Below are 70,301 nucleotides of genomic sequence, written 5' to 3' on the forward strand. Positions count from 1 at the left end.
TTTTTTAACACTTTTTTATTAATTTTGTTGTTATTGTTTTTTGGTTTCCTTTTACACTGTTTTATTAAATCATCCTTATGCTAACCCATGTGTTTTACTATGTTTCTTTCAATCATCTTCTCCCATCCCGCCATGGGTTAGCAGTGAGCGAGCGATGGTGGGATTGCTTAGCTGCCGGCTGACAGCTAAACCATGACAGTTCTGCAGCGGTTTCCAAGCACCGGCATTTTCTGATCTTCACTGGACAAGCGCAATCAGAGGAACCTGCTCTGGCCACGAGACTGGCCCTGCCCTGAGCCCTCCAGCCATCCTTTCCCACCTGCTTTGGCCTTTGAGGCTGTAGCCCGTGCCGAAACCACGGCCAAAGCCCAACGAAGCTGAGGCAGGTGCTGCAAAGCCAAAGCAGATGCCCAGCTCAGCAGGCTGTGGCCCTTCGGTGGTAACTGGTGACAGGCTGTGCCAAATTTTCCCACCTAAGAGTGGCTCAGAGACAGGAAGTGGATCATGAGATACACTACCTTTAATTTTGCCACGTGTTGATTATATCGTGAAAGAAGCAGGGGCTTTTGCAGCAGCAGTTGGCCACTGCACCGTGTGGCTCTGCCGCGGCCGTTTGCAGTCGTCAGCTCCCACCTGGTGCTGTGACGGACGATTTGGGTTCGTTTGCTGTCTTTGGGGGACATCAGCTGTGGCCGTTGGGGTTGACCAGTGCTGAAGACAACGTGTAGCGAGGCAGCACCATTGCTGGAGCAATGCCACACACGCGAGACTGAAGCTGCTGCATAACGTTACAATTGAGAATCTTGAAAAAGTTAAACCACTGTTTTACCGTGGAACTTAAAGGGGAAAAAAATGTTTTTGAGGAGAATCTCTCTTTTTGTCTCTAGCTTTTAGGCACATTTAGACATGAGCCTGGGAAGATGCACCTTTTCCCCCTCACTCACACGAAATGCCCACACAAAATATAAATAAGTTATGCTTCCTGCCTTTATTGTATGTGTATATTATATTTTAAAACAAGGGGATTTGAGATTTTTTCCCCTCAATCAATTAAAAAAAAAAAAAGAAGCTTTTAATCATTTTCTCTCCATGAGTAGGGAAGGAGATACTAACGTAAGAGGGAAAGGCAAGTTTGAAATGGAAGAGGGAAGACATCAACCTTTTTGTGCTAAGCCACTTCAAACATTACTATATGTAGCCATGTGCCAGGGGTCAGACCTGCACCAGAGCAAATGAAAAAACAAAGAGAAACCAGTGTCTAGTCCTCAATGACTTGGAAAACTTCATTGGGGAAAAAATGTCCACAGGTCTTATACCTTTTCTCTTTTAGAAAGAAACTAAACCACCTTGGGAGCCTGCAAAACGCTAATTAAAACAGCAGTAGTATTGAAATGATGAGTTAGAAGGACGGGTCCTCGGCAAAACTCTCCCGTTCCCGGCGTGGCAGGGATGGGATGTGCAGAGGACTCTCCCATGTGGCATAAATCCGCCACTGCACAGCGATCGCTCTGTACCGCAGCAGAGGTGCTTGTTGCCAGAGATGGAGGCTAAAGCCGCTGGAAACGAAACTCGATTTCATTCTGTTTTCCTGTTGATGATTCAGTATCCTACAGGTGTGCACAGAGAAAAGCCACTTCTGAAAGGTAAGAAGAGGGAAAAGGAATAATCTCCTTTGATGTTTTGATGAGGATTTATTGATGCATGAGAAAGAGATGATAGAGGGTGCCTTTATTTAACAGATTACATGTCAAAGATAACAAAATCAAAAAATGTTGGCAGATAACACCTGTATTAATGGTATAAAACGAGGGCTGGTACTGCTCAGCACACAGCTGCAGCCCAAACACTGCAATCTCTAAAGTCTTGCTCATTCTGCCGCCCCTGTGGAGCATGGCCATCCATCATTGAACTCGGAAAGCCCCAAGCCCCTCATGCATTTGTGATGCCATAGCGCAAGCCCGAAAGTGCCCCACAGATGCCAGGCTGATCAACTTCCTTGTGTGATACAGAGTCCAAGGTCCACTTGTAAATCCATGGTTTTGCAATTGCTTTAAAGGAAACAAACAAACGCTCAGCCTCTCCCTGGAGCCGGGCGGTCGTTACCACCGCCCAGGGGAGCCACCGAGGGCTCGTTTTCAGCCTCCTCCCCAAAGGATTTTCCCTGCACGGACAGTGGTCAAGGCTTCTCTACCGAGGCACAGCACAGATCTTGTAGGGCTGGGGGGCCACTGCGATGCCCATCTTGAACTGTAGGCTGAGCGTGGTGTCTGGGGGTGCCTGGAAGGTGAACTTCTGGAGCAGAGCCGTGAAGAAGAGGAAGAGCTCGGAGCGGGCAAGCAACTCGCCCAGGCAGGCACGCTTCCCTGCGGAGAAAGCCATCTGTGATGTCCTCAGCTGGTGCTGGCTGCCCAGCTGCTTCCCCAGCCAAAACAGCCTCTGCTTTCACTTAGGAAAATGGTCCAGCTGTTTTACCCACATCCCAGGATGAATTTTGTGGCCCAAATTGTACTCCCCAGTAACAACATTGGTGTTACAGCATGGGCTGCCCCTGAGTTGCAGGACTTTGTGAGGGCACGTGTGTCTAACTGTATGCACACCCATTGTATCCTCCCCTGTTTGGAAAAGTCTGGATGTAACCATGCTGGGAGAAGTGGTTTGTTTGAGCTAGAGCAAAGGGAGCTACCAGAGGATTTGTGTGATGCTGTTATGGGAAAGGGATGCTGAAATCAATCTCCACAGGGAAGCTGCTGGTAGGGGTTGGCCTGGGTGAAGGTGTTTCTAGGGTCTCTGTCATTTCTGCAGTCTCCTATTCATCCTCATCTCTCTTCTGTACATGTGAAGAGAGACAAGAAAGGGCTCAGAGTGTGGTTGCAGTGCTTTGAGTTGGCCACGTGAGCACTGCTTGAGTGGCACATGCCAGGGTGCAGTCAACATCTGTCTTTTCCATCATTATTTTAGTTTGTCTCTCCATCCTGCAGTTGGAAGGAAGCCCCATCCCAGTGCCTCAACATGGAAACACCAAAATCCAGGAAATCTTACCTATAGAAAATGGCATAAAAGACTCCCTTTTCCAGAACTGTCCATCCTTCAGGAAATGCCCAGGGTTAAAAGTGTCAGGGGTTTCCCACTCATTCTTGTCAAACATCACAGAGCTTAAATTTGCAAGCAAAATGGTGTCCTGAGAGGAGAAAAAGAAATTACACTTTCTCTGTCACTGACAGCAGAAGGGGCATTTTTATCTTCCAGTCTCCTCTCCATGGAGAACAGCCATAGGGAAATTCAACCGCACTATTTGTCTAACACACCCCAGCACAGCCCAGCCAGTTCTCCTGCTTTTTGGTTCTTTGAAGGTGCAGTGACTATACATGTTCATTTGTGCCTCATCAGCATCAACTTGGGCCAAAGTTCCTGGAAAATCTGTGTGAGATGGGATCCGTGCCTCAATGGTGTGTGCAGGGCTGTTGCCCCACAGCACTCTGCACCATTCAATGTGCTGGAGAATGTTGTTTGGATGGCAAAAAAGTCACTCAGAGTGGATTCTGGAAAGGGCAGAGACACTGTGGCTCTGCCCCTCCTGCCTGCACAGGATGGACATGGCCTGGCAATTCGTGCCTGGGGAACTCTCCTGGTAAAGTCTCAGCGCTCAGGCGTGCCGTTACCTTTGGTATGTGGAAGCCATCCAAGACCGTGTCCTTCACCGTCAGTCTCGGCACATTGAAAGGGATGATGTTGCTTTTCCTCTGCACTTCATGGATGACAGCGTTGGTGTAGGGCATGTTACTCCTGTCCTCCAGGGCGGGCAGCCGTGCCTGCCCGATGACGGCGTCTATCTCAGCTTGCACGCGGGCTGGTGGGAAAGAGCAGAGATCAACCGAGGTCCAAGAAAAAACCCCTTGGAACAACATGGGGTGGTTGCTGTTCGGATACTCCAAGGACTGATCTGGGACACCTGCTGCTGTTTGCACCTCTTCTGTGTGAGTGCAGGGAGATTCCCAATTTTCCTCTCAAAGAGGAGAGTGTTGCACAAAGCCATGAGAGCTAAAAGCACAGAAAATCACTCATCTTTTGCTAATTGTACCTTGAATCTCTGGATATATGGCCATAAACAGCAGAGCCCAGCGGATGGTTGAGGAAGTGGTCTCGGTTCCGGCGAACAGCAGGTCAAGAGCGCACGCCACAAGGTTCTCCTCCTGGAAGCTGCCGTCGCCGTTGTCCTTCACAAAAAGTTGTGTTAGGCTGACAGCAGGCTTAGTCCAAGCCAACCCCAAGGATTTTGGCAGAAGTTACTTGACTCCTGCACCTCCATCCTTTTGATGGGTGCCCTAAACCTGATGTCCATCATAAGCTCATAAATGGCCACAGAGGCAGCTCAGATGGAGCATTTGGGCTCGTTTCTCGTCCCTCCTGATTTCTAAGCGCTGCTGCAGAAGAGTTCGCTTTGTGTTGCTCACCTTGGCTATCTCCTGCAGGTAGCTGTCGATGAAGTCCCGGCTCTCCGAGGGGTTCCAGTCCTCCTTGTGTTTGTCAATCTTTTCTTTCACAAAACTTTTCAATAACCTCCCGTTTTTAATCACGGTTTGGTGTGATCCGGGGAAGAACTTTATTATAGACGGGAAAAAGTTGTACAGCTTTGGAGACAAAAGGAGAAAGACAAACTGAATAAAGGACTAAAAAACCCTTCTGTTATCAAAACTTGCAAGGCCTGCAGTGCCGTGCTTACTACACAGCTGGAGCTGGTGGATATAGCTCAGCTCCAGAAGAGCTGGACAAGGCATTGGTGTTCCTCTTACAGAGTGACTCGTGCATTACTTGGTGTTTCAGCAGGCAGGTTGGCAGTCAATGGGATGGAAAGGTGATGTTGGGTGAGAGAGAGAAACGTGAGCACTGCTCATCTTGACAATGAATCAGAAAGAACTTATGGGCAAATCTACCCCATACAAAGAAATAGGGAATGACAACGAAGTTTGGTGATGCAAAAGCTGAGTTTTGAGGCTGACTCCAGAGAAGAAACAATGGCACTGCAAAAGTGCTCACCGTCCATGTTGGTGGGAGCAGAGCTGTACCTGGCTCATGATGGATCCGTGGAGAGTAACTGTCTCGTCCATCAGCTGCAGCAATTTTTGGAAGTCGTCATCGTGGTAGTCAAACCGGTTGCCAAAGGTGACAGAACAGATGACATTTGAAACTGCGTTATTGATTTTAAAGTGAGGGTCAAAAGGCTTCCCTGGAGAAAGAAAAGGGAATGATCAATTCTCTTCCAGCCTTCACAGAAAAGGAGAAGAAAACATAATGGTCAGAGGTAAAATATTATACAAACTTGGGTGAAATGAGGGGCCCCTGATGGGCCTCCTCCTGTGTCACTGCTCTCCTGGGACACCTCACCATCCCTATGAGCTGGCCAAGCTTGGCTGGGCAGCCCCCGTGTGGAGCAAACATCCCACCTTCAGTCCCCATTCAATCATATCATGGAGATGTTTGTTTACTTTGGAAAGCAAGGTCTGCAGGAGAGTGGACATCATTTGAATTCAGTGGAAGTGTCAGTGTTTACCCAGGCAAGGGGTTTTCCAGAGATCTCCAAGAGGGCAGTAGGGTGCAGGTAGGCTATGAATGACACTCTGGGTGCCAGCTTGCTGCATTCACCAGTCAGTCTGAGGGCAAAACCTCTGTAAGAGGGAGCTGGGATGCTGGCAGAGTGCTGGCATCACTTGCAAGGCGAGGTGTTTTCAGCATGCAGTGAATCATGGTTGAAATTATAATGGGCCATAGAGGTTCCTGTCTTCAGCACAGTTTGTGAAGGCCATGGCACTCACCCTGCTCATCCCCAAACACATCCACGAGGCATCGGCACTCCTCCTGGATGCGCTCCTCCAGGCCCCTCTTCCCCAAGCCAAAGTTTCGGAGGGTGGTCAAGGCAAACCTCCTCTGCTGCTTCCACAGGTGCCCGTTGGAGGAGACCAGTCCTGGCAGAAACATTCCACTGTGAGCTGAGGCAGAGCGCTCCAGGAGGGGAAAATGCTCCAGGGCTCTGACTTGTCTCTGCCCAGCTCAGGCTTTTGCCATGTCAAGGCTTTGCCCATAGAGCTGATCTGCCTGTCCTGAGGGATAACTCACCTCTGTTGCTGAAGATCTCCTTGTCAATAGGAAATTCAGTGCGATCCATGAAGTTTTCCCCTTGGTTTACAAGAACTTCCTTAACCATTCGCAGACCATTTGCAAACACAAATGTTGCGTTGCCCACTTGCAAACTGAAGATATTCCCATATTTTTCAGTAAGCTAGGAGGGGGTGGAAATCGATAAATGTGTTTAATTTGCAAGGAGAGTCCTGGCAGAGGAAATGGGTGACAATAAGGGAAACTAACAGAAGGAGGGAAGATATGTTTGCACAAGTGTCTAATTTTCTGGATAGTAACTTTTTTCTTTCCGCTTTTCCTGAATCACTGATCAGGGTTTGGTGTTAACTGGCCATAAGTAAAGCAAAACTCTCCACGGCTGTTTTTTCAGTCCTGTTTTTTTCCAGGTTTTGTTTCACTTTGTTCCCAAACACCCTTCCAGTTCCTGGTCAGACCTACGGGGCTCTTACAGCCATGACTGCACCCATGGTGTCTGGCCGTGCCCTTTGCCCAACGGATTGCTCCACGCTTGTGCTCTGACAAGCTTCATCCAGTTTGCTGCTGACTGAGGGCCAACCTCCTGCCCACCCTGGGGTGAGCTCCTCGGAGTTCACATGGGCCATGAGGTTTGGGTTAACCCCCTCCTCACACTGCTAAGCTTGCAGAGCTGCAATCCCCTCTGTCCCCATCCTCCCGGTACCCGTCACCCCCGTACCTTCTGCACCATGATTTGGGGATTTCTGAAGTTCATCAGGTGGATGTGCCCCACGAAGGGGAGGTAGAAGGGACTGGGAGGGAAGTGCTTTGGCTTTCTGTGCTTCATGTAGTCAGCGGCGAGGAGGAAGACGACGAGGAAGATGAGAAGCATCTGGAAGGAGATACTCTCCCAGAGGAAGCGCATCATGGTTCGGTGGTGAGGTTCTTCAGGGATGTGTCCAGCAGAAGGTCAGGGAAGGTCGATCTCACAGGGCACCACCAAAGCCCCCAGAGACGGGGGAGATGGACAATGTGCTGGCACAGCTGTGGGCACAAATAGAAGAAAGCATGGAGCAGCTTTTGCAGACTTGGCCGGGAGGCTGCATTTGGACTTCTGCTTTCTGAGGTTTCAGCAAGGACCGTTGGATTAAACCCCGTCTTGATTAAACTCAAGCATTTCCTCCGATCTCATTAAAAAAACTCAAACACAAACCAACACATTCCGCAGCTCCCCTTTCCCCATGTGCCTCCCACTGCTGCTTCACAAAACCCCAGTGATCCACGTCATTGTCTAAAGGACAGAAATGAGCTTTGCAAGGCCGGGATTAACACCTTACGGCAGCCTCCCCGTGACATTCCCACAAGCCCATGGCTCAGCGTGAGCCCCGCTCTCTCCTGCCCATGGTGCCCTCACCGTGCTGTGTCCCGGTGTCGGCTTCACAGTGCCGGGGAGTCTGCAGCCGCTCCAAGTGCCTCGCGATTTGCTTGTTTGCAGAAGCAGAAGCTGGTTCACCGTCACAAAGATTCCCAGACCAAGGATCAGGTCAGCGGGAACATCTGAGATAAGGTTGTGTAAACCTGTCACAATCCATCTGACTCACAGGCTGAGGTTTCACAGCGGAAGGGTGCAGCAACGCCACACACGCGAGAGTGAAGCTGCTGCATAACGTTACAATTGAGAATCTTGAAAAAGTTAAACTACTGTTTCATTGGGGAACTTAAAAGGGAAAAAAACAGTTTTTGAGGATGATCTCTTTTTGTGTCTAGGTTTTAGGCACATTTAGGCATGAGCCTGGGAAGATGCACCTTTTCCCCTTCACCCACATGAGATGTCCACACAAAATATAAATAAGTTAATGCTTCCTGCCTTTATTGTATGAGAATTCATTTTGAAACAAGGGGTTTTGAGATTTTTTTCCCCTCAATCAATTAAAAGTAAAAAAGAAGGTTTCAATCATTTATTCTTTCCATGAGTAAGGAAGGAGATACTAACGTAAGAGGGAAAGGCAGGTTTGAAATGGAAGAGGGAAGAGATGAATCCTTTTTAGCTAAGCCACTGCGAATAAGACAAGATGCAGCCATGTGCCAGGGGTCAGACCTGCACCAGAGCAAATGAAAAAACAAAGAGAAACCAGTGTCTAGTCGTGAATGGCTTGGAAAACTTCATTGGGGAAAAAACATCCACAGGTCTTTTATCTTTTCTTTTAGAAAGAAACTAAAACACCTTGGGTACCTGCAAAACATTAATTCAGACTGCAGTAGTACTACAATGATGAGTTAGAAGGACGGCTCCTCGGCAAAACCCTCCCGTTCCCGGCGTGGCAGGGATGGGATGTGCAGAGGACTCTCCCATGTGGCATAAATCCGCCACTGCACAGCGATTGCTCTGTACCGCAGCAGAGGTGGGTGTTGCCAGAGATGGAGGCTAAAGCCGCTGGAAACGAAACTCGATTTAATCCTGTTTTCCTGTCGATGATTCAGTATCCTACAGGTGTGCACAGAGAAAAGCCACTTCTGAAAGGTAAGAAGAGGGAAAAGGAATAATCTCCGCTGTGACCCTACTCCAAGCAAAAGCACACAGGAGATGGCCTTTCTAAGCATTCCTGCTTGGTCACCTAAAAGGACAAATTCTCTACAAGTTGCATATTTGTTGAACTCCTTCCCAAAGAGCCCCTGCTGTGGGCAGAAGCAGTGTCTCCATCACAGGCGGTGCCATGCCCCCGCCCCACCTCCTTGGCCCCACGCTATGGACACGTCCGTTGCATGGCCACAGATCCCTGCCAGAAGCAGAAGGGAAGCAGACGAGCTCGTGACTTCCCACCGCAAAGCGTCTGCGACGCCGTCTCCTCTGTGATGGTCAGCAGGGAGCTACCGCGGGCACGACCCTTCTGAAACTCTCTGCTGCTTCTTGTTCTGTCGGGCTGTGGCTAAACTTCTCCTGAGCCATCCCATGCAATTATGTTTTTGCAACTTCGCTTTCCCGTTGTGTATTTTACTATCACAAACCTTTTTGGATAAACCTTTCCTCCTCCTCCAATTGCAATTCTGCCTTTTTATAGCCATTTGCAACCTGGAGACATGGCCATCCTGCTTGGGTAGGCCCATGGTAGAAGCTGCTTCTATCACCCTGTAGTCTCCTAATTCAAACTTCCATATTCATATAAGATTAAAAAGCTACATACTCCTGCTGCAAAGATCTCTATTTCCATCATAAAGCAGGAACACAGTGGTGTGGGGAATGCATATTAAACCCAGCCTGAGGCCACCTGAGCCTCAGGATCAGTCATGATCAACTGGAAGTCCTTATTGGCACTGAGGCATGAACCTGGGGCTTGCATGTCCAAGGCCATCTGCCCCCACAGACCAGGGAGACCTCAGGAAACACAGCCCATGGCCCTTCAAGGTGCTGCAGTGTTGGGATTTAGGGGTTGCTCAGTGGTCTCTGGGTGGTGGACATATGCCCTATGGAAGAGCCACTGTGGACGCAGCTGTGCCCATGGTTTGGCAGCTGGCAGGCACTTTCCAGGGAGGTGCTATCGGTGGGAATTAAGTCATCAGGCTTTTCAATACATGTATTTTGTCAAACTGCTAGAGAGGAGGAGGCAGGATGTTGAGGGAAGAGCCCCAAGGGTTCTCCTTGTTGCAGTGTTCACTATATGGCCCTCCTGCCCTTCTCACTGCCACCTGCTAGTTGGAGGTGCTGGAGGTCTAACGTGCAACTGTTACTGAACTGATGCAGTTGCTGATGTTAATCATAATTTCTTAATCTTGGAACAGTTTCACCTGGCATGGGTTGTTTTAAAATAAGAGTAATTTGTTGCTGATATTTTCCAAGGGACCCTTTTATCAGCTACACTATTGAGTGCAGCGGGCTTAGCTGTACATCGTGTGTTGCTGGAGCTCACTCCTCTGCCCTCTGGGCACTGCAGCCTCTTGGGGATGCTGGGCAGGTAGAAGGGAGGATTTAGCACATTCCAAAAGGCAGGACCCACAACTTCTATAGCTACAGGTACAGATGTTCTACAGAGAGATCTGTCAGAGTGGAGCGCACTCCCCATGCTCCCTGTGGGTGTTACACTCACAATTGTTGTTCACACCAGCACCTGGCCACAGGCTTTGATGGTTTCCCTGGTGGTTTACTTGTACTATCAGGGTTGTTTATTTCCTTCCGTTCTCTAGGAATTTCTTTGCTGTTACAATGCCTGGCTCTGCTAACAGAGAGCAATGCCACAGTGCTATGGGTCAAGCGCTCTGCGCGACTGCCATTGCTGGGGTGGGCTCGCAGCCCCCTGCCACCCCCTGCTCTGAAATGCAGGGCACGGCTGAAGGCTACAGCCAGGGCTGGAAAGCTGTGTTGGTCTTCACTTTGTAGAATGGTACATGACAAGAATGTTTTGATGAGAATTTATTGATGCATGAGAAAGAGATTTAGCGGGTGCCCTTATTTAACAGATTACATGTCGAAGATAACAAAATAGAAAAAATGTTGGCAGATAACACCTGTATTAATGGTATAAAACGAGGGCTGGTACTGCTCAGCACACAGCTGCAGCCCAAACACTGCAATCTCTAAAGTCTTGCTCATTCTCCCGCCCCTGTGGAGCATGGCCATCCATCATTGAACTCAGAAAGCCCCAAGCCCCCCATGCATTTGTGATGCCATAGTGCAAGCCCGAAAGTGCCCCGACAGATGCCAGGCTGATCAACTTCCTTGTGTGATACAGAGTCCAAGGTCCACTTGTAAATCAATGGTTTTGCAATTGCTTTAAAGGAAACAAACGAACGCTCAGCCTCTCCCTGGAGCCGGGCGGTCGTTACCACCGCCCAGGGGAGTCACCGAGGGCTCGTTTTCAGCCTCCTCCCCAAAGGATTTTCCCTGCACGGACAGTGGTCAAGGCTTCTCTACCGAGGCACAGCGCAGATCTTGTAGGGCTGGGGGGCCACTGGGATGCCCATCTCGAACTGTAGGCTGAGCGTGGTGTCTGGGGGTGCCTGGAAGGTGAACTTCTGGAGCAGAGCCGTGAAGAAGAGGAAGAGCTCGGAGCGGGCAAGCAACTCGCCCAGGCAGGCACGCTTCCCTGCGGAGAAAGCCATCTGTGACGTCCTCAGCTGGTGCTGGCTGCCCAGCTGCTTCCCCAGCCAAAACAGCCTCTGCTTTCACTTAGGACAATGGTCCAGCTGTTTCACCCACATCCCAGGATGAGTTTTGCAGCCCCAACCGTGCTCCCCAGTAACGGCACTGGTGTTACAGCATGGGCTGCCCCTGAATTGCGGACTTTGTGAGGGCACATGTGTCTAACTGTACACACACCCATTGTATCCTCCCCCGTTTGGAAAAGTCTGGATGTAACCATGCTGGGAGAAGTGGTTTGTTTGAGCTAGAGCAAAGGGAGCTACCAGAGGATGTGTGTGATGCTGTTATGGGAAAGGGATGCTGAAATCAATCTCCACAGGGCAGCTGCTGTCTGAGATTGGCCTGGGTGAAGGTGTTTCTAGGGTCTCTGTCATTTCTGCAGTCTCTTATTCATCCTCATCTCTCTTCTGTGCATGTGAAGAGAGACAAGAAAGGCCTCAGAGTGTGGTTGCAGTGCTTTGAATTGGCCACGTGAGCACTGCTTGAGTGGCACGTGCCAGGGTGCAGCCAACATCTGCCCTTTCCATCACTATGTTATTCTGTCTCTCCACCCTGCAGTTGGAAGCCCCATCCCAGTGCCTCAACATGGAAACCCCAAAATCCAGGAAATCTTACCTATAGAAAACGGCATAAAAGACTCCCTTTTCCAGAACTGTCCATCCTTCAGGAAATGCCCAGGGTTAAATGTGTCAGGGGTTTCCCACTCGTTCTTGTCAAACATCACAGAGGTAAAATTTGCAAACAAAATGGTGTCCTGAGAGGAGAAAAAGAAATTGCACTTTCTCTGTCACTGACAGCAGAAGAGGCATTTTTATCTTCCAGTCTCCTCTCCATGGAGAATGTTCATAGACTAATTCTGCAACAATTGTTCACCCAACACACCCCAGCACAGCCCAGCCAGACTGCTCAAAGGTTCAATGAGCATACACGCACGTTTGTGCCTCATCAGCATCATTTTTATCTGCTGTAATCTTGGGCCAAAGTTCCTGGAAAATCTGTGTGAGATGGGATCCGTGCCTTGATGGTGTGTGCGGGGGTGTGTTGCCCCATGGTGCTCTGCACCATTCAACGTGCTGGAGAATGTTTGGATGACAAAAACTTGGAGTGGACTCTGGACAGGCCTGTGGCTCTGCCCCTCCTGTCTGCATCAGATGGACATGGCCTGGCAAATCGTGCCTGGGGAACTGGGAGTCTCTTGGTAAAGTCTCAGTGCTCAGGCGTGCCGTTACCTTTGGTATGTGGAAGCCATCCAAGACCGTGTCCTTCACCGTCAGTCTCGGCACATTGAAAGGGACGATGTTGCTTTTCCTCTGCACTTCGTGGATGACGGCGTTGGTGTAGGGCATGTTACTCCTGTCCTCCAGGGCGGGCGGCCGTGCCTGCCCGATGACGGTGTCTATCTCAGCTTGCACGCGGGCTGGTGGGAAAGAGCAGAGATCAGACGAGGTCCAAGGAAAAACCCCTTGGAACAACATGGGATGGTTGCTGTTAGGATGCTCCAAGGACTGATCTGGGGCACCTGCCGCTGTTTGCACCTCTTCTGTGTGAGTGCAGGGAGATTCCCAATTTTCCTCTCAAAGAGGAGAGTGTTGTGTAAAGCCGTGAGAGATAAAAGCATGGAAAACTATTGACTTTTTGCTAATTGTACCTTGAATCTCTGGATATATGGCCATATACAGCAGAGCCCAGCGGATGGTCGAGGAAGTGGTCTCGGTCCCGGCAAACAGCAGGTCGAGAGCACACACCACGAGGTTCTCCTCCTGGAAGCTGCCGTCATTGTTGTCCTTCACAAAAAGTTGTGTTAGTGCTGCATGAACAGCGAGGGCTGCCCTGATGGCAGGCTTAGTCCAAGCCAACCCCAAGGATTTTGGCAGAAGCTACTTGACTCCTGCACCTCCAACCTTTTGAAGGGTGACCTGAACCTGATGTCCATCCTAACTAAGCTCATAAATGAACACAGAGGCATCTCAGATGGAGCATCTGGGCTCGTTTCTTGTCCCTCCTGATTTCTAAGCGCTGCTGCAGAAGAGTTCGCTTTGCGTTGCTCACCTTGGCTATCTCCTGCAGGTAGCTGTCGATGAAGTCCCGGCTCTCCAAGGGGTTCCAGTCCTCCTTGTGTTTGTCAATCTTCTCTTTCACAAAACTTTTCAACAACCTCCAGTTCTTAAAAATGGTTTGGTGCGATCCGGGGAGGAACTTTATTATAGACGGGAAAGTGTTGTACAGCTTTGGAGACAAAAAGAGAAAGACAAACTGAATAAAGGACTACAAAACCCTTCTGTTATCGAAACTCGCAAGGCCTGCAGTGCCATGCTTACTACATAACTGGAGTTGGTGACAAGGGATCCCAGTCAATGGGATGGAAAGGTGATGTTGGGTGAGAGAGAGAAACGTGAGCATTGCACAGCTTGAAAATGAGTCAGAAAGAAATTATGGGCAAATCTACCCCATTCAAAGAAATAGGGAATGACAATGAAGTTTGGTGATGCAAAAGCTGAGTTTTGAGGCTGACTCCAGAGAAGAAACTATGGCACTGCAAAAGTGCTCACCATCCACGTTGGTGGGAGCAGAGCTGTACCTGGCTCATGATGGATCCGTGGAGAGTAACTGTCTCGTCCATCAGCTGCAGCAATTTTTGGAAGTCGTCATCGTGGTAGTCAAATCGGTTGCCAAAGGTGACAGAACAGATGACATTTGAAACTGCGTTATTGATTTTAAAGTGAGGGTCGAAAGGCTTCCCTGGAGAAAGAAAAGGGAATGATCAATTCTCTTCCAGCCTTCACAGAAAAGGAGAAGAAACACAATGGTCAGAGGTAAAATATTCTACAAACTTGGGTGAAATGAGGGGCCCCTGATGGGCCTCCTCCTGTGCCACCGCTCTCCTGGGACACCTCACCATCCCTATGAGCTGGCCAAGCTTGGCTGGGCAGCCCCCGTGTGGAGCAAACATCCCACCTTCAGTCCCCATTCAATCATATCATGGAGATGTTTGTTTACTTTGGTAAGCAAGGCCTGCAGGAGAGTGGACATCATTTGAATTCAGTGGAAGTGTCAGTGTTTACCCAGGCAAGGGGTTTTCCAGAGATCTCCAAGAGGGCAGTAGGGTGCAGGTAGGCTATGAATGACACTCTGGGTGCCAGCTTGCTGCATTCACCAGTCAGTCTGAGGGCAAAACCTCTGTAAGAGGGAACTGGGATGCTGGCAGGGTGCTGGCATCACTTGCAAGGCGAGGTGTTTTCAGCATGCAGTGAATCATGGTTGAAATTACAATGGGCCATAGAGGTTCCTGCCTTCAGCACAGTTTGTGAAGGCCATGGCACTCACCCTGCTCATCCCCAAACACATCCACGAGGCATCGGCACTCCTCCTGGATGCGCTCCTCCAGGCCCCTCTTCCCCAAGCCAAAGTTTCGGAGGGTGGTCAAGGCAAACCTCCTCTGCTGCTTCCACAGGTGCCCGTTGGAGGTGACCAGTCCTGGCAGAAACATTCCACTGTGAGCTGAGGCATAACCCTCGACTACGGGAAAATGCTCCAGGGCTCTGCCTTAGCTTTTGCCATCTCAGGCTTCTGCAGTGTCAAGGCTTTGCTCATAGAGCTGATCTGCCTGTCCTGAGGGATAACTCACCTCTCTTGTTGGAGATGTCCTTTTCCATTGGAAATTCAGGGCGATCAATGAAGTTTTCCCCTTGGTTTACAAGAACTTCCTTAACCATCCGCAGCCCGTTCACGAACACAAATGTTGTGCTGCCCAGCTGTAGGCTGAAGATATCTCCATAGTTTTCAGTAAACTGGGAGAGAGTTGGAAGTAAATTAAAAGAGTTTCATTTGCAATGAATGTGTCTTTCAGGACAGAGAAAGCCCTGGCAGAGGAAACAGATGAAAATAAGGGAAGCTGAGAGCAGAGGGGAGACAAGATGTCGGCATAAGTGTGTACTTATCTGGATAGGCTCTTAGTTCTTTCCCCTTTTCCAGTGATTCCTGAATCACTGATCAGGAGTTGGTGTTAATCGGCCATAAGTAAAGGAAAACTCTCCAGCGTTGTTTTTTCAGTCATATTTTTCCATCTTTTTTTCACTCCTTTCCCAAACACCCTTCCAGTTCCTGGTTAGACCTACAGGACTGCTACAGCTGTGACTGCACCTGTGGTGTCAGGCTGTGCTCTTTGCCCAATGAATTGCTCTACGCTTGTCCCCCTCCTTGTACCCCAACAAACTTAATTCCCATTACTGCTGATTGAGGGCAAACCTCTTGGCAACCTCAGGGTGAGCTCCTTAGGTTTCTCATGGGCTGTGGGGTTTGGGTTAACCCCCTCCTCACACTGCTAAGCTTGCAGAGCTGCAATCCCCTCTGTCCCTGTCTTCCCGGTGCCCATCACCCCCGTACCTTCTGCAGTGTGATTTGGGGATTTCTGAAGTTCATCAGGTGGATGTGCCCCACGAAGGGGAGGGAGAATGGGCTGGGAGGGAAGTGCTTTGGTTTTCTGCGCTTCATGTAGTCAGCGACGAGGAGGAAGATGACGAGGAAGACGAGGAGCATTTGGAAGGAGATACTCTCCCAGAGGAAACACATCATGGTAGGTAGTGGGGCTCTGCAGGAAAGTGTCCTGTGGAAGGTCAGGGCAGGTCAAGTTCACAAGGCATCAACGAGCACAACACGGACAGGAGGAGATGACAACGTGCTGGCACAGCTGTGGGCACAAAGAGAAGACAGCATGGAGCCTTTTCTGACCTGGCCGGGAGGCTGCATTTGGACTCCTACTTTCCAAGGTTTCAGCAAAGACCGTTGGATTAAACATCTTCTTGATTAAACAGCAGCTTTTCCTCAGGTCTCATTTAAAAATAGTGAACACAGAACAACACATCCCCAGGAGATGTGCTCCCCCTTTCCCTTCCTGCCTCCCACTGCTGCTTCACAAAACCCCAGTGATTCAAGTCCTTGCCTAAAGGACAGAAATTAGCTTTGCAAGGCCGGGACTAACACCTTCCTGTTGCAACACAATGCCGTTCCCACAAGCCCATGGCTCAGTGTGAGCCCCACTCTCTTCTCCCCATGGTGCCCTCACCGTGCCGCGTCCCGGTGTTGGCTTCACAGTGCCGGGGAGTCTGCAGCTGCTCCGATTGCCTCGCGATTTCCTTGTTTGCAGAAGCAGAAGCTGAGTCACTGGCACAAAGAGTCCCAGACCAAGGATTGGTCAGTGAGAACATCTGAGATAAGGTTGTGAAAACCTGTCACAATCCATCTGACTCACAGGCTGAGGTTTCAGTGCAGAAGGGTGGTGTGGGCTGGAAGCAAACAGCTGTCTGGGGTCTGCAGCGGTTTCTTGGAAAGAAAATCATTTTCAGATCTTCGCTGGACCAGTGCGAGCAAAGCAACCTACTCCGGCCATGAGGCTGGCCCTGCCCTGAGCCCTCCAGCCATCCTTTCCCACCTGCTTTGGCCTTTGAGGCTGTAGCCCGTGCTGAAACCATGGCCAAAGCCCAACGAAGCTGAGGCAGGTGCTGCAAAGCCAAAGCAGATGCCCAGCTCGGCAGGCTGTGGCCCTTCGGTGGTAACTGGTAACAGGCTGTGCCAAATTTTCCCACCTAAGAGTGGCTCAGAGACAGGAAGTGGATCATGAGATACACTACCTTTAATTTTGCCACGTGTTGATTATATCGTGAAAGAAGCAGGGGCTTTTGCAGCAGCAGTTGGCCACTGCACCGTGTGGCTCTGCCGCGGCCGTTTGCAGTCGTCAGCTCCCACCTGGTGCTGTGACAGACGATTTGGGTTCATTTGCTGTCTTTGGGGGACATCAGCTGTGGCCGTTGGGGTTGACCAGTGCTGAAGACAATGCGTAGGGAAGCAGCAGCGCTGCAGAAGCAATGCCACACACGCGAGAGTGAAGCTGCTGCCTAACCTTTACACTTGAGAATCTTGAAAAAGTTAAACCACTGTTTTATTGTGGAACTTAAAGGGGAAAAAACAGTTTTTGAGGAGAATCTCTCTTTTTCTCTCTGGGTTTTAGGCACGTTTAGGCATGAGCCTGGGAAGATGCATCTTTTCCCCTTCACTCACATGAGATATCCACACAAAAAATACAGAAAATAATGCCTCCTGCCTTTATTATATGTGATCATTACATTTAAAAATGGGGAGTTCAGGTATTTGCCCCATAATGAATTTAATTAAAAAAGAAGAAAAACAAAGTTTCAGTCACTTCGTCTCCACGAAAAGGGAAGGAAACAGTAAAGTAACAGGGAAAGGCAAGTTTGAAATGGAACACGGAAGAGATCAATCCTTTTTTGCTAAGCCACTGCAAACAGTACAAGATGTAGCCATGAGCCAGAGGTCAGACCTGCACCAGAGCAAATGAAAAAAAGAAGAGAAACCAGTGTCTAATCATGAACGGCTTGGAAAACTTCATTGGGGAAAAAAGGTCTACAGGTCTTCTATGTTTTCACTTTTAGAAGGAAACCAAACCACCTTGGGAGCCTGCAAAACGCTAATTAAAACAGCAGTAGTATTGAAATGATGAGTTAGAAGGACGGGTCCTTGGCAAAACCCTCCCGTTCCCGGTGTGGCAGGGATGGGATGTGCAGAGGACTCTCCCATGTGGCATAAATCCGCCACTGCACAGCGATCGCTCTGTACCGCAGCAGAGGTGGGTGTTGCCAGAGATGGAGGCTAAAGCCGCTGGAAACGAAACTCGATTTTTGATGATCTACTTGAGGATATGGTTTAATGGGGATTAGGGATGGTTGGACTCGATGATCTCTAAGGTCTTTTCCAACCTAGAAATCTATGAAACTATGAATCTATAATCCTGTTTTCCTGTCAATGATTCAGTATCCTACAGGTGTGCACAGAGAAAAGCCACTTCTGAAAGGTAAGAAGAGGGAAAAGGAATAATCTCCGCTGTGACCCTACTCCAAGCAAAAGCACACAGGAGATGGCCTTTCTAAGCATTCCTGCTTGGTCACCTAAAAGGACAAATTCTCTACAAGTTGCATATTTGTTGAACTCCTTCCCAAAGAGCCCCTGCTGTGGGCAGAAGCAGTGTCTCCATCACAGGCGGTGCCATGCCCCCGCTCCCCCTCCTTGGCCCCACGCTATGGACATGTCCGTTGCATGGCCACAGATCCCTGCCAGAAGCAGAAGGGAAGCAGACGAGCTCGTGACTTCCCACCGCAAAGCGTCTGCGACGCCATCTCCTCTGTGACGGTCAGCAGTGAGCTACCGTGGGCACGACCCTTCTGAAACTCTCTGCTGCTTCTTGTTCTGTTGCAAAACTTCTCCTGAGCAATCCCATGCAATTTTTTTTTTTACAACTTTTCTTTCCTGTTGTGTATTTTATTACCACAAACCTTTTTGGATAAACCTTTCCTCCTCCTACAATTGCAGTTCTGCCTTTTTATAGCCATTTGCAACCTGGAAGCACGGCCATCCTGCTTGGGTTGGCCCATGGTAGAAGCTGCTTCTATCACCCTGTAGTCTCCTAATTCAAACTTCCATATTCATATGAGACTAAAAAGCTACATGCTCCTGCTGCAAAGATCTCTATTTCCATCATAAAGCAGGAACACAGTGGTGTGGGGAATGCATATTAAACCCAGCCTGAGGCCACCTGAGCCTCAGGATCAGTCATGGTCACCTGGAAGTCCTTATGAGGCATGAACCTGGAGCTTGCATGTCCAAGGCCATCTGTCCCCACAGACCAGGGAGACCTCAGGAAACACAGCCCATGGCCCTTCAAGGTGCTGCAGTGTTGGGATTTAGGGGTTGCTCAATGGTCTCTGGGTGGTGGACATATGCCCTATGGAAGAGCCACTGTGGACGCAGCTGTGTCCATGGTTTGGCAGCTGGCAGGCACTTTCCAAGGAGTTGCTAATGGTGAGAATTAAGTTATCAGGCTTCTAAATTCATGTATTTTGTCAAACTGCTAGAGAGAAGGAGGTAGGAGGTGAAGGGAAGAGCCCCAAGGGTTGTCCTCGTTGCAGTGTTCACTATATGGCCCTCCTGCCCTTCTCACTGCCATCTGCATGTTGGTGGGTGGTAGACTTCTGTGACTCATCTTTGACCAAAAATCTATGGGACACTTTGCTGTTTGCGGAGGGCTGAAGAAGGGGTGGCACTGGGTGGGTCTACGCTGGCCTCAGTCGCGAGGCAGCGCACGTATCCGGAAGGGCTTGGGACAACGCGTGAGGCTGAGCGTGAAGGCGAAGGTCAACTTGGTGGCCTCCGGAGCCCGGAAGGTGAACTTCTGCAGGAGGGCTGTGAAGAATATGAAGAGCTCAGTCCTGGCCAGCTGCTCCCCGGGGCAAGCTCGCTTCCCTGGAAAAGGAGCAAAAATAACCCCACCGAGTCCTCAGTGAGCTTCAACCACTTCTTGGGTTCTTCTCTCACTCAACGCATTGCACAGGCTGTGGAAGCTTTTCTTTCTTGAAAGGTTAGGTGGCAATGTTCACCCACACATTTTGCAGAAACCTTCCCCAGAAGTTTGCTGCTGAGCAAACTGCGACGGCTGTTCAGATAAAGGGAAGAGGGGAAACTCAGAAAAAAAAAAACAACAAACTATTTACGCAGCTTGCACAAGAGGAAAAAGCCTTAGTTTTTCATCCTGTGATAACAAATTGATTTCCCTCCTGCTCTGAGCAGTCAATATTAACTGTTTCTGGGATTTTCACTGTGGGGATGGGCTGGAAGCCAGACAACGAGCAGTACCCCTACTCTGGAGGGGATGTTTTGGGAAAAAAAAAACCCATAACATTGCAAAAAGGAAAACTGTCTCTCCATCCATCATCCTACCTGCAGAGAAAGGCAGAAAAGCCTCCTGCCTCCTATACTGGCCGTTTTCCAGGAAATGTTCAGGATTAAAGGTGTCTGGAGTCTCCCACACGTTTTTGTCGAACATTATCGAAGTCAGGCTGGTCATCAGGGTGGTGCCCTGCAAGAGGTGGAGGAAACGGGCGATTACACGAAGGAGAAGAGCCGACGTCTTGTCAGTCTAGTTTATTATTAGCTCTGTTCCATGCACAAATGTAAACTACTTTTTTCTTTTTTTTTATAAGGGCAAAGTGTTTTTTCCTGAGCTATGTAAATAAATGAGGGTGAAAGCCTACAGGATTGTTCACTTCTGTGCTCCTTTATATACCACCATACTGTTGATTCGTATCTTGTGCTGCAGTCACATGCAAATAATCATATACACAGATGAGACTAGATATATCTGAATCTCATATTTGCTTTCATAATGCCAGAAAAGTGTGTATGCATCAATACCTGGCTTTTAACAAGTGCTACTTTCATAGGTGATATTTAATCCTCTGTGGAACTAACAAGCCCAGACTGTTTGCTGTCCTGTGTTTCTTGGCCCTCTATTCCCATAATGCCTGGAGGGCGTCTTGTACAAAATTTGAGAGATAAACCTTGCAAAAATGGAAATTATAACCAACACTGTAGGATCTCACAGTTCTCCATAAGGAGGTAGACCCTGAAGAGTCCTAGAGCGTGCGTCAGGAGGGCTTGTATTTTCTGTATAACTGTGACATCTCTATAAGATCCTGCTGATTGGTTCCCCTCAAGATGAGATATGGGACTTGAGCCATGAAGACCTCACTCTGTTTGGGCAATAGGAAGACTGTTGTTGGCTATGTACTTTGGGCAAGTGGAAGCCGGCCAGGGTGGTGTCACTGGTGGACCTCCTGGGCACTCCCAGTGGCACGACGTTGCCCATCCGCAGGACCTCACTCAGGACTGCACTGGTGTACGGCATGTTCTCTTTATCGGCCAAGGTGGGCTGGCGGGACTGGCCGATCACCGTGTCGATTTCGAGCTGCACTTTCTCTATGGAAAGAGAGAAAAGGAAAAGACCTGTGCTCAAAAGGTTCCCAAGAAGAAAACTGGGGCATAGGCATGTCCAACACTTGGTAAAGCTGGAAATAACTCTATTTTCTGAGTTTCACTTACCTGGTTTTGGGCTAAATGAAGGACTCATCAGTGACTCTACCTTGAATGTGGGGATATGCGACCATGTAGAGCAGAGCCCAGCGGATGGCGGTTGCTGTCGTCTCAGTCCCAGTTAAGAAGAGGTCCAGGGTGGAGCACAGCAGGTTTTCCTCATGGAAATATGAGCTGGTGTCACCCTTAAACTTGGGAAAAGCATGGCAATGAGAACTCTTAGTAGGGAGGAGATGGTCTCAAGAGCCCAATCCAAATCCATCCATCCATAAGTCAAGTTCTGCTGCTATTTTATTATCCATCACCCCTGGACTTGGAAATTTCTACCCATACTTGCACTGAATTATGAGCCCTGCAGAATGCTTTGAAAGATAACCTGTTTGCTGTAGAGTGACTTTTGAAGGCAGGTAGCATTTTCAAATGTGAGGTTTCACACAGGCCTGCAAGCTCTCATAGAAACGTGAACACGTTCCCTGAGAGTCCTCCTACGCTGCGTGACAGTATGAAAAATGGAAGAAGACAAAGTGTAAATACTTTCAAATGAAAAAAAATAAGTCTGCGTGTTTTCAAAGTGATCTGGCTCCTGCTGTTTCTAAAAAGTTTGACATGGAAGAGGTAGGGAGGAGAAGGCAACGCGGGAGGTATGCATTCCTCTGACAAAACAGCCTTGAATTTTCTCTGCTCATTTTATGGTTAAGATTTAGATGGCTTTAGGAATTTCCCTCTTACCTTTTCTATTTCCTTCAGGTAACAGTCAATATAATCTCGTGCCTCGGACTGGTCCAAATCCTCCTTGTGCTTTGCGATCACTCCTTTCACAAAATATTGAAGTTTCTCCCAGTGCCTGAAGATTTTTCTAAAGGGTCCTGGTAGCCATCTCATGACCAATGGAAAAGCATTATACAGCTGGTGAGAAATCAACAGAGCAAAAGAATGTTTCTTGAGTTAAAAAAGAGCAGATATCAGAGTTGAGATGATAGTACAGTTTATTAGCTCTGCTTGCTACCAGGAAAATATATCAGTCAAGGTCAATTCAGTTACACCAACGTAAACAAGTACAAACAAGATAAGAATTGGCTAGATGTTTTCTGCTGATAAAACTCTCTAATATTGGGTGGCCAAAGCTGTCACTTAATGTGAGGGGCAAGCGTGAGGTGGCTACTGGAGTCATAAATCAGTGGGGATGCAGAGGAATCCTTTAGTGCTTGGGTCCGTGGAGGGGCCAGAGATCAGACCTGACCCATGGTGTGTGGCCATGCAGGAGCTATGTCCCCAAATCCACCTATTCTGGTTATAAACCTGGACTCTCAGACAGTTTTGGCATAACTAAAAGTTATTCGAGAAGCTGGCTGGGAAAGGGGTGGGAGAAAAGAAGGGAATTTTCACTGAAAGTGCTACTAATTGACTCTTCTTTTTGTAGAAGCATAGACATTTTTAAGGTTTTCCATTGCTTGCTGGTTGTGTCAAGCATAATATTGGTTTTACAGTCCTGCAGTGTTTTTTCTCCATGTGCCTCAATAATTCTACCTTCCTTCCTTGCTTTCCTGATGGATTTTGTGTATAAACCCAGCCTGACATAAAAGAATACTCGTGGTCATTTCGCTTATACCTTGACTGTCTTTCTACAGGGAAAGCAGTTCACACCAGTGCCTTAGAAACTCCAGTTTCTGAGCACTTACATGCAGCTGAAGCTAGAAAAGCATCTGACTAGCTTTACCTGGCCCCAGAAACTTCCCATGAGCAGCAGCGTTTCAGCTAGCGAGTGCAGTAATTCCTGGAAACGGTTGTCATGGTAGTCAAAGCGGTTCCCAAAAGTTATGGAACAGATGATGTTTGAAACAGCATTATTGATTTTGTAATGAGGGTCAAATGGTTGTCCTGGAGGAAACAAAATGAAAGACAACTTTTTTTTTTTTTTTCCCCTTTAAAGTCTTGGTCAAAATCACATTCTCTACCAGATCAACAGTTGTGAAGTTGGGGTGAGACCTCACCAACTTTTCACCCACAGTGAAGCTAAGGCTTCACCCCATGTCCTGGGGTCCCCACCACCCCCATCACCTCCAGCATCCCACTGGAGGTTGGATGTTGTGTGCCATGACATCCTTTCTCCGAGGACATCCCCTCCCATCTCCAGCCCAGGCTGCTGGCACAACCTTACGTTAGCACAGAGCTGCTGTATCAGGATTTAGACTGTATTCCAGGGAAAATGACCAGTAGGATGCCACACTATGGTTGTCAGGTTCTCTTGCTTCAGTGCATTTTTTGGCCCAATTTTAAAGGCCAAAATAGGGTTCCTCAAAGCTTAGCCCAGGGCAGGGAGCTCAGGCCTAACCATACTGCAAAAATGCCATTACACTGGCCTTTAACTGTCCACTGTAAAAAAATCAAATGGTATGGGAGAGGGGGAGAGGGAGAGGATTGCAAGTCTTTGTGGCCACCTATAAAATCCAGCAATAGCTCATATGACCCACAGATGTGGTGCACATCAGCTCCTAAAAGAGCAAAGTGTGGTGTGACATTCATCACATCTGCATTCCTTGGAAGAGCTACCAAGCAGAGACCACCATCTCCTAGGGCACATTTAGGCAACCTGGAGAGCTCCTTGCCATGATACGGGAGACTGAGATCAGTATTGAATCCAGTCCAGCCCTGAGCTGCTCTCGGTACGCTGGGAAGCATCACTTTGAAATGCAAGGCACTCTCCACAGGACTGCTGATCTCTCCACTCTTCAAGAAAGTAATTAAACTGGGCTGGTGCTCGGATATTAGAGTGATGGACATGATCACTATTTGTCCTTACTAATGGGAAGAAAGGCCCAAACCAGCAGCTTAATTGGTTTATTGACTAGGACTATAAAGGACTATAATCAATTGGCAACATGAAGTATTTGGCCTGTTCAGTGCAATAGCAATTAAAATGGAGCAAGTTCAGTATATAATTTCACAATTCCTATTTAGATCTTTCTTGTTTACTATATATAGCTCCATAGAACTAACTAACCCACATCTGCTTCTATTTCAAGCTGAAGTGCAACATCACCCGTGCATCAACATACAAATTATTCTTACTAATATCCCTCTGGCAGTTCTTAAAAGCTGGACCATAAAAGAGCAAGGCACACGCTTCATCTGTGCATGATACAAAAGGAAAGCCTGACTAAACGAGTTTTAAAATACTTTGCAAAACCAAGGACAAGCAGAGGTTAACTAAGCCTCTGAGCATATGTGCCTGATAGCTGGAGAGCTGCATTTATTCCTCTGCAGAATACAGGAGGGACTTTCTTAGCCATATAAACACGCAAGTTTTGATAACCACCTAGTATATATTTGCCTAATATTAGTAAGGAAGAACTCAAATTGTAGACCTGAGGTCTAAAATGAGCACTAAAAGGCTCAGTCTGGGAGCATAAGATAGAGATTGGAGCTATTGAAGAAATGTTTTGCATGTTAGGAGCTGCATCGGAGTAAGAGTTTTACTTCTCGCCGTTCATTTAACTGGAAGCTTTGGGCACGGTGCTGTACTCCAACTGCCCACCTTTCTCCTCCTCGATCGTCTCCACAAGATATCGGCTCTCCTCTTGCACTTTTTCCTCAAAACTTACAGAAATGCTTTTCAGCGTTGCTGAAGCAAACTTTCTCTGTTGCCTCCATATATGCCCATTTGATGATATGAGCCCTGTTGGCAGAAAAAAAACAAGTGAATGAACCTCGCTCTGGGTCACCTGTAGGTGATGGAATTCAGAAATGGCCATTTGTGTTGAACAGAAACCCCAAACCAAAGCAAACAAAACCTGTAGACAATGAAAAACTATAGCTTTGCCTGGGAAGTAAAATCCAAGAGTAATTGGCTTATACTAAAGATCTGGCTTTATGGATTTGCTTTAATCTGCTACTTTGTCACTTTGCGTGGGAAAAAAAGGTGTAAGCCAAAATACTATAAGCACTATCACGCTGTTGGCAGAGCTGCAGGCAGGAGCACTGTACCCCGTCTCTGAAGCTATATGCAACTGGGGAGAAAAAATAAAGGAGAAATTAAAACCAAGGGGAAAACTCTTCAAGTAGAGCGATCATCAGGCAGCTTGCACTTATTTCTCCTCTTTCTTCCACACCTGACTTCGATCCCATCACTATCCCTAAATCCCAAAGAGATTAAAATGTACACCTGCTTCGATTATTAGACCGAATTCAGTTCTTGCTTCCCTGAGTGAGCTTTTACAGGTGCAGTTAGCGAGGGTTGAATTCAGCTGGTTTCTGTCACTGTAATCGTTATCGTTGCAAATAGATGGGAAAATGGTACCAAAATCCTGGTAGTTGTGCTTACCAAAGCCTCTAAATATTTCTTGGAGGAGTGGAATATTTGGCCGATCTGTAAATATTTCAGCCTGGTGGACAAGAGCTTCCTTCACCATTTGGTACCCGTTGACTACCACGAAAGTCAGACTTCCAAACTGCACGCTGAAGATGTTCCCGTACCGACCCGTAAGCTGAAAGAGAGTTCATTGCCCTCTGAGAGCAAGAAGATGGAGATTTTACACCTGGACAAGACCTTGAGAAATGGCATCTAACTTTGAATTTAGTCCTGCTTGCAGCAATGGGACTTAAGAAAAAGCCAAACCCATGTCCACAGGCCCCACCCAACTTTAACAGTTCCATGAAGGCTGGAGATGCTAGAGAATTGTGGTGTGGGAGAGACGGCTTGCTTGTATTTGTTAGCAAGTATGACCTGAGTGTCACCAGGCAGTTGCCCTAATTTAACTCAGAACAGGGATATTACTTGCTTTGTAACTGATGGGCATCTGCTCCATCTCTCTTCTTCACAGGGAGGGTACAAGAGGTGAAGTGACCACCTGGGTCGCTATGACCAGGCTCTCGCTGCTGAGGAGCAAAGCACAACAAATACGCTCTTTCATCAACTTTGCATTTAAGGTAGTGTCGTTTCTTGCTCCAGCTATCCCATTTAGAAAGCGGCTGCAACTGCTGATGGCTTGAACCCTACTTCTAATTTTAAGCCTGAATGCATTTATGGCCAAATCATAGATATTTCCCTTGCATTGACTTTGCTAGCATTGGCATCTCCTCTGCAGCATTCAACTCCCTGGTGTATAAGAGATGAGGGTGATCATGCTGTCTCTCGGGCCCCACTCTGCCAAGGAGCTTAGGCCATCCTCTCCTTAGTAGGAGTCTACATGAAAGGACACATGTGGTCACTTTGAACTGCTGCGGTGTTTCGTGAAACCAGTCTGAGGCCAAATGGGTGTCTCATCATTTTGCGCAAGGAAATGAAGGTGACTAATTTTATTAATAATAATTGTGTGGATTGACAAAATATCCTGAACACACTGCCTCAGTCTTCCCCAAGGATTCCCCTAGGGACCACCCATGCTAGTGGCCTGTGAAAACCCAGGGCAGATAGATCGGGGTTGATCTGCTGAGTAAAAGCAAGAGGTAAATAGTTACCAGAAAGGATATTTGCAACCAGCAAGTCAGAACTTTTCCTTCCACCTTTCCAGAGAAGAATACTCAGCATGTATAAGATATGTCTCTCTTTTTTTCTGGCTTCAGTGGGAGTCAAAGCTCTGGAAACCTTTCCAGAGCAATCACTGCCTCTTTATGTGACACAGAAGAAACCACAGGGATGGTTAACTCAAAGTCTTGAATGTTTCTTTCAGGTTTAATGGGACAAATTGTTGGCCTCTGAGCAAAGACAATGACAACACAATTTCCAGAGGTAATCTTCACAATCCAAACAGTTAATTTCTCACACAGCACTTACCATCCTTCCACCAGCTTGGCTCACCTCTCCAAACCCTTCATGGGCTCTGGCAGAAAATGGTCGTGGGAAGAAAAGAGGAGGAACATGCATGTCTTCCTCTGTTACAGATTTCTTTCCCACTGGATCTTCCTGCTCCCATGGGAAAAATGGTGATAATAAGAGCTAAAACCAAGAAGGACTGTCTATTATACACGCTTATTATATAGCTAGTTCTTCAGAGGCTGCCCTTGCTTCTCAGATTTGGTGACAAAAGTCACTGAAGAGGTATCATATTATTAGTAGGAGAGATGACCATGGAGCTCTTACCTTTTGCAGCGCGAGATGGAGGGGCTGCCTAAAGTCCACAAAGGTTCCCACGAGAGGAAAGAGCTGCGGCCCTGGAGGGAAATTCCTGGGACGTCTCTTTTTCACAAGGTCAATAATCAAAAGAAACATGACCAGAATCACCAAGACTGTCCAGCCATTCAGCTTTTCCAAGAGAGAAACCAAATCAGGCCAAAACCGAAGCTCCATCTTGGCTGACGAACTCACAGATTTTCATCCCAGGAAAGGACTTGATGCTGGTGTTACATTTGCTAAAACAGGAGTGGAAAGAAAACAAAACGAGCTAAGCTGCTGATAGCTTACTGGGGACAAGACTTGCCATGGGTGAGCTGCTTTCTCATGTACAGCTAGTTTCAGACCACCTGCTGAATAACGAATTTTAAACATGAGGATGTCCAAAAACAACCCCGGAAACTCAAATATTTGGCCACAGAAAAGGAGTCTTTCAAGGCTTTAGCTTTACATATCTGTCAACTCCCTAATTTTCTTATGGAAGAATATTCCTCCCTTCTACCCTTAACAAGTTGCTCCTTTATACAGACACCCAGCTGGGATTACAAGCATTGCAAACATTTGAGGTTAGGTGAAAGCAGATTACTTGGCTAATTACATACAGTGGGCACTGCATAATTTAAAAAATGGTGAGGCATCCAAGGTGATGAACACCATACAAGTCACTAAGAGGCTGATCCTGTTAAGTGCTAAGCACATCTGCAAAGGGCTGTGTCCTCAGTGCCCACCAAAGCCTGCTTGGCTTTGCCAGAGTCATCAGGTGAAGTTCGGACAAGGGAAGCACTGTGAGATCCCAGGGCTCTGCCCAGCAACTTAAACGAGAGTTAAAGGAGCTTAATTTCGAGAGTGAGAACGTAGGCTCATGCGCTTGCCAGCTGAAGGAGAGATTGGAACTTATGCATTTAAATCTCCTGGGTTTTCTGAAAATCTCCTTTGAATAAAGCTTCGTGCTGTCCCAGGGGAAGGCTTCAGTGGACCGACAGTGACCTCTGTGACCGTGAAACAACCCCATGTCATCTGCCAATATTTTAGTTGCAACTTGCTTCCAGGTCTTTTTTTGTTTGTTTTCTTTGAAGAGATTTACTTTGCAAACAATCTAAATTTCTACTGAAGCAAAACTGCCAATAATATTTTTTCAAATTATTTACCTAGAAGTTATGCTGAGAAGTTCAGAAGAATGGTAAATTTTTGTTGTCTTTGGTATTTTTCAGAAAGCTTTAATTTTTCAGGAAAAAAAAAGTCAAATTTTCACGGGAAATAATACTTGGGAAAAAAAATTTGGTATTCTGTAGTCTTTCACCACTTTCAAAATCTTTGCTGTCCGTATCTTTCATTATCTTTGTGGCTGCAGTGCCAGCAGAAGCACGCACAGGCTGTATGACAGATCTGCACTTTAGTTATTGCAGGAGCCCTTTTTAAGGGCAATACCTACCTGCAACCCAACACTTCTTGGTTTGAAATATTATTTACAGGTTTCTGGACAGTCTTAGGCACCAAATGGGGAGCAGTAATGGGAGAAACATCTCACATCACTGGTCTATAAATTGTATTTTACATGTTGGCGTTGCACAGCTGTGAGCAGCAGTGATTGGACGTGCTCTTCTTGTCCCTGTGCTGGTGCATCCTTGATGCTCCTGTACTCATTTGCCTCAAGGCACCTATTCCACCCTTTCCAGTGTGGCAAGCCAAGCCTCGCTCTACCAGAGGCTAAATCAGGATAGTGGGCTCGTGCTCTTCATCCTGGCATCGAGGAGATGACTCGGTTGGTGGAGGTGTCAGCCTACAGCATGCTCAAAGGGACTGTGATGATAAGGCGTCAACTTCTGCTAGCCCAGTTTCACTCCTCTGTTCTTCGCTATGCCATATGATTTGTCAGCATGCACACAGAGTGCAGATCCCTCTACCACTTGTGGCTGCTGTGAATCGGGCTACGTGCAAAGCCAAGGTGTTAATGTGTTCTTCTGGGTGGTGTTGTGGGGGTGGATGCATCGTGGTTGACAGGAGAAATGTTATTTTTAGCAGGAGGAGCACATTTCGCATGTACTCACATGTGTCTTGTCAGTCAGAAACCTCCAGCCTATTACTTTGCCTTGAAGCTTCACATGTCCAAATGCATCTCTCCCCAAAGTCCTTAACATGCCAGAATTTCTAAAAATTGGGGAAGACCATTCCAGTATTACCAGGGCTCTCCTAACCTCGGTAGACAATAACACCAGCATGTTACCAAACTGCGTTGCAACAACGCTATTTTGGGTCCCAAGCTTTAATCAAATCACTTCCCAGCACGTGGTGATGTGCAAATCCCCAAAGCACTGAGGAAGTCATGTTGCTGCAGCGCATGGGCAATACAAGAGTGTTGAACTATTCCTGTTTTCGCAATCTCTGGAGGACCCTTAGCTGTAGGATCCTGGTCACCTGGAAGATGAACCCGTGCCTCTGACCAGCACCACAAACACAGGAACAAGTCTCTTGTGGTCCAAAGAGCCAAAATGTGAATTAATATGAGATAAGGATGTACAACCATACATCTAATAGGGAGCAGGATGTAAACCCACCTTCCTCAATTTGTCCTTCAACCTCTTCTGACCCTAGTACACAACTTTTTGACCACCTCACCTGAGCTCATGGATACCGGCTAGATAAATTGTGCCATATTGCATGGACATGCACACATCACTGCCTGAATATTAAGGCATCTTGAACAGCCAACAGACAGAAATTGGCCCATATGCTTTGTACCTTCTTCCCTGGCTAGATGTCTAACTGTGTGCAGAAGGTTTTGAAACACAAAGAGAAACATTCTGTTAAAAATGCAATTACCATTTGTTTTTCAAGATATAGTATCCCATTATTTTTTCCAGAGAAGTGAAATTCAATAAGGTTACAACAGAATGTAGTCCAACAGTTACCGTACTTTCAGAGCATTATTTAAGCTACAGAATTTCTTAATGATTAGAAACATATGTAGGAAAAATCACATGCAAAATGAGAATGACTGGAGACAATTTTCCCCCCGAACACTTTTTTTTTCAGGCAAGTAACAGCTCATCTACCACTGTGGTTCCATCCACCACGTTGGAGGCGTGAGACCTCCACCCACCTGGGGAGCCACATGCTCAGGTCACATCAACCGACAGGCTCCGGCAAAGTCCAAGGACCCATCCTGATCTACACTGATGAATATTTTGCTGCTTCTTTCCTCCTATGTCAGACCCAAATGAGTGATGCCATTTTCACCACGGGCAAGCTGGTGAATTGCAGCAACTACCCTTATGTGCATGTTAAGGCCACGTCCCAGAGGGCTTTCACACAGGTGTAGCTGCCGTTTCACAATCCAGCTGAGGTGAGTCCTAATGGACCTGAAGGCAATGGCAGCTCTGGACACTCATTTCCTTTTAGGATTTGCTTTACTGGATCAAATGAAATCTATAGGAGGCTTGTAATTGTATTGTAACTTTGTAAGGTGAGGAGTAGAGCATGCTGGGCCACTGGTACCTCCTGGAGCAAGCTCAGGAAAGACATGCTTGAACCCAGTCCTTAAGCTTAAGTTCTCTGCTTGGAGTGATTTCACTGGGACATAAGTGCTCCCATGGGAGCTCAGGGCTCAAATATTTCTGGGAGTCTGACTTAAAGCCCCAAAATCAGGGAGCCAAGCCCACATTTACTGCTGTGCACACGTGGCAAATACTGAGGGGCCTCCATTTCGGCATCTCCTCTCTCCCCTACCTAAGACTAGGTGCAAATATTCTCCAGGGTTTCCTGGGACTCCCACAGACTTCTTGCCTATTGCCTCCTGGCCACAACAACGATTCCAGCACTAATTAAATCCATAAGGCAGGCAACTGTCACCATGAATGGGTAAACTGAGGCATTATGAGCCTAAGCAAAGCGGTGTGAGTGGACCTACCAAGTGTCTTGTTGCGCAGTCCAGGAAGGATCCCAGGAGACAAGATGCTTTGTGACCTCCTGTAACTGATCAAAATTTCTCTTTTCTGCTGTAGAAGATAGTGGTAGAGAAGGAATTACGTTCAGATATGTCAGCCAGATAATTAAATGTAGGTAGCAGAAACCGCTGCCCGGAGCACTCCCAGTGCCTCCAGACCCTTGAGCACCTCTTGACTTTTTGGTCTTTGGGCCAAGATTTGATTCCCTTCACCACCAGGAGCTGCATCGCCTTTGCCAGCCCCGCGCTGCCCTGCGCGGCAGACCCCCATCCGGACGTATGGAACCAGATACTGGGGGTGCCGGGTGCTTCCCCCCGAGGGGGCCGCGCTCGCGGCGCTGCCGGCGGCAGCCGCCCACAATCCCCCCGGCAAGACTCTGCCGCCGTCTGCCGCAGCCTGGCAAAGCCGGGGCTGCAAACCCGCCTGTTGGCACGGGGCAGCTTCCCGCATCCGAGCTCTTCCTCCGACTCTCCGTCAACCTCTAAAATACTCTCTAAGATGCACCTTTTCAGTATGCACAGAGAAGAGTACAGTCACATATTCCTCTCAAAGCCACAAGGACTTGACTAGAGCTAAAATGTCATTTATGTACATATCACAAGCGTTTTTCTAGGCACAGATGTCTTTCTGGTGCCAATATGCTGTTTATGTACTTATCTGTCACAAGCACATGTCTACATACATATGCCCTGCTGGCAGAGGCACAGAGCATTTTGAAACTCTTATTAGGCTGCTAATGAATAATACGCATACAAAGGAGAAAACAGAAGGTGGATCTATCAGGAACAGCCTCTTTCTTAACTACCTTTTAATTGTATGAGAGGAAGAAAAGAGATGAATTTTGATATGCTGGCATCTGTGAAGGCCTCCTTAGCAGCATCGAACGCCATCGTTTTAAAAGCGGATTTTTCACAGGTTTGGGTATTTCTGGGGGGGGAGGGTTTTTTTTTTTTCCTTTAAAAAAAAAAAAAAAAGCCCACAAAATTTTGACACTGAGAGTATTGCAAATCCTGGTGCCAATGATGTACGATAGTGTGATTGTCACCATGGAATGCTGAAAAGCCCGAGCAGCTGTTTGGCATATTGACAGTGTGAATTCGGAGCGTTTTAAATGCAAATGACAGTATTCAATTGATCGCACGAAAACAATGGGTCATAGCCTTACCTTTCCTTGGCTATGCTCTGAATAATCAGTCTGCAAATCCATGCACAATAGGGATATTGTACACGTTCTGGGGATTTTGTTCCCTGCCTACACGAGGGTCGTTATGATGCTTCTTTTGGGCAGAGCTGAAAAAGAGGTGCTGCTGCCCCATCCTGGGCACCAGGTTGGGGTGAAGTGGAGGAAGGGGCATTATTTGCTCCAAATCCCTTACGTCCTAAGTTCCAGCCTGTTTTTCTTCACTTCTATCATCTCCTGCTTGCTCTTTAATCATTCCCAAGGGTGGCTGGCTTTCTGCCTGACTTGTCTCCATTATACCCTGCTGCAATCAATACAGCAAGCAGAAATCAGCAGGAGAAGGCATGTTCTGCTCTCGGTGAGAGCCAGTGGGAGGGAAGGAGATCAGGACAGCCAGCTGCAACCCCAGCCCAGCAGGCAAACCGAAATCCAGCCGAAAAAACCACCACCAGACGCCTGGGTCCTGTTTCCTTCGTGGTGCCCCCTGCCCAGCAGCAAACAGCAGGTAAAGGTCTTCCTCACCCTCTGTAGCGAAGAGACTCGTCTACAAGGTTGAAGCAAACGGTTTATTTGCACTGCACTTACAGGTGTAAGATCACAATTTACTTGAACTGCACTTGCAGATTCAATACGCCACTATTGCAGGTTTTTATAGATGAATGGAGGAATGCACTATCACAATCTAAAACCAAAATACACACTATTTATCACAACACACAGGAGAGTCACAGAATGCACTATTACACACATACAAGAGAGTCATAGAGTGCACGATTACAGCACACAAAAGAGGCAACACACAAGCGCACTAGACTTAAAGCACATCAAATAATCACTTACCCCTCCAGGTAAGGGCTCTCTATCCCAGGGCAGTTCTCTTGGCTGGCGTCCCGATCTCAGGGGAAAGAGTCTCCTCACAGACCAGCTATGTAGCTGGAGAAGCAACTCTCTATTCCCAACCCAAATGGTAGGGCTTTTATCCCCTGATTTAAGTGACTTAGTAGGTGCCATGCCTGAAGGGGTCTTTGGTGGTGTGATGGGGGAGTTTCCCCTTATCGATTGTCTGAATACACAAAGTTATCTGAGTACACAAAGTTGTCCGCTGAAGCAGAAACCTTCCAGCTTCTCTTTACCTTATCTCAGGCAACTGGACAATGGTTGGATTGAGACTCAGGGCATATTCTTCGGAAAGGGATTTCAAGGCTCAAATCAAGTTTCGGTTCTTTGAATAAGGCAGCACTGCTTCGTTTAGTCTGGGATGCATCAGACAACTCAGGGCTGAGCGATCTACACAGCTCCCCGTGGGTCGTCTCTGCTTCAAGGCGATACAAGGCTGGGTTGCTTCTACAACCCCCCTGTGTGTCACCTGTGTGCTAGACATGGAGTCGCCTGTGTGCTGGACATTGCCTAGAAACTTGATTTGGATCTATGAGCTGGATGATCCATACACCCTCCCAGCTCAGGGAGGGCAGGCAGGAAAACCTGCCCCTGGTGAAATTTCCACTGAAGTAGCTTTTTTGCAGTAGTGGAAAGAAGAAGGAGAAAGGCCCTTCCAAAGTAGAGAACTCCAGGTATGGGGAACTCAAACTTTCACCCTGTGTGGGACTGTTATGTTTGGACACTGCTGGGTGCTTGATAGTACTCACACTGGTTCAGGTGTCCAAGGTTGGCCATGCTAAATTAAAGGCAGCCACTGCCACTCTTGAATATCTATAGCCAGAGCTTTTTGTTTTCAAGACCCACATTTCTTTAAAAACAAGTTCAAAAAACATGCAGGAGTGCCGTGGATGAGGACATCATCCAGACAGTGCTATCTGCCCGTGGCTTTACCTCACAGCGTACACATGTGACATGTCCCTCCAAGAATTTTAACTTGGTGAACTTCTTCCCTTTCCTTATTTTGTAAGTCTGAAAGAGCTTTTCAGGGTCCGTTCCCATTCCTGCAGTCCCCTAATTACAGCTAAGTTGTACCAGTGAGCAGTGCTTTTCTGTCTCCTGTGCTTCCATCCATCCTTCTGGTATTTCAGTCATAAACATTTTGGGCCAAGCACTGTTTTTCACATCTCCTCAATCCATGGATTGTGTGCTCTGAGGCAGCTCTGAGTGTTTCTGCAACACAACCAATGTACAAATAGCATCACGTTTGCCAGAGCAGTTGCTGAGATGTCTGTGAGATGACCATGCTTAGGTTTGCAACTGGGATCATAAGGTTGAGTTGAACATCACAAATGGCTGATGTTCTTGAGCTGGGTCTATGTGGTAGGCTCCTTGTACCAGAAATCGGCTTCTCTGGGGAGTTTACTGATTAGAAAAATGTACCATCATAAATGGAGAGGTTCATGAGGAGCTGAAGGCTGGAGACCACATGGCTTATGTCTGATAGAGTTCTGATAGGAGGCTCAGCAATTTTTTAGGCTTTCCCAATCTTTTCCAGCAATCCTGTCTGGGTGTGAAAATCAAGTGACTTTTCTGTACAGCTAAATTACACCTACTTCAGTGTTCAGTCTTTCAGTCTCTGAAGGAAGGCAATGAATAAAACCCAGCATCATTATTACTTTTGCCTTCCTAAGATAAATCTGTTTACCTGTAAACCAGACACATTAAAAAACAATCAGCCAATAGAAATAATTAGTTACAACGTAGGCATGTGATTTGCTCGATCTCTGGAACAGGGTAGTGTCTTGCTTAGCTTGAACTCGTTGTTGATGGATGCTTGGTGAAAGGTCTTGGAGACTATGTACTCAGCTAAATGCTGGGGAGACAGAAAATTATTACTTCAGAGAGACATTTCTCAAGTCAGCTCTGCAAGAAATTCATCACCAGCAGCACTGGCACCACACATGAGCAGCGGCGTATGGAAACTGAACTGTAAAAAGTAACAAAATAAGTGAACTAAGGCAATATTGCATACCATGAGCATGGGGGAATGCAGCATTACCCAACGGGAGAAATGTTTTTATTTAGCGAGCTGTCAGTTAGTTAAAGGAAACGTCTGTATGGGGGATTTAGCTGTGAACACAGGGCCTTTGTTTTCTGGGAACAAAGGGAACCAAAGCAACCCAGGTTGGTAACAGATAAACTTTCCATCAAAATATGCTGAGCTGGAAGTTAAAGCCTTGAGCTTGCTATCAGACATGCAGGATTGGCCTCTTGTACCTAAAATCTCGTGGCCCAGACAGTTGCCCTTGGAAGTAAATTTATAGCTCATTTCTGCTTAGCTCCAAGTGGCCGGAAGACCACTCTTAAATAAAGCCATCACCAAGAACAAGAGGAGGGGCTGCTGCAAAAGGCTGCTCCCCTCTCATCATGCACATGGCTTAGCAAGATTCTCTTGTAAGTATAAACCTTCAAAAGAAGCAGATGTTGCATTTAGTCTGGAAGGCCAGTGCTTGGTATGAGTCCTTCTAGGGAAGTCCTCCGTCATGGAAACCGAGAATTGGGGTGTCCTTTGCCCTTCTGCCTGAAAGGAGGAGCACAGCGGTCTTCAAAGGCTCTTGAACATGCAAGGAAGTGTTCAACTTCACGTTGCCCTCGTTGTTTACGAATAGCTTAGCACATCTGGAATGAAAAAGCAGATGCCTTGTCTTTAGCTAAATGGAGGGGCTGATCTCATTCTACCAGAAGGAGAAGGGTAACAATAAAAGCACTTCACAATTGTCCCTTGTGATGACAGGACCATTAGAATTTTTCCAATCTTCCTCCTGCTGGCAAACAGTAGAAGGCAAAAGTCTTGTGGAGACAGAAGGAATAAAACCAAAATGTTTTGCAGAAGGCTAGAAAACTTTCCCAAAGCATTTTTCTTTAAACTTAACCACATGATTTACAAGCTTATTATTAGTTCCCTCCTCCTTACATAAAAAGAAAAATTTAAAAAGTGCAGATTAACACATTTTTGGATATCTTCCAAGCTCTTGATCCTTCTGCATAAAGGATTATTTTGACAAATCAAAGATCGCTTTTTGGGTGGCCTGGAGAGACGCAAATTTGTGCTCTTTTTGTAGCAGAAATGATAACTCCTCGAAGAGCACTTATTGTGTCTCTCCACAATTACAGAGAGACAAATCCAGTCCAGCTTCCGATCTAGGTGTAATAAAATACTGGCTGGTGATTCCAATGAATTTTTTCCAAATTGGTCAAACATGGGCTGGGCACTGCCTTGGGTACCTTAATCTCTATCTAGCAACTACTCAGAAGCTACTAGAGGTTCTTCAGTTAAAGCAATGCATGGGAGGTCCTGCGAGACCATCTTCAGTGGAGGCCTCTACTGAGAACAGGCAGTTTATTCGGTGGCAATTCATCATCTTCAATTTATCTGCTTCTTGTCACAAGCTGCTTGTGCTTCTGGATTACCTGACAACTCTTTTTTAAAAGATGTCTGGCCATTGAACAACACCTGGGTCACACTAGATCAGTGCAGAAAATGCCCCTGAACAGATGACTGAATGGCATTGCGGTGGAGAACACGTATTGCATCAGAGAGCAATAGCTGGGCTGTCTACTACCCTGCTGCTTCTGGTAGCAGTGAGTCCTATTTTGCTGTCACAAAAAAGCAACGTGCCTAAATTGACTCACCCCGTTGACTGAGAGCAGCACTACTGGAAATGCCCTGGTGTCACCCACCTTTGTGGCACTCAGGTGGGCACCATAATGCCATCCACAGTGTATATGGGGTTTTTCACTGGGATCTAGCCACAGGACATGGTCTAGTCCTGTGTATTGGACACGCACTCCTTGTAGCCTTAAAGCATATGGTCACATTGACAGATTAAAGCGTCTATTGGAAAGGTAAACAGGTCAGCAGAAAAAGTTCCCAGGGTAGTTCAGAGAGGCAGTTTAAGAACAAATCAAACCACTGTGAAAGAAACAATTGTCCTGGAATGGAAAAAAAAAAACCCACATATATTCACTTAAAGGCAATCTTCGTAAACAGGTTGAACAAGACTATGAGGCTGGAGGAACAGATGGGAAAATGGAACAAACAGATGGAAAAACTCTATTTCTGAAAAAAAAAAAATCTATTTGTAAAGCTATAGCTAGTTTGAATGAATGCTTCAATGTTAGGGAGCTGAGGCATCAGAAAATTCGTAACAAGGCCATAAATTCATACATCTGAGATCAATAGGATGGCAGGTCTTTTAGGCAGGTCAATAAGGTGCTTCTCAAACAGCCATATACATTATTTATCCATACTTAATGCCTCCATCCTCATGGATACTTCGTTGTCCGTATAGGCTATATCTTACTCACTTTACAGTTCAAAATATCTTTTGGCTTTTCATCATCACTGGCTAATATATTAGAAGAAGAGGAACACTCTTACTTTGCTTTCTGTCATCTAATCACAAGAAAGAAATGGGCCTGATCTCACCAACACTGGTAGGAAAGTCCCATAGACAACAGGAAGCTTCACTGCTTCACTGAGAACTAAAGCCATCTTCATTAAACGCCTCCTATCCATCCTATCCAGCTGTCCTTGGTCTGCTCTCTGTGTAGTTACAGTGGGGAAAATCAAGGGAAAAAGGGGGAGGAAAGATCCAGTGCTACACTGACTTCAGGAGGAAACCTCACTTGCAGCAACCAAGCTGCAATGCGTGACACGAGACACAAGCTTGCGAGAAAATTTGGGTCTTGTGTTTTAGTCAAAGAACCACCACCCTGCAGAAATAAATCCAGCCCATGCTTTGCACAGTGTTCCTAGGTGAAGATGGATGAGATAGATACTTACAGCAAAAATTTCCAGCCGAGGACCAAGTATCCAGAAACTCTCCCTGGAGTAAATTACTTCTGCGACCTCCGAGCAGTGACTTGCATTAGCAGCAACAAAAACACTTTAAGCAAAATGCCAACTTACTCTGAGGACCTGGGAGATGCGTGGTTTGGGCTGGGCAGGCAGTGTTAATAGGTGCTGGTTTATGATCTTGGCTTTAATCCCTCTGAATCGCAGCTTCACAGCTGCGAGAAGGGACAGCAGGAAGGCTCCAGTTAACCAGGGAGATGCGAAGATTGAATTTTTAACTGAGTGCATTCAGCAGCACGGGGGTAAAGAAGGACATTTGCTTTCAGCAGAGGGACCAGGAGGGGATACGGTGGCAGGGATCCACCTGCCAACTGTGTTTCACTCTCTTCCTTATTTCAGATCTTTTAAGTCAGCGCAGGGCTTTTAAGGACTGTGTCCCATATCTGGGTCTGAGCAGATTTGCCCACATGTTTTCCTGTGCGTGTTTCTGGGACTCATAAAAGCATCTTTAACGCTCAAGTAAGTTCCCCTTCGAGGAGGGACTGTCAAAGACTGGCGCTAATGTCATTAGCAGGTTACAAGGGGGAAACAAGAGAGAATTTGCTACAGATCCTCATTTCCATAATCTTGCCTAGACATTCTCGTTTGTCAGTTCTTAACCTCAATTCCTTAACCTCCAAATCTGTGGAGTCGTTGACCTTGGGGATTTGTCTTCAAACTGATTTCAAGTTTTAGGCAATCTAAATTAGGCTCCCCGTGACAGAAGACTAAACTTGGTCTTTGCACCCAAATGTGAAAGACAGGCCCAGAGTGCAAGTGAAATCTTGCAATCATTTTTTCAAACCATCTGCCCATCTGCAGTCCCAGAACAATATCCGTTCGGTGCTGCCTTCCCTCTCTCTCTCACAGGAATAAAGAAATTACCATAAACAAAGCAGATCAAGGGTCTATTTAAGCCAAATGCAGCCAAGACACGTTGCTTCAGAAGGCAGCAGGAGAAAAAAAAGAGCTACAGGGGAAGTTTCTTCCTACCTCCCATTAACTCCAGTTTGGCCAGCATTGCCGGACACAGCAGTGTAATTTGGAGTGGATGGTGCTGCGTCCCTATCCATGGGCGCTCTGTTTCCAGGGTATTTCTGTGGCAAACAAAAGTGATCACCACAAAGCATTCTGGCCAAAAAAAAAAAAAAAAAAAAGAAAGAGAGAGAGAAAAAAGACTGCAGAACTGCTCCCTAACCGTGCAAAGGAGGGAGAATACAAGGAAATAGGAAAATTAGGCTGGACACAAAGAGCCTTTTGGTCTCTCAGACCATTTCTGCGTTGCACATGGCAGTCAAACCAATGCCTGAATCGCGCTATTTATTTCAGGGTGTAAAGCCGTTGTGAAAAGATGAATTATTTCCAAGAGTGTGCTCTGAGTTAAAGAGTCTGCGGCAAACTGGCAGGGTAGCTTGGCACAGGGATTTTCTGGAGCAGCAGGTAGAGATGAACAACGGGAGCTGGACCAGTCCCTGCCTGACGGAGAAACAGGGAAGGCAGAGAGATTAAATAATTCAGCGTCTAGGTTGATGTGATGCACGGAAAAATGCCACCAGAAGTCATGAAGATAAATGCTCGAGTATCTTTTCAATGGATTGGAAAGCAGGTTTTGGGGGTAAAGAGAATGAAACAGGTACATCTGTGTTGGGGGGCAGCTTGTGCAGCCACGGTACGAGCGGTGGAGTGCGGGTCGTGAGCACTGCGGCGAGGCTGCCTCCGAGGTGCTGAGAGGGGGAAGGAGATCTGCGGGAGCCTCAGCCTCATTACTTTTATGTTCAGCTGCCTAATTACTACGTGTCAGCTGTCTGTTGGAAGGAACGATGTACTGCAGCCTCTCGTTTGGGAATTTATAGTGATTAATGGGCCTGGAGGGAATGACTAACGAGGAAATGTTAGAATTAGTAAATATGCATCACGGTGCAATGAGTAAACCAGGGAACGTGACAAACGAGCCCAAGTATGTGAAAGATGCAAACGTCGCAGAGGGACAGCCGTTGGGAGGCCTCAGGGACCCACAGAGACAGAGAGGAACAGGAGGATGGGAGGAACAGAGGTGTGATCCCAAGGGTTGACAACAAACGAAGCAAGAAGGATCCTCCAAAGCCTTTCAGACAGTCCTAGACAGACCTGGAGGAACAAATTCACCCCGACATGCAATAGGACTGCAACCCTGTTTCCCATTCACACTGTTGTCTCCAATGGGGCACAGCAACGAGCATCGGTGTTAAGTGATTGGTCCGGCATCAGGACCTGGGTCTTTGAAGATACTCAGGTAATGAAAGATCAAAACCACTTAGCTCATCCATTTAATGTGCAGGAATTGCTTTCAGTTAGACTGTTTCAGAAGTAATTATCTACTAAATAACAGCTTTGCTGCATGCTGGAGACCTGTAGCTGTTCCAACACCCATGATAAGTCATACCTGCAGGTTCAGTCTTATAGGCAAGGACAACAGAAAAGAGTGTCATATAGGGTCCTGGATTTTAGGGCTACTTTCCTGTAAATTCCTGTATAAGAGAGATGTATAATCTCTCAGAATGGCAGCCTGCAAGTATTCTTGAATGGCTGGCACTTTAAAACTTTAACTCTTGGAAAAACTCTACCAGTTTTGGTAAATTCTGTTAGAACCTATAAAATCATTCAAATGAACGGAGTTAAGGAAGGAAAGCAGCTCTCTTACTTTCTTGGTCTAAAACCTCATTGAGATCATCTGACAATCACTGGTCTGCTACATCTGTCCATCACCAGCATCCTCTGGAGAGACCACTCCTGGAGCAGTCTACTGTAAACCTTTGTGTTGAGGTTGCTGTCTATATAAGATGAAACTAGAACCTTAGATTCAAATGTTCTTGAGGTTTGGGTCATGGAAAATCTAAAACTATATCTGCCACAGAATTCTGAAATTTGATCTTGTTCGCACCTACCAGATCAAACTCCCCACTCCGCACGGCTTTCCCATTTTATTTCAAGCACAGCTACATTATTCAAATTTCACCCAATTGAAAGATGCAGCTGTTTCTATTTTTGGTGCATTCCTGTTAGAGAATAGGAAACAAGCAACAATTCTGCACTGTGTTTGGTGATCAGCAATATTCTGTCTGTAAGATATTTTTCACTCATTGGAAATAGAAGTCAGGGGAGCAATAGCTTTGGTGCTTCTGCCCTTTAAATACTGCAGAACAGCCCTGGTGGTATGCTTTCTCTACAATAGACATTTCTGAAAGCTGAGGCAATTTTCAGAGGAAATAACTAGATCATAGCTAAGGCTATAGTTACAGAATAGATAATTTTCCTTTTCCTGCATGTCTAGATGCAAAAAGAAAATTATTTATAGGAAAAAAACTAACAAAAAAATCACCTCCCTCCCCCAAGACAGTCATCTAATCACCTTTGTGAAAATTAAATAATCTAAATAATTCTTGCCTTAGTTAGTGTACAGTGTCTAAATCCCATGAAATGGAGGGTGAGAAAGGAGTGAAACAATCTCTGATAGTATATTGTCATTCAGTCTGTGTATTAGCACATACTTAGCATGCACTCTGATTTGCCAAAAACACAACATGCAGCAAACAAGGAGAGTCGCACAATTCCAGAAAAGAGCTCATATCCCATGATTTTAGGAGCCATGTGTACACCCAGCTACATAAAACTGGTCTAATCAGATTCAAACAAACCCATTGTGCAGGGCACGAGCTTCAATGTCCACACCTTGGCTGGCACAGGTTAACTGCTCACCAGCTCGTCTGGAGGACCATGAAGCAAGATGAAAGGCTAAGATGGGTCAAAGGAGGACTGAATGGACAAACATGGTAAGTGGAGATGAAGTTACTTGTCCATGGTCATGCAGCAAAATCACCATGGACCTGGGAGGAGAACCCATATTTCCTGACTTTCAGGATTATGCTTTACCCACAGCGCTACGATTTAACCTTGGAATGAACCTTTCCAGTGAAGTTCTTAGGGTGTTTTGTCTTGGAAAATGCAACTGTGGTAAAAAATGGTTTAAAAACTGTTTACTTCCAGAGGATAGATCTAATTTCCAAACTCTACATCATGTAAGCACACTCTCAAGTATAGCCTGTCTATTAGTTGTATTTTTCTCTTAATGTTGCACACATGGAGTGTTCTCTCCACCTTTCTGAGTTGGTCTCTCCTGGTGTCCCACTCATTAGTCCGACTAAAGTACACCCAGTTACTTCACATTCCTCTCCCTCCTGGCCACATCATTTTGCACTTGGAGCCTTGTGAGCAGGAATCGTCTGCTCTCCTGGGCTGCTGCAAAGGAAACGATTGAGAAGTACAGAAGAAACGACAAACCACTAATCATTTTTAGGGAGATGAGGAGAGGAAAATTGATCTGAGGATGACTCTGAACTCCTACAGGCAGCAACAGGATCACTCTGTGTTAGAAGCAATTCAGGGCTTTGAAAGCAAAGCAAAACCACGAGGGCTGTCCACCTCTAGTTGCTGTCTGGATAGCAGTGATTCCTGTAATTACTTTTTTTAACAACAAGTGCATGCCTGCCTTGTTTTCAGAAATCAATATAAATTGATACCAGCCACATAACAATAAACTTCTTCATCAGCTGCTTGACAGAATGCCTTCCACTAATCCTGCCCGATTGGCACCAAAGTCACAGCAGAGTCCTTCTTTGGTCTTTCCTAAAGCAGAAATGGCAATAGGAAGACCCTTGCAACCACTTCCCTCCATAAAAACACTCATAAAGGCAAGTTTGACAAACTGAAGACCTGCTCCAGTGCTTCCTGTAGGCGATGGGAAGTATCTCACAGACCCAATCATACCTTCAGGAGCAGCCCAGCACTACCCCTTTCTCTGGGGAAAACGATGTAAAACATTAAATCCCCATCTTGAAATCAGGACTTTCCCCTTTTCCATAGGTCTATGGCCTCAGCCAAATGCCACTTCCCATCACTTGTAATGGTGTGATGACCACCACGCACCATGAAAAGGGAGAGGACATCTCCCATAAGAAGGTACAGGACTGAACCATGGCTGTCCTGTTCCCTGGTTTCACCATTGGCAAAAACAGTTTGACACTTGGTTGAAACGATGAAAAAGAAAACATTTAGCGGAAACATTATATATACTCTAATTACAATCAATCCATCCCCAAATGAAATATTTCATTTCAATTTTCCCATTGATGGCTTTATTTCGGGGCTGTACATACAGAGGGAAAGGACTTCTATTTTTCGACAGCAAAATCTGATGTTTTTGCATCTACTTTTTCTGTTGGAAAATGACAGGATGGAAAATCCACAGCTATCCGTACTTATAACACATCATGGTTAGGTGTGTGTGCGTAGCACTTAGCACAGCATAAAACATAACATAGCACATAACACATCCAGGTGGGTGTGCATATGGCATGGGCGCAAAAAGTAAGTTTTACAAAGTTTGAGGACACAGAAACTATCGGAAGAGGAGGGTTAAACAGCATTCAGATCAGACGATACAAAGAAAGCTGTATTTCCTTGGTCTCAGGGAAGATTAAAATGCAAAAGCCAGTTTGCAGGCAACACTGAAAACACTCAGAGGTCCCTTCATTTATTATTTGGTATAGGGAGACGCGGTGCAAGAAAAAAAATAAAATACGAAGTCATTTGCGCTAGGGAAGCAATATCCAGCCCTCAGCAGAGATAAAGCCAAAACCCAGCTGATGTTTCTGAGTTGGAAGCAAGTGCAACTGGTCAAACATGCCACACACTTCCCCCCTCCTCCATCTGAAAATAACACTTCTTCAAAATGTTCTGGGAGCATGAAGATTTCAACAACAACAACAGCACCAACAGAGTTCCCCATATGCTGCGTTGTTTACTTTTCGAGGGAAATTGTTGATGGATTTTCATTTTGCCACATGTGAGATAAAACACTCTACTACCCTTTTATTCAATAAAAACGTTTAATATTCCAAGTTTCTTGTGTGATTCAGAAGGGAAGCATTTCTTACTGTCAACCTTTCCTGCTGGAGAGGTAGAAAATTCCTGTTTCTGCCTTGGTTTAGCACCAGGCTGGCAGCAGATTGGCCTTTCCAAAGTAAGATGCCTTGGGCAGCGACAGAAAGAGGTGCCCAACCCTTGGGCAAAATAGACCTAAACATCACCCAAAATCAGGGGATGAAATTTTTTAATAGCTCACCTAAAAAGGCAAAATTATTTGCCAAATGTTCCAGCAATATCATAGTTAATGCAGACGTTTCTCGTGGTTACATGTGGAATTGCCTGAAGTGGGTCAGTTATGGTCCTGGGAACTGCTGGCCAAGTCTGACCTTTCCACCTAACACCTGGGTGTAATTTCCAGCAGCCCGGCCGCTGTTTCCAGTGAAATCAAAGCTGATACAGCCATGGACTTCTAAGATCTCTCACTGGGAGATCTCAGCTGTGGTTACCAGCTGGGCACCACAAGTGCCATTTTCCAAAAAAACCATCTGCCACATTGAGGCTCCAGTAGCCAAGAATCTGCTACTTACTACTGCAAAACTGCTCCAGATTTTCACAGGGGTAACTACTAGCATTTACATTTTGGGAGGGACAGTGAAGGTGGATTTTAGAAACTGTTACTTTCAGTGCTGAAAGGAAATTTTCATCTTCCTGCACTGGTCCAACTCTGCCTTTTTCTCTGCTGCTCTCTTGTTGTGCTACCTCATTTTTAGATAGGTGCCCTTGGCTTCCCAGGACTATGGGCCATCTCACAGCTTTTATCTTTCTCAACATTTTGCATCTGTTTTATGTCTCTAACTGCTGCCTTTGCCCTCAGCCTGGCTTGCTTTTTCTCAAATTCAAGCTTAAAGGCAGAGACAACCCAGCTGAGATCCATGTCTACATGGATGTTAAATGTCTCAGGGGTTGATGTCTACGTTGGAGCTAGTGGTCTAGATTACCTTTAGCACCAACGGAGGGAAATGAATGACTAAAGCATGATTTAGCTGACGTACTTGAGGCATCTGATCTTAGCAGAAGGTAATTCCTACATCCCTAGCATCTCTTTCCCTCAGTTAGTGAGTGATGGAGAAGTCAATGTCAGGAGAGATGACTCCTATCCTGTATAACTGAAAGCAGTTTTTAAAATGTTCTGAATGTGCCTTTCATTTTGGAGGATCCTGTCCCTTCACAGGTGCCTTTCTACACCCCTTGGCTCAAATGATTTACAGGCACCTGCCTTCCCAGGTGACACCACCAAGGTGCATGTACTTGGTGGTGGATTTCTGCAAGGTCTGGCAAATATACCCACAGTTATTGCCAGGGTGTCTGGCGTGAGCTTTCTCCAAGAGGCCATGTGAAACCTAAACAACCATCAACAACCCTATTTGAAGAGTATGGTCATTTGCACACAGGGAGGTAAGCTGCAGAATGAAGGTTTGTTGGTAGAAATGGGTATTTATCATGATGGATGAAGGGCATTTTTAACTCAGGAGGCAGCTGGTTTCCTTTCGGCCAGATGGCCACAGGGTCCAGGCCAAACTTCGCATCTTGACTGTGCTCCAGTGTGATGATTACGACTGACCGAGCTCGGAGTTTGGCCACTGTGCAAATATTAAATACCCCAGAACGATTTCTAAAGATTATTAGATTAGTGCAGCATGCGGCTCAACGTCTCACCACCGAACTTGGAAAAATGGGAAGCAGTAATCAAGGCAGTGGTAAGGAGCGCTTTCTAAGAACGAAACACTAAGCCGTTAAAACTGGACCAGGATGGAGTTGCTGGAGCCCACCTATCATACAAAGAACTTCTAAAATGTACCAAATCTGAGCTCAGATCTGGATCTTGATTTTACAAATGTGCATTTTATCAATAAAAGCACTCGCTACAAACATCTCAAGACCTTCTGGTTCTCAAAATTTGGCCTGGTACTGAAATTCTGATATCTCAGCCACCTCTATTAATTACTCTTAGAGATGGCATATCATTATCCAGAATTACAACCCAAATCACTGCCATAATATTCAACTGGAGCTCCCCTTATGCTAAACCTTTTGAAACAGATGCATGAAAACTTGTTACCAGTAGTAATTTTTAGATTATTCTAGTAAGACAGCTGAGGATGGTAGCATCTTGGGAAGTTGCTGTCAAGTACATGCCTGCTTTGGGAGGGGCAGGAGGAAGAGGGGAACCAGGTCTATCCAAAGGGGCAGGATGAAGGTCTGGTACCTATCTGTTCTGGTCATCTGGTATTAATCTACAGCCAGGTGTCTGTCAAAGCTCCCAAAATCTTCGGGTAACCAAGAGACAGCTGAGAGAAATCATGCATGGAAAGGAAGTCGGCTCTGAAAATCAATCCTGTGCACGTGATACAGCCTGAACACCCGAAAACCACGGCAACGGAAACCGCTCGTTTTCCTGCAAAAAGCCAGACCTTATGTCCATGTACAATGTGTAATTTAAGAGCTAAACAGAGGGGACCTCGTGAACCATGTTAGCACAGAAAAGTAGAAGAAAATAGGAAGAGAATTAAAAATAAACCTCGACTGAATAAATTGTGTTGAGGTGGTAAGCTATGAGGGTGACCAAGGTGTATAAAACCTCTTAGGAATGAGTAGTTCTACTAAGTCAGTGCAACTGCTCTGGCCCGTGATGCCTGCAACCAGCTGCTGCATGTTGCACGACACGGCTCCTCAACGCATCCCGGTCCGGGGTTCATCCAAGGAGGGAGGATCTTCCTCAATGCATCTGCACGTCGTTAGTAGTTTGTAGACTGCTAAATGAGCAACAGACCCCAGCATGAATACGCATTGTCTGAGCTCGGCTGATCACACTGTGTGATAAAAGGGAGTGTTAAAAAAAACTGCTGTTCTTCAGTAAACATTGGAAAAGAAGACTGAAGATTAATTCAAACAGCTTGGATAACTGAAACAAGAGAAACGAGCTGAATATTTCCAAATATGGGCTACCTTTCTCCAGTATCGAGCCAGGAGAACCTTGGGGCATGCAAGCCAACCAAGCTGCAACTCCCTGGATAACAAGGCCTTAATTAAAAGCTAAATTGCATGTACATTAAAAAAAAACCCCACAGGGCTCACTTCAGCCACAGAGGTCATGAAATCACAGGCAGTCATATGAGAAACATTAATCCAAAAGGGTCCAGGGAACAACTGCTCTGCACACACTCACTCAACACAAGCCACAGAAACACTTTGCAAAAATGCATAACGAGCTTAAGGCTTTTAGTGCAAATAAATAAAGCCACAAATAGTAACACCAAAGGAAGAGGGAAAAGGAATCACCAAGGGCTCTGGTATTCTGTATCGGAGATTTGTTCAGTGAAAACGCCGAATTAATTCTAAGAGAGAGATTATATCCAGTGCCCCCCCGCCCCCCAACGCCTCGCTTCCCTGTTTCTCTCCCCCAACAGCTCATGCTAATCCGATCTGGAGGAAAAAGTCTTCCTCACTCCAAATCTGGCGCTCATTTTACCCTCACATATAATCAAAACATGCCAACCAGCACTTGAGATGTTTTTCTTTAATACCATTAGGAGCAATAACACACCATGTTCAACATCCCATCTCCAGCTGCTTTGGAGAAAAACAGAAAACCCCAACTCAGACACTAAACTATGCACTGGGGGTGCAGGGAGAGGAATAATTAGCTGATTTATGTAATTCCCACATTCAGCTCTGGGTTTTATTTCCAGAGGTGCGGAGCACTGATCAGCACCCTGTGCTGGATGGTCCTGACTCTGACCACCTCGAGCGGCAGATCTTACCACATGTGCCGTGGCACCAAGGGTGAGTGCAGATGGTCTCGTGTTGCCGATGGATCCAGGAGGTCAGTGCAGGGTGATTTATCTCCTGGAGCACAGCAGACTCTGGGACTCAGCTGGTGTAATTTGGGGGCAACCCAGCTACCGCCATGGACATCTGCTGAGGATCTGTTCCTCTGTTTCTGCACTGTTCTTGCCATTAAAGTCCAGCAGCTTGCAAGAACAGCAGTAACAAAACCTATAAAAGAGAGAACATTTATACAGGGGGTACCAGGTGTGTTGTCCCCGTTGGCGTGCACCGCCTTTCGATGAGAAGAAACGTTCCCACATTGGCAGCACTGACTACTAATGACATGTTATGACATACTATCTGCTCTCGCTGACTCTGGACTGCTAATTTTGACTCAAGAACACCACTTAATGAACTTTCTTTGTCTTTTCGTTTCAGCTGGAGGCTTGTAAGACCTTTGCATTTGGAAGAAATGTCAATCAAAGGCTCAGTGTGGTGCTTGGAGATGATGGAGTTGACCGTAGCACAGTTCCCCTTAGCAGAAGGATCCCTGTACCTCTGAATCCTTTGCCAAAGTTAAATATAGACTTTCCTGACAAGTCCTTGCATCTTCCAGGTGTGGCACGGAGTGACAAGCTCTGATTCCAGGGACAGGCAAGTGAGGAGTCTCATGGGAACGAGCGGTCCCGAGCAACTCCACGTACAACTTGTCTGCGGAAGGGAATGTGTCAAGATTACACACACAAGCTAAAAAATATAATCAGATTTTGCCAAAAATTCCTGAGCTTCACTGGGTGGAAGGCCAGAGCCTTGGGGAGAGCAGGAAACGAGCATGTGGATGTACTCTTAAAATAAACAACGTCCTCTTGAATAGACCATGAAACAGTACAATTAAATGCAGTCTGCCAGCATAGATGCATTTGGGACAATGCTTCCCAAGGTTCCCTGCTTCACCCACTGCCATGTGCACATTGTGGATGTGGGTTTTTCATTCTCAATACTGAGATAGGAAGAAAGCAGCCTCAGCAGCATCACTGTTAGGGCTGGATCCGGAGGTAGGACTGAGCAGTACAGCTGGATTCTCCTCCGAGGGCCCATCTGACAGGGATGTGGTCACACAGCTGTAAGTGAAGAAGCTGTAGCTATAAATGAGTGTTGTTCTCCATCTCCTGACGTCAAGGGAAGCTTTGCTGGCTAGTCCTGCCAAGTGCCAAGCTCCAGAGAAGCTCTCCCACCCCACGCAGCCCCCACACACCCAACGTGAGATCGCACCGTCTCCCTCCCAGCCGGGTGCTGGCACACCTCCACCCCCCAGCCCTGAGCTGCCGTGGCAAGGGAGGGGATGCTGCCAAAAGCCGCTTGCCCAAAACATCACTTCCCATCAGCAGCACCTTGTGCCAGACCCCAAATAGACAGAGGGGACAGTGTGTGTCCAGGGGACCCCGGAGCAGGAGTGTCACGAGCTGCCCCGACACACGGCAGCTTGATGGAGAGAAACGGTCCCACCACCAGCTTGACTCTTTAATGCTTCTCAGTCAACACCTGGTTTTGAGTTGCTGCTGCTCTTTATTCCTATTACTGATAGGGGATATGGCACTGCATCGCTCCGTTTCACAGGGAGACAGAAGAGATCTTCGTGCCTCTTCTAGGAAAAAAAAAAGCATTAAAAAAAAATCTTACAGATATTTCCTTCTGCAAATAGTCAGGAGTGAGCTGGAGAAAAGATGATGCCAGGAGAAGCAGGTAACTCTCCCGCAGCTGAGACACAGGATTAAGAGATGCCATTCCTACCGTATCCTTAAACAAACCCAGGAGAAAAGCCAAAGCCACCCCAAACTTTCCCCTTCAGCCTGTAATTTTCAGACAACAAACTGATCCTTTCACTTTTCCAAAGGAGCGAAGAGAAAGGCAGAGAACTGGAAAAACCCTTTATAGAAATATCAGCTGTTCCTCCTCATTCCCACCCCCAGTTCTGTTTTTTGACAAGTTAAACTGAGGCCATAACTTACTCTGCTTTGTTCGACAGGGCTAATCACACGTGACTCTAATCACTCATGATGTTTTATTGATTTTAAGCACATTTAATCAGAAATTGGCTCTGAGTTAGATTCCTGCTAATTACTGAGAAGCAGCATTTTGAATGACTTCACAATTGGACTGCAGATTAGAATGGACAATATGTACTAAAATAATGATTCATGCATTCAGCTCCCTGGATTTATTTTGTTTATATTGGATTTTTTAATCTTTAAAGACATAATTCCGCATATGGGCAAGCAGCATTTAAAACCCTTAACAAAATGGGTTTAATTTAACAGCCTAGGCTTTAGCCAGAGATGGGATATGTGGGGAACAGTTTATTCCCTGCAAATGTAATTCTTTCTCTGAAGGTCACTGGAGGTGCCCTGCCCATGGTGACGCTACACACGGGTGGTCGTGGCACCGTCAGGAGGTGGGAGGCTGCTGCATGGGGCGCCTTTGGCATCTCCACTCTGCACCTGGCTCATGTTGCTGTGTGAGAGCTCAGATGGGTGTGCTGTGCTTTGCAGGATCAGGCCCCTTTACTGAAGCCAGCAGTTCTTCTGCCCCGAAGTCAGGCAGAGCTTTTCCAAGGCACTGTCCCTTATTCCCAGCCACAAACCCTCCTGGAAATGCAAGTGGATCGTTAAGGCAAGGGGAGCCCAGCTCCGAGAGGTACCCATAGTGCAAAACTACCCCAGCTGAATTCGGCCACCATCAGCCACATCACCACTCCCACCCAAATCTCTCAACAACAGGGGGTTAAAGAGCTTATATTTCCGTATTTCTCAACCTAAAAAACACCTCGTTGAAAAACAGATTATTACTGATCACACCCTGGCAACTGATTTATATTTTTCAGTAGCCACGGGTGTCTCCTCTCCATCAGTGCCTAGGCTGGAAATCCATGGTGGAGTGACTACAAACACTCCAGTAACATTTTCCGTGCTCAAAAGCAGCTGTGGCCAAGTACAGAACGTTTCTCAGATCTGCAAAGCTCCCACTGCCTCCTGGAAAACACTGATCCATGAGCAACTGGGAAGCCAGAGGCCAGCACGCAGGCTAGGCTAGAGACTACGAGCTATCTGAACTGGTAGAAAACTTTCCTTCTAAATGAAAACAGAAACTTTCCATTTCCATCCATGCTATTTTGTTTTTGTTGGAAAACAAGGAGCCACATCGGGGAAGGCTCTTGAAGTTTTTGGCTAAAATTTTCAGGTTTTAAGTTATAAAGTCAAAATTTTCCATGAAAAAAAAAAGGAATATTTTTTTTTTCCAACACAGCTCTACTAGGAATACTTACAGCAATCTTGCCAGCCAATTGCTTTCATAAAAAAACAAGCCCGAATTCAAAATGATGCACAGAACACTCTGCAATAAGAGGAGCCTAAAAAGCAACAGCTCTGAAGTCTCCCTTTCTGCTCCCACTCCTTTCTGCAGGTCCGTGACACTATGATTCAGTGGGTGGAACTCACTCACGAATGATGTGAAAACTCGTTTTCACAGAAAGCTGGGAAATTCACCCCAGAATCACCACTGATCTCCCAAAGAACCAGCCTGCAACTCCTGCTAATTCATCTATCATTGAGAAGTGGTGGAGATTTTTAGTCTTACAGTACTGTTGCATTCCTTGGATACAGTATAGCAAGACTCTACCTTTCATGTAGGAATCAAATAACAGTAAATCCAGTGTGCAATGCTGACTCCTTCATGTTTCCTTCCCATTCCCCACTGTGCCATTTTATTATCACTGCAGTACAGGATTTAGAGGCAAAGGGAAGTCTTACCTTGGTGTAACTTCACAGGTTGTAAAAAGAAAACATCTCTTTGAGTTGGGCCCCTTTAATCTTTTCTCTTTCCTTCTTTTTTCCATTTGTTCATTCATTCTTTCACTCCTTCTTTTGTTCTTTCAGTTGTCTTTCATTCTTTCTTTCCTTTGCATTAAAATACAAATTTCAAATATGTTCTGCAAAAGCAACAGTGTCTGCCTTATCCACATTACTTGACATGTCACGGTCTGCAGCGGCACCGAGGGTTGCAAAGGTGATGTGTGTAGTGATGTGATCAGACCGTGCCCTGGCCGTGTGACTCCATACCTCTCAAAACTGAGAGAAGCCCTGAGGAAGACTCAACTTCCTTCTGAGAAGCCAAGGACAGCTTTTCTATTTTCAGATCCTTCCTATACCCCTTCAAAATTGACTTTGAGATCTTTACCAGGTCTTCAGAAGATAAAGACCCAAGAAAGTGCAGTGTAGGTAACACCAGTTCACCCTACACTGAGAAGACCTGCATAGAGGAAGCCACTGGGTCCCAGGATGCACCACGTTGAGAAACATACCAGTTTCAGAGGCCCTGTGGAGGTCCCTGGCTTGAGCCCTGGCTTGCCTGTATGACATTGCTCCCATGCATAGCTCAGTGCTGCCTGGACAGCAGGACATGGATAACAGGAGGAAAGATCTCCCTGGTCCGATGTTCAGTGGGTCACGACTCACCTACACAAATGATGGTGCTGCAGTGCACTGTGATGGCAAAACGTCCATCGGGACAGTGAAGGATAAGGTCCAAGCACCCACGGAGGACACCCACCTCCCTCTACCAACTATAGAGACAGTGCTTGGAAAACAGCCCCTCTGAGCTGCAGTCAGTCATCAGGACTATCTCTAGGAAAACTCCAACAGATACGTGACCTCTCAACACCTCCCTGGTCTATAGTCCGTACACCCGTGGGGAAGACATAGCAGAAAGCCCTGGAATAGGAGCCAGCTCTGATGTTAGTGCATGGAAGTACACGTCTGTCCTCAACATGTCAGGACAAACCTTCTCCCAACATGAGCTCAGGCAGGCAGAGGAAGGTCACCTACCAGTATAGCAAGAAGATAAATGAGGAACAGCAGGTTGATCCTGTGAAACATTTTTTCTTAGGAAAGCTATGCAAAGGGGATTCTGCGTCAACTGTAAAACTGACTGCATCCAGCATTACCGGATGTAGGTGTTCACAGCCCTGAGACGTGCTGCTTTACTAGTTTTCTGAATGGACATGACTGACACAAAAGCAAATCTGTGTTCTTCCACTCACTGGTTGACTCCATCTTCAGAGTCTTCAGTGAAAAGTACAGGCTTGAAATTATTCTGAAGTTATGGCACCTACAAGACTTTTACCAGATGGAAACCTGAAAAAAGATTACTTCTCAGATGCATTGCTCATTTGTTCAGAGTAATTAGTAGATGTAAAACCAAAAATAGACCCTTTTCCTTTGATCCTCTCCAGTTGGATTCTGTGCGTGACGACCCAGAGCACATGTCTCGATATTCTGCACTGAAACTGCTGCAGTTTTCATTCAAAACTCAACCAGTGCTTCACATCTCACCTACGAAAATGCAAATGAAAGGACACCAACAAGCATCAGCTTGTCCCAACCCCTCATATTTTTTGTCCTCCTGGGGGAAAGAAATCACATGCAGGCTCACTTAGAATTTGAAGTGTCCCAGTAACGAACCTGTGCTGTTCTCCTCTGGTTATTTAATCATCTATTAAAGATCCACCCTGAAGTGAGCAGTTAAGGTCCTTGCAGTCTCCTGAAGTCAATGGCAGCCCTTTCTTTGACATCACTAGCTTTGGGATTAGCCTTTTATATATAGCCTAGGGCAAAGGGTAAGGAAGAGGAGTGGTTTCCAGGACATGTGGATGAAGAGCAGAGCAGATGGTGCCAGGGCAGAGCTTGGCAGGAGGTGCCCATGTGTGTGCAAGAGTTGAGGGGAGAGCTGGCAGCAGGAGCTCAGGGGGTGCCAGGGACGGGCTTGTGTCAGCAATACTCAATGCTACCAAACTGACCCAAGAGACACGGGCTCTGGAGTCCCAGTTGATTGCTCTAAAAAAAGAGGCGATCCTCTTACAGTGCAAAGCTGGCTGAGCACACACGTGCTGGCCATCCTACTCAAATACTCCTGAGTAAGAGCTGCCTCGTTCCCCTCTGAGGAGCTCTGTCAGCTTGACGTGGGTACCCACCTCCCAAGGAGGTGCTGGGAGGTGGGAGCCAGCGCCTGAAGTCTTCTCTGCAGGTTTTCTGACAAGGCTAAATCAAGGAAAGACCACACAAACCCATTTCCCATCAATGTCTGGAAAGACTTGTCCTCCTTGATGGCTTTGCTCCCCTTCAGTGGGTAGTATGGTACCAAGAGCTGGACTGGCTACATGGCCGGGACCGACACAGAGAATGGGAAAGCTGGGACTCACACTGCTGCACAACTCTCTCGGCTTGTAGCAAAGTTTCAGCACAAAAATACAGTCCCAAATACAACCAGCAGCAAATATTTCATCTGCCCAAGCAGTGACCGTGTTGAGGGTGGCCAGCAGACGGCAGAGCTGCTCACACCAGACCGATGGGGACACGGTTGTCTTTCCAACTACACATTTAACAAACCTCATTTTTTATGCTGAGCGTTAGCAATGATATCCTGCATTAGCAATTAGGGTAATACTGTACATTATTTCCAGCAAGGGATTAATTAAATCTCAACATTTCTGAGAGGCAAGTGGTATAAAGGAAGCCATTCATTTCAGCGAGATCCAAATTAACAACTTTTCTCATTTGTTTCTAAACTTGCTCCATGGTGGAGTGAAATGTAGGCTGGGAATTGCCTCTTGCAAATGCTTTAAAATGCCTAATAATAATATAGATTAGCTGTCTCCCAAGGTGCTATGTGTCAAATACTACTCTTTCCTTGCCAGGTCCTGCTGTCAGCTGTCCTCCCTGCACCCACAGATCCCCATCCTTACCGAAACAGCCTTTGCTCTGCCTTAAGAGTAGGTCCCAAACGCGACAGCAATGTCCCAGCACTCAGCAGCCTGCCCAGATGACATCTGCAGTGCTTTGTTCTTGACATTCCTTGGGCTGGAGAGAAGCAATGCAAAGTCCATGGCACCATGCTGGGAGTGAAGGAAAGCCCTGTTTGAGGCTTAGCAGGATGAGGGGAGGCAAGGGGGAACAGGACTGTGTGTTTTGCTCCCACTGGCTGTAAACAGGATATGGAGGAGATCCATCAGGGATGGGGATGGGGCAGCAGAGCTGATGTGCCCTGGAGGTGTGAAGTGGGAGGCCACCAGTCAACATCTTCAAGGAGATTTTTCCCAGGAAAATGGGATGGCTGTCATCAGAAAGCCCCAAAGCTTAGCAAAACACCGGCTTCACTAGGACTCTTCACTGGCAAAATTGCTCACTGATGTACATTTTGTCCTCCCTTGTCCATAGTGCTCATGGTTGTACGCACACAGCTACGGAAAGATCTGGGGACCTCCATGCTGTTCACCACAATGTGGCACTTTCCATGGTTTCTTGGCTTTTTCCAGGGCAGCTCAAACAGCTGGGGCTGCCTATTGCCACCACTTTGCTTTCTCAAAATCTGCTGTTTCTTGTTTGGGCTTGTTTAAACTCGCCTTCTTCCTGTTTACTTTTATTCTGCTTTTAGTCATCAAAGTCCTGATTGGGCCGATGAGGGCTTTTGAGACCTGGAGGGTTTCCGTGGGTCTGGCTTCTATTAGACAGAGGCAATTTCCCAACCGCCGGCTGAGTTTCGACATTCCCGCTCTCCTTGCTTTGCTGAGGAAAACCAGGGGCACACATGCAGCCTCCTGAAAAGACTTACTCCCTTTCCAGCGGGATGGAGTCGTGGTGGGGACATTTTGACCGGAGCAACGGAGTGGGCTGGACTGGAGATCTTCCGCTGGTGTGCTTGGAGTTGAGATTTTCAGCCTGATGATCATTTCTGCAGCTCCTCCTCCATACCGGGACGGAGTCCTTCACACCCTTGGGGCTCTTGTGGGTCCCCCTGGTCTGGGCTGGCTCACGCAGCCCCCAGGGATCCCAGCCCCAGGGATGGAGGGGCAGTCGGAGGGATGCAGAGAGCACTCAGTGCAGATGGGAAGCTCCGTGCTTTCAGTCTTGCAACCATCCCCCCCTTGCAATCACAACCCCACGCTCACAACCTCTCAACCATCCCATCTTGTAACCACAGCCCCATGCTCAACTCCTCACACCTTGGGGCTCTTGCACAGCCCTGCCTCACTGAGCTGATTTAAGGCCTGAAGGTTTTTTTACCTGCAGATGAATATCACTGGGATATGTTAAAATGAATTTGAGAGCACAGGTTTTGGTAGGCTTTTATAAACCGTAGGTGCAAGACATGTCCACAGGACTAAACATCACTGTAGTCTTCATGAAAACTGCACCTTTGTGTAAATAGGAACAGAACTGTTCCCAAACCAGTACCAGTGCCACAATAAATATCATAATAAACATCATAAATTTGGCTTTTGTCCTTCACCGTTTCAGTCCAGCTCAAACTAATCAAAGAAATAAAATAATGTGAAACCCGATCAAATCTAAAAAAAAAGCAATTGCATAGAGATGAGACTGCCTTATGTCCTACCCTAAATAAAAGCCCTGATGTCTCATCATTTGGAGGAGAGTTTGCTCCCCTTCCATGGATCCATGGTCCTTCCCATGGATCAGGATCCAACCCACACCCTCCTTTGCATTTGCAAATACAAAACCCATCGAGCAACGACCTCCAGTGCTCCCAAGTCCGTGTAACACAGGAGAGCGAGCAACAACGTGGCCGTGGACGAGGGGCCGCACGCGGTCAGCAACGCGAAAGGCAGCGCTGAGCCCCGTGAGTGTCAAACTCGTAACTGAACTCCCCCATCTCCCCCTCCCCAGTGTCCCTGTCAGCGGCCCAGCTACGCAATTTTAATTTCCGTTGCCCGTGCACCTCGTGTCCGGTGGATATCAGGGTTTAATAGGTGCCCTCGTGCCATCAAGCGCTGGCAGCGCCAGGCAGGCGTTCGGCAGCGCCAGCAATTTTTGCAAAAAACCACGAGATGGCGATGCAATAGAAATTTCCATCGAGAGAAGAAGCACTTCGGGGTTACGGAGGAAAGTCCTAACCCTCCGACTGCTGAGCACGAAGCATATACAGAGGAGAGGAAGTTTTCTATTATTTTCCTTCTTTGGGTGGGGGCATGCTTATGCTCGTTCTGCATTTATCCTGCATTTTTAAAGATCCAAAGCACACCACAGTTTGCAATTCTTTTTGCTATTGGTAGCTGCCTTGAAATCTCCTTTTGGAGTGGCAGCTTGATCCTGCCATGACCAAGCAAGTCTGCACGACGGGGCAGTACACTGCAGCCCTTCAGAGTTTGCTGCTTAACGTCGTTTAAAAAAAGGATCTTTCCTTTCTCTAGCAAAACACCTCATTTCCCAAGGGGGAAATCATTGATAGTCCATCATTGATAGTCACACTGAAAGAAATTTTGACCCAAAGTGAAAAATTAATTAAGGTTTTTAATTAAAATATAGGGAGGCGTGGAAAATGGAGAGCTGGCTGATGTGGCGTGTGTAGTTGCAATCCCTTTATCCTCTGTGATGATGTGACTGGGATGTGTGAGGTGGGATGAATAAGTGTGACCTGAATGTACAAGTTGGATGTCAAGTCAGATCGGAATACTGCTGCTTTAAAAACCCCTACTTTATCACCTTATTTTTACTTACAGTCTTTCCCCTTTCCTGGAAACATATATCCACAGGCAAAGGTGTGGTCCTCTTTGGTGTAATAAATGAATGTTGAATGTCACTATGGACAGGCTTCAGGGTTTGGGGTTTTACATGGCACTATCCCACCCTGAGGGACTCAGTAGGGTTGTACCTGCTCCCCTGCAACCCCAACTTGTGCAGTTTATGGCCTGCCTAGCTCTGCTGTCAGGGATGGCGTCTCAGAGAGCAGCACATGGGACAAGGGCTTGGAAACCTCCTTCCCACACATCCTCTGGTCATTCTTGTGATTATTCTCCGCACCGAGAAGTAATGTCAGCAGTTTTACACGAGGAATTAAAACAACAAATATTGAGCTGTTTTCAAGTGTTCGTGAGACAGAAGACACGTTCAACACCTCCATTCTCCCTCTAAAAACCCTCAGAGAACAAATACTCAAACCCTAAAACTGTCAACCAGCGGTGGATTTTTTTTCTGTGACTTTTTAGCACAATCCCATAAAAAATTGTCTGTCTCCTCTGTGGATCTCTCCTCCCATCCAGTTCCCACAGCGCAGGGCACGGCTCTGGCCGATGATACTAAGAAGGTGGTGGGCACACGCTGCCAGCCAGCCCTTCTGATTTACCCTATCTGCCCCCAAAATCAATCTCTACCTGCTCATGGAACAACACTTGCTTCCCACCGAGCCCTTCGGCATTAAACAGGGACAGGGCAGCAGCTTTCACCTTCCCTCTCCAGGGGAGCAATATTTCTGCTGCCAATTCCAAATCTGGGGACTGGTGGCTGTGCAGGGCAGTTTCTCCTTCTTTTATGGCACCTATTGAGCTGAACGAGGATAAAGGACCAGATTCTGAGCCCACAATTCAATTAAGATTTGCACAAATACAGCTTTAAAACACCTTTGTGAAAATTTGCCCTTTGCAAATCTGCCCTTTAGGTTCCTGCTTGAAAAGGGGATGGGAGACAGTTTGTGGAGATTCATTTTTCCTTTAGTTTATATATAACTTGCTAAGCTTTCTATTTTTTTAAATGAGCTTACTATGTCCAATTTAAGTCAAAATTTAATGATCCCTGCAGTAATTCGTTTAAGGATACAGCTTCAATAAACGCCATGGCATAAGTCAGGGAATAACTGTCCTTGTCTGCAGCATAATGATTAATCAACTTTATGAAAATTAGGATTGGCTGAGGAGATTTGCATAATATAAGAAGACTCAGAGACTTCTTCCAAACTAAAATGAACCTGAGACCAAACTTTGGAGCTTTCCTTCCCACTTTCCCACCACCCCCGATTCCACGTACCTTGGGAGCACTCATGTCGAGCAGCTGGTTCTGTTCATATGTGGTGTGATAGTGGTCCTAAAAAGGGTTAAAACAGACCAATATTCCTTAGCACAGACAAGCAGGATGCGATATACTTTGGGCAGGAGGAGGATGTGGGAAACATCCTATTTCTGGCAATTTAAGGAGAGTTTCTCAATGCTTTGGTGTAGGGCTGCTTTCTGGATGAGGCATTAATCGGAGCAACCACCTGGAGCTATTTTATATTATTTTCCATTATTTTATAATATTTTCCATTATTTTATATTAGTTTATGTTATTTTATGTCCTTATCCCTCCCTTCAGTTGGGCAGGGTGCTGCTGGATGCCCGCTCTGCTTAGCGAGCAACCCGTGTCGATGCTGAGAGCCCTTGGCAGGTCAGGGAAAGCACAAGCAGCCCAAGCTGCTCGGGGCAGTTCTGGACCCCCAGCTCTGACGAGCAGCAGCCCAGCACAGCCCAAGCTGTGGTGCCAGCACAGCCCCCCATCACCGGGCTGCCACGTCGAGCAGACTGAGCCCCCACAGACCCCATATCACTGCCACGATGACCCTATACGTAGCACCGGCCAACCATGAGGGACCAATTAGCTTTCTGGATCCAATTAGCAGCAGCTGTGATTTGTGTGCATCCCTCCATACATATGGCTAGGCTGAACTTTCCCTCAGTTTCAAATGTCCCCGTATAGGGCAGGCAAAACGAGAGGAAGGACCATTTGTCTCTTTTTTTTTTCAGGAGCCTTTATTATGATGGACGAGGGACCTTTTACATCATTCACTAACTTGCAAACAAATTAGCTACCTTCATCACCTTCCCTTGATAGTGGAGCTGGCAAGTGACGGCCCGATGAGCTGTCGGGGAGCCGGTAATGGGTGCAGGGGGGATGTACAAGTGTTTCCTTGGACATGATCAACTAAGTTTGCTGGAAATAAAATGTAAGTGAAGTCAGATGCTGAGGGCTTAAGTGTCCATGCATTAACCAAGATGGTTTCCATCTCAAAGAGCAATTTGGGCTCTGGCCATTTAGGGCGGGACAGGAATTGTTACTCATTTTAATGGATGCTGGGCATCCAAATCCCTTTGGTGGAATTGAAAAATCTCATCCCTGATTTCAACGTACCTCAGTCCCTCACATGCAGCCAACTCTTGCAGGGCGCTCCAGGAAGCCTGATAAAAGTGTTAGTGGTGTTACCCATAATGATCTTCAATTTCCTTGAACAGATCAGAGTAGGAAGAAGAGAAAGAAAGGTCCAAGGCCTGTTGACAAAATGACAAGCAGATGAATAGAGCTGGCTCCTTCTTCCCCATCAGCAATTTCAGCCCAGAAATAGAAGATCCCATCAACTGCAGCCCACCAGAAGCCTCGTGCTCAGGACCACGCATGCAATGAGACCACAGCAGAAGGGAGTGATGCAGACTAGTGCAGGTCCTGCTGCTAATGATCCTGGTAAGAGCAGTGATGCTGCGAGCACCGGGGAGCAAGGCTGCTATAAATGACTGGGAGTTAATGGCGAGGCATTGCCCAAGGGGTCAGTCCCTTTCTCCTCCATCCACAGGGCTTTTAATGGCAGGCCACTGTTCTGGGCAGGAGGTGTCGATAATGGAGTGGAACACCAGCTCCAGCACAAAGGGAGAAGATAAAACCATTTTACAGGGCACTTTAAAAAAAGAAGTCATCTTAGCTGAGAAGAATCTGTTAAAAAATAAGGCAGCGTTGGAGGAGATACCCCTGTACACATGCACAGCCTTGACAAAATTGCTGAGGGAAGAGGCACTAGAAATGAGGTCCTGGATCATTTTATCGCACAATAAACAACTTGGTGCCTCTGTCACCTGCAATGTTTGGAAATGAGCTCTTTAACTGAGCAGCCTTTCAGCAGCCAGCCAGCAGCTGGCTCCTGGGAGGGGTTTTAAGTAAACTAGGAGAGCAGGAAAGGGGCTGAAGGTTGCATGACATCGCTCCAGATCCGAGTTTCCAGAAAAAAAAAAAAAAAGTTTCTCCCTATTTGACTGAAAAGGGAAGGGGACAGACCTGGTGATGGCAGTTCCCCATCCCTCCTCTTACAGGTGGTTCAACCTGTGCTTTCTTGATGGGGAGCAGGTGAAGTCAGGCAACGTTATCTGTAGAGGGGAAGGATAAACTGGGTGCTGTTTTCCATGGAAATGGAAAATTCATTAGAATTAAACTTGGTCCTTAGAAGAAGATAAACATTTTTGAAAACCCAGCCCAAATGGTGAAGTTACAGTAGCTGATCCACAGAGAGGAAGAATGGTTTTGTGGTTAAGGCACTTCACTGTGATCTGAAAAATCTGAGTTTAATTCCATCAGCCACAACCTCCCCGCGCGCCCTTGGATAAATCACTTCATATCTTTCTGCCCAGCTCACTATATAAAACGAGGCTGGTAGCTCTTCCTTTTCAAACAGATAGTTCTTACCGTGAAGTTTGCAGTCGCAGTTAAGTCTACACGTGGTGGATTGAAGCAACAAGTTTCAGGAGCGCGTCACCTCGATAACGACAACAATGTTTTATTCTCCTTTGTGGAAAGAGCTGAATTCGCTGCTGGAAAGCAGAATATTGTATCCACAATCCACTCATCTTTGTGGGACAGGCTTTGAAATCGATTTCTGCATTAAAAATAAAATGAATCGCAGCACAAAAACGGCTTAATTAGCTTTGCAGACAGCCAGTGTGAGTACAGAATACCCCGAGTGAGGGTCCTCTCCAGCCAAACACCGTCCTTTTGGGAACTTGGCATTCCTTCCAGGCTGTGTGTCAAGGAGACTGAGCAACTTTACATCAACACAACATGGATTTTCCTTCTACCAAACTACTCTGCAATCTGTAATTTTTAACCTCACAAGTTTGAGATTGTACCTTAACATTTGCAGGAAGCAGATGGCTTCTGCATACTGCCAACCTGTTGTTACAAAAGCATCTTCCAAGAATTGTTTTCTACCCACAGTCGCTAACCATAATTAACCTTTCATATGATTTAATAAACAGGAAAAAATATTTGCCATCTCATATTAATAAAGAGAGCTCTTCAGGATATTTTTTTTCCCCCCTTCCAGAACATAGAAGCTGCAGTAATTTTTTTGTGCACTTATTTTATGTCTTTTCAAACCATTTAGGGATGCAGCTTACCTATGCAGATTAAAGCGGTGAAGGATGGCATAATAGCGGATGGGCAGAGCACCTTCTGGCACTGCACAAAATCACCTCTTATTCGAGGAAAAAAAAAGCAAGACCAAGTAAGAGCCACTGCTCAGCTCGGAGCAGAGATGGAGAGCAGAGCTCACAGCCAGCCCCAGAGATATCAAGGGAGCCAGTTACGTTTTACACCTTTCCCACACTCATAATTTTAATGCCTCACAGAGTTTTAAGTGATAATAATAGACTCCTGTAGTGCTTTGACCTTTTCAATATTGGGAAACTTTACTGATGGGTCATTTTTGGATGGAGGGCTCTATATATACACACACCACAGTGACAGACACCTCCAAAGTGTCTAGAAGAGAGCTAAGTGCAAAGTGGTATTATTACCATGATTTCACTAATGAATGAAAATGAAGATGTTGGCCAAGACTTCTCCCCATATTATGGGGGAAATTAAATGACAGACGTAAGTAAAAAGCTGGCATGGGGGACCAAAGGACGTCTCTCAGTTCCTGATGGGTAGTTGCTTTGGCTTAGGACATCAAAGGCTTTCTGAAGAGCTGAAACTATAAAGGAAATATTCTCTTGGCTTAACCAATTTCCATAATGGGGATTAGGGAACACTCTCTCTGCTAGGACAGGAGAACTTCTTTTTTAATTAATGTGTCTTGTGACTGTTGAGTGGTCATCCGTTAGTATGATAATGCACCCTTGAAATTAAAAATACTATTATGATGATAACTGCTTGGCTATAAAAAATAAAATAAAATCATATACATATAACGACGGAGCTGCAGCCCAGGAATCAATTCCAGGAGATGACCCCATGTTTTCTGTTTTGTCCCTGGTTCTGCTGGAATTCACCAAATTGCATTTCATTCCTATTTGCTATCAATATTCTGCCAAGATTGAAATGGATCTTCTTGAATTAAGATGGATGCACATCAAATTAATGCAAGCCTAAGGAGACTGACTCTGACCAAAAATGGACAAACAATTTCCTTTTTAAAAAAAAGGTTTTGTCTTCTGAGGCTAGGAATTAAACAAGCAAAACCAAAGATCTCAGAGAGGCAAGTCTTTTCTTTCACTAAGGATAAAAACTCTGTCTTTATAAATACAGTATGCACCTGAAAACCACCAAGCAGTTGCAGTGCTCTCTCTGCATCCTGTTACCATCACAGACACCGAATTGATGTATTTGCTTGCCTAGAATACAACAGAAAACCACCATTCTGTTAAAGCTGCCATTTCTTTCATTATTTTCAGTAATTAGTTCTCCAGTTATAGCAGACTGTGGGTACACTCCTTACTCTGCTTCCTTTTGTGAAAATTTTGTCCTAGTCTTGGTTTAGAGAAATTAGTTTTTAGTGTTCTCAGATTTTCTCTAGATTAGAACAGCTTTGTAAAAAATTATTCCCATTTAAAAATCAGTATTTTCCTCCAGATGTTGTGATCACAAAATGTGCATTATGATATCCGTAAAAGTTTAAAAAATGCAAATAAAGCTTTTACTTTTGTAGATCTCAGTGAGATACAGGGTAGAAGAAATACAGGATCAGTAATCTTTTATACCACTCCTTACATTTTTGCACGATACCTTAAGGTGCCCTCTCCACCTCTGAAGATTCAGAAGTTTGATGCTGCTGTTCTCCTCGGAGAGCACTTTCCTTTTTTTAAGCCCCAAGCCCAGTTTACAAGGTCTGACCAATTGAATTTAATTTTCTTTCCTTTTCTTTCCAATTCAGTTTAAGATTCAGGCTGAGGTTGAGCCTTTGACCTTCTGAATTTCCTTTTTCCTGGCCAGTGTCTCAATATTATTATTATTTTAATATAAAGGATTTTTCTTACTGTTGTTTCTTTGTTTGCTTTTTTGGTTTGTTTAGCTTTTTTTTTTTTTTTCCCCCTACACTACGGGTTAAACAGTCGCTCTAAGCATTTTTTGGGTTCATTGGATCCAGCCCAAATCCTCAGGACAAACACTTTGCTGCCCCAAGAGCCCTGAGGATCTGTAATCTGCAGCTCCTTTCACTACCCTGGCAGCCATTTCAAGTCAGGACGTGTTTGATGGGGTTTTTTTTGGGGAACACGTTTTCATTCAAGAGATGTTACAGCAAACTTTGAGCAAGGTCTGCGGTGGTCTGTGTCTGAAGGCAACAAAGCCAGCTTTCTCCTCTGGTTTGGGTTTCTTTTCAACACTTACCAACTTTGTCTCACAACACCCTTGAGAAGGCAAATGCCCTTTTTGTTCCTTTATTAACAGGCGAGGGAACCAGGACATTAAAATCCCGGTTTTGCAGCGGGAGGCAGCCCTGGGGGGACACCCCACCAGGTGAAGGGAGGGTTTGGGTGGGATGCCCCAGGGACCCCTCAGCCCCTGCTCACCTTACCCACCCTAACCTCCTCTCACAAATTTATTCTCCCAAAATTGAGAGCCATGAAGCTTTGGGAGCACTGCTTCAGTGGGATTTATCTGCCGTTAACGTCTTTGGGGAATTATTTTTTTGTTCCTCTCCAGCCTGCACATGGCCCTGCCATCGCTGCCGCCCCTCACCAGCTTTAAGGTATTTATTTCTGCAGATCCCAGGGGAGGAAATGGGCTCTTTTTATCCCGTGTTGCAGCTGGTAGCTACAAGAGAGTAAGATTTATGTCACTTGCCCAAGTTCGTTCTGGAAGTCTTTGGCAGAGATTTGCATCCTGGTCTCCAACCTCATGCTTCTTTTTGTGACCATCACTCCTGTCCTCCCTGGCTCCACTTCAGCCTCTTTTCTCTCAAAGCAAGGAGAAGCAGCATCACTGTCTTTCACCATTTTGTCATGAACCTCATAATATTTTATTAATTTTTTTTTTAAACTCTCTCTCTCTTTGAAGTGATTTAAGCGGGTGGGTAACTCCACTTTCATTAAAAAGAAAATTAAGTTATGGACTAAAAGACTGAAGCAGAAAGACTAGAAGCTGTAGTGCTAACAGAAACAATTCAACATCTCTAAAAAAATCTGCTGCTCTGAGGGTCATCCCGTGATTTACATGGAGTGACTCATGATTTTCCAGCACGGTTGCTGGGCAGACCTTAAAGATAGCCGCCTATGTGGGAATACTAATTTTAAAAAGCATTCAGCTCCTCATCAGATCAGATGTTGAGGAGCATGGCGCATTTTCATTTTTCCTGCACATTAGCCAAATTAAATCAAAATAAATATCAATGAAAATATTGCACAGGACATAAAAACCTCATCCATTTGCTCTCTATCCATATGCTCCTTTATGAGACGCTGGGTTTCACTCCTGCTCCGGCTCTCCGCTGCCAGCCTCGAGAGCGCAGCACGGCGCGGAGTCCCCGATGTGCTTTAGGCATTCATCCCTCAAATCCCCCACCCTGGGGCCTGCCTGCATTTTTGTTCTCTCCACACATCTTTGCCAGGCTTATTGCTGCCTGCAGGCAGCAGCCACGGCTGGGCTAACACGTGCCAGCCTGACTCCGGCCCCCGCCACCGGCTCGGGACCAGCCGTAAGGTGCGTTTCTGCCAGTGAAAAGTACAGTCACCCCAAAGTGTTTAACTCATTAATTATCTTTGAGTGTTTTGGAAAAAGCACACATTTACACACCGGGGAAGATGTTTCTTAGGGATGCTGGCGTGTTCGCACCAGGGTCCCTCGCTGTACATCTGCATCGGAGATGCCGGCGCTCCCGGCGCGCGTGCGACCTGCCTGCAAAGCAAAGCACAAAACACCCGCTGAAGAAATCGTGAAACAGGACTCAGGGTTGAAAAATGCAACCCGTTTGCGTCGGCTCAGGAGCAAGAACAGCGAGTTCTGCTTTCAAAACCGGTGCGGTTTAGGGTAATGTGATTAGAGATTCAACATTTTCCCCTCTCATTATTATTGAGCTCCCTCATTTGAATGCTCAGGTTTGAGGGAAGGGGGATTGCTTGGAAATTACACACGCAGCCAAATTTCTTCCTTCCTTTTTGACAGGGCAGCGCTGATGGTTATTGTTCTTTTCTAGCTGCATTACGCTGTCCTTGATTTTTGTTTCAAGCAGTCTAATGGCATGATGTCAAATCCTGCTAATTGGTTTAGGATTAAAATGCAGGGCCACATCACTCTCTTGATTAACCAGCAGCAAAACTGCTTTTGTCTAACGATCGTTTCAGAGGAGAAAGAAAATAAAGCATATAAAGGAAGCTTCACGCTTTTGTCAGTAAAAATACATAGGAAACCGCTTTTTTTTTTAAAGGAAAAAAAAATTGCCACTGCTAGACCCGCTAAGTTTTGACTTGTAGCAGTTAAAAAGCAGCCCTGCGGGGAAAGAACATTTCCTAAGGAGCAGAGACTGTGCTTTTATCCAGCATCCAGCCACTCGCTGCGCCGCGCCAGAGCATCCATGGCTGGACCTTCACATACTTAATAAACCAGCAGCAAAAAAAATCAATGGGAATGTCTCAGCCTCATTTCTGCCCTCCCTGACACCCAAACAGCTCCAGCCCCAGGAGAGTTTGCACCGGGATGAATAACCTGGGACCAAGCAAAGGCTGCGGCAGCCGGTGTAGTGCCCAGGAGATGCTGGGAGCTGCAGGAGCTAGCAGGGACCTGAGGGGGATGTGGGATGCCCGGGGCTGTGGGCAGGGGGTTTGCACACTCAGCATCCCCCTTCGCTCACCCCACGGCCACAGAAATTAATTCTGCAGCCGGAGACGGGGCTGTGGTTGCCAGGACCAAGCTCACCTGTTGGGTCATTAGCCCAGAGCCAGGATGGGTGGTTTTTCCACCATGGAAGCAAGGATTGACGATTATTGGGAGCGGAAGGGTAGGGATGCACGGTTCAAATTAAAATGGGGAAGGAAGCAATACTAAACAACTACTTTGTTACCCCTCCACTAAAAAAACCCACTCCAACAAACCCACAAGAAACTCCCCCCATCAACCCCCAAAGATTCTCCCTGCTGCACTGTTTAATCACTTTGGCTCCTGTTTTCCCTGACCAGCTGAGGGATTTAATTTCCAGGGAATTAGACGTCCGATTCAGAGTATTGTTTTGGGAGCTGTGCACACGATTTGCCACACACAGTCCTGAAAGTCACTGGCGGACCTGGCGCTCCCAGCACGCTCCCGGCCCGGCCCCGCTCCGCCGGGAGGTGAAAGGGACTTTATTGGGAAGGTTTTGATGTATTTGGCATGTCTTTGAACCTGGCTCCCCCAAAGGGAGAGAATGAACTCAGGCGGAGAAAGAAAAAAGGAAATAAAAGGGCCCTTCCCATCTGCCCGGTTGCATTCAATGAGGAGCTTTTTAAAAGGTATAATAGAGGTTTGTGTGTTCCTGCTGAGATTTGTTCTGGTCAACTTCTCCAGGGCGCTCAGACGGGGCGGCATGGTGCGCCCGCCCTCCCCCTGCACCCTCAGAAAGAAATTATGGTGGTGTTTTTTTTTTTTTAATTATTTTTTTTTTCTGCCGCAAAAAGCGCGCGTCCTGCGCACACACTGCTCTCGCACAAAAGCGACTCGAGCCAGCCCCGCCGAAAACAAAAGTGGGTTTTTCTCTGGGTTTTCACTGCAGCGCAGTTAAGCCCGGTGTTCCCGAGTGCAGAATCGAGGCAGCCAAACCCCAAACATCCCTGCAGAGTCCAGCATAGGTTTTCCTAGAGAGCATCTCCAGGATGGTGAGGATAGGGAGCATCTTAGGGCTCAGCTCAGTTTTACAGCATCCCATCCTGCTGGTAGATCACTAGCAGCAGTGGCCGTACTGCAGAAGTTGTCCTGCTTTTTACCGTGCTCTGAGACTCGGTGGTGAAATTATTAAAAGCCAGGTCAGATGCAAAGCTGATTTTTTTTGATGTGATCCTGGCCCCAGCACAGATGAGGTGACGTTTAACGACACTAAAAGTTCAAGAAGGGGCCCCGTGTCAGCACCCAACAGGTACAAAAAAGCCTGAGAAGTTCTTGGCTGTGGTGAACGGCTTTCTGCTTTGCAAACTATGATAGAAAGAGTGGAAATATGTTTTGTCTGCTTTTCCCTGACTCTGGAACTCCAAAGCAGGAAGATGAGAACATCCTGCACACATGTTAATTAGTCATTCCTTAAAACCAAATGTCACAGCGCTTATATTTAATTCCAAGAACAGACTGATGAATATGTACGTATAGTTGTATTTCATTTACATACTCTGGGATTTGTTAAGAGATGCCTAATAAAACCATCTAGAATGAATTAGGTCTTCCCCTACCAATGTTTATTTTGAATACACATATATCAGAGGAATATTCCCAATACTGTAATAGGAGATTTTCACAGAAACAAAATACATATACTACATCTCCTAAATGCAGATAGTGAGTTAAAGTGGCCACCCTCTAAATGAGATTTGACTCTTGATGTAGCAAACACACAAAAAAGGGGCTTGAGAGGCAGGGAGAGGCAGTGATTAGGTTTATAGGTGTCCAAAGAGGCTAAGTCTCAGCACCCAGGCAGCTGTAAGAGAGTGTCCACATAAGGGAGATGTAAAAGGAACTAAATTATCTTCTCAAACCCAAAATCCCTTTGAGACTTTTGCATCCTCTCATTTTCAGTTTCCCAGTTCTGCATCTAATGTCGTTTTTTAAAAAATATATTTTTTTCTTTGCTCAGAGCCTCCACCCCTGAAACGGGGTGGCATCCAGGTAGCTGCACTCAAAAAAAAACCAACCCTTCTAGACTGAGGGGCCTTTCAGGGATCTTTTTTTTTTTCGTTTCAAAACAATCCAGTTTATAGGAAAAACGCTGTGGTTTTGGTTTTCTACTTCCCCCCACTCCCTCCCCTAATTGTCCAGCACCCCTTGAGCTCTCGGGGGGCACGAAAGCGTGGCTGCTCGTCCTGGTGGGCATATCACCCCTTCGATAGGTCCTGCCACGGGAATTCAGCTCACACTCCCACTGATGTGTGAGTCTGGAACAAATCTGGCTCGCTCGCCCCGCGTTGGCTGGCCTCCGTAGGGCCAAGAGGAGTGGAAAGCAGTAAAATCTCCTTTCAGTCTATAAAAATCTGCAGAGATATTTGGAATGTGCAGAGGGAGCAGATCTCCCGAGTAAACCAGAGCAATGATTAAAATAGTCACTTTTCTGACCATAACCGCAATTTAAATACTGTGGCTTTTGTTTGCAGAATAGCTATGGTTTATATTCTAGTGACAGTCACACAACTCCAGGGGTTGTTTTCGGAGTTAGTGGCAAAAACATGTGGTTTGAATTTAAAGTCTTAAAGTTACAGGATCAACGTTACTCCAGCAAAGATATTGCTAGTGTCTCTGCGAGTCATAATTTTAAATCATCAGGAACCTGAACGCTCCTCATTAAATGATTAAAGGGAACAGTAATGAAAAAGCTAAAAGAAAGGATAAATATACAGCCATATAAGCAGGAACATCTATTTTCAAAGCAGAAAAAAATATTGCCATCCTGACAAAGGGCAATAAACATATCAAACTAACTCACTTCTTTTTTTTTCGGCCGAGAATGTAATCTTGATAAAGCAACAAATTTTAGATTGCAAGGTAAGATTACAGCTCTTCTAGACTAGGACTAGAGTTTTCTCATAAACAGGTTATTGCTACAGGTTCTGGTTACAATTAGCTCTGTATTTATGTCTCACTTTCTGAGTATAAAATGATCCCTGAGACGAGGTGCTTTGATGGTGAAGTTTTCCATTGGGGTAGCAACCTCGTTTCCTTACTGTGAGTTCCACGTTTGCGCTTTCACTGATAACAACGGCCTCAACACAGCCCTCTCAGACCTGAGCTCGTTCCTTTCTTCCCTCCCAAAACAGACAGTGGGACACACAGATCAGAGCTGGCTGGGTTTTGCAGAGCATCATCAGTGTAAGAGGGAAAGGAGCAAAGATACCTTCCTTCCCAACCCTGGTTGCACTGTCTTTGTCAACCATTTGCCCTCTCTCAGTGTAAGAACATACCTCAAAATCCTTTTTGCTTCCTCAAAATCAGACAGGTAATGGGCTGCCCAGCACTCCAGAGCCATTTTGACCAGTTTCAGCAAGTCCTGAAATAAGAAGGATCACGGTTACCAAAGATGTTGCTAGTCAAAACTCTTGGTACATTGTGTTTACAGAAATTGCATTGGGTGGGTTGCAGTTTTGGTCTTTCAGTGCCTGCTGGGAGAAAAAATGTGAAAACATCAAAATAAACAAAATATTAAAAATGGGTAAATGTATCGACTGAGGCACTACACAGTATACATAAATATAAATACACGAGGCTTGCTGCAGGAGGGAGAGCCTGACTGTATCGATTTATTGGCAAGAACGCAAGGGTTATATCTGAAATGCAGAAAATAATCCGGTGAGTCATCTTCCACATGCTTTGGCTTGGGATCCT

At 46.3% G+C, this 70,301-nt stretch overlaps 3 protein-coding genes across 4 annotated transcripts; all 3 read right to left on the reverse strand.

Annotated features, from left to right (window-relative positions):
• Positions 1-2,187: 2,187 nt before the first annotated feature.
• LOC104371480 (cytochrome P450 2J2) lies at positions 2,188-7,015 on the reverse strand. The gene is made up of 9 exons (XM_086617861.1): positions 6,827-7,015; positions 6,112-6,274; positions 5,811-5,960; positions 5,064-5,224; positions 4,452-4,628; positions 4,079-4,214; positions 3,660-3,847; positions 3,040-3,178; positions 2,188-2,363 (listed from the first exon to the last, which is right to left on the reverse strand). The coding sequence occupies exons 1-9, from the start codon at positions 7,013-7,015 to the stop codon at positions 2,188-2,190; spliced, it is 1,479 nt and encodes a 492-aa protein (XP_086473987.1).
• A 3,974-nt stretch (positions 7,016-10,989) lies between these two features.
• LOC104371533 (cytochrome P450 2J4) lies at positions 10,990-15,793 on the reverse strand. 2 transcript variants are annotated; one of them, XM_086617940.1, is made up of 9 exons: positions 15,605-15,793; positions 14,847-15,009; positions 14,546-14,695; positions 13,800-13,960; positions 13,271-13,447; positions 12,870-13,005; positions 12,451-12,638; positions 11,837-11,975; positions 10,990-11,165 (listed from the first exon to the last, which is right to left on the reverse strand). In XM_086617940.1, the coding sequence occupies exons 1-9, from the start codon at positions 15,791-15,793 to the stop codon at positions 10,990-10,992; spliced, it is 1,479 nt and encodes a 492-aa protein (XP_086474066.1). The 2 variants fall into 2 exon arrangements, with proteins under 2 accessions (XP_086474066.1, XP_086474067.1); XM_086617941.1 differs by having other exon boundaries at positions 12,870-12,988; positions 13,257-13,447.
• Positions 15,794-19,352: 3,559 nt separating this feature from the next.
• LOC104377407 (cytochrome P450 2J2) lies at positions 19,353-27,455 on the reverse strand. Its single transcript, XM_086617063.1, has 9 exons — positions 27,237-27,455; positions 25,479-25,641; positions 24,693-24,833; positions 22,875-23,035; positions 21,887-22,063; positions 21,207-21,348; positions 20,856-21,043; positions 20,006-20,144; positions 19,353-19,531 (listed from the first exon to the last, which is right to left on the reverse strand). The coding sequence occupies exons 1-9, from the start codon at positions 27,441-27,443 to the stop codon at positions 19,353-19,355; spliced, it is 1,497 nt and encodes a 498-aa protein (XP_086473189.1). The 5' UTR covers positions 27,444-27,455.
• Between the last annotated feature and the right edge of the window lie 42,846 nt (positions 27,456-70,301).

Source organism: Tauraco erythrolophus, chromosome 10, assembly GCF_009769465.1.
Source record: "Tauraco erythrolophus isolate bTauEry1 chromosome 10, bTauEry1.pri, whole genome shotgun sequence".
NCBI lineage: Eukaryota > Metazoa > Chordata > Aves > Musophagiformes > Musophagidae > Tauraco > Tauraco erythrolophus.

What these genes read in the sequence shown, in the direction of transcription:
- LOC104371480 (XM_086617861.1), bottom strand. Translation starts at nt 7,015, where the DNA reads ATGATGCGCTTCCTCTGGGAGAGTATCTCCTTCCAGATGCTTCTCATC. An exon ending in GGAGATCTTCAGCAACAGAG is followed by an intron (nt 5,961 to 6,111) that starts GTGAGTTATCCC and finishes TGTTTCTGCCAG; the next exon opens with GACTGGTCTCCTCCAACGGG. An exon ending in TTTTATGCCATTTTCTATAG is followed by an intron (nt 2,364 to 3,039) that starts GTAAGATTTCCT and finishes CTTTCTCCGCAG; the next exon opens with GGAAGCGTGCCTGCCTGGGC.
- LOC104371533 (XM_086617940.1), bottom strand. Translation starts at nt 15,793, where the DNA reads ATGATGTGTTTCCTCTGGGAGAGTATCTCCTTCCAAATGCTCCTCGTC. An exon ending in TGTGTTTGGGGATGAGCAGG is followed by an intron (nt 13,961 to 14,545) that starts GTGAGTGCCATG and finishes TTCTTTCTCCAG; the next exon opens with GGAAGCCTTTCGACCCTCAC. An exon ending in ATGGCTTCCACATACCAAAG is followed by an intron (nt 11,976 to 12,450) that starts GTAACGGCACGC and finishes TTCTCCTCTCAG; the next exon opens with GACACCATTTTGTTTGCAAA.
- LOC104377407 (XM_086617063.1), bottom strand. Translation starts at nt 27,443, where the DNA reads ATGGAGCTTCGGTTTTGGCCTGATTTGGTTTCTCTCTTGGAAAAGCTG. An exon ending in TCCATCTCGCGCTGCAAAAG is followed by an intron (nt 25,642 to 27,236) that starts GTAAGAGCTCCA and finishes ACTCTCTTTCAG; the next exon opens with CTTACGGGTCGGTACGGGAA. An exon ending in CGCATATCCCCACATTCAAG is followed by an intron (nt 21,044 to 21,206) that starts GTAGAGTCACTG and finishes CTCTTTCCATAG; the next exon opens with AGAAAGTGCAGCTCGAAATC.